The 72,089-nt window shown below is 36.6% G+C and overlaps 2 non-coding genes across 2 annotated transcripts; one reads left to right on the top strand and one right to left on the bottom strand.

Moving 5' to 3' along the window:
* Positions 1 to 37,870: 37,870 nt before the first annotated feature.
* On the top strand, positions 37,871 to 37,978 carry LOC141662946 (small nucleolar RNA R71). Its single transcript, XR_012551045.1, has one exon. It is a non-coding gene; the product is annotated as a small nucleolar RNA R71 (small nucleolar RNA).
* Positions 37,979 to 40,889: 2,911 nt separating this feature from the next.
* Positions 40,890 to 40,996, bottom strand: LOC141662189 (small nucleolar RNA R71). Its single transcript, XR_012550314.1, has one exon. It is a non-coding gene; the product is annotated as a small nucleolar RNA R71 (small nucleolar RNA).
* Between the last annotated feature and the right edge of the window lie 31,093 nt (positions 40,997 to 72,089).

Raw genomic sequence — 72,089 nt, 5'->3', positions numbered from 1 at the left:
GCCTGAAACTGATGCTGATGAGGAGATGATGAAGCTGTGTGCTCTTATGGTGAAAGGAATCACAAAGATTGCATACATGAAGTTCAGGAAGGGAAAGAAGTTTTCCAGGAAAGGCATAAGTTCTGATAAGAAGAATTTCAGAAGATCTGAAGGAAGAGGAGGAAAGTCTGACAGAGGAGATTACGCTAATGTTAAATGTTATAATTGTGGTGAGAAAGGCCACATATCTCCTGATTGCAAGAAGACCAAGAATGACAAAGGCAAAGCTCTTGTCACAAAGCAGAAAAGCTAGACAGACACCTCAGACTCTGAAAGTGAGGAGAACTATGCATTGATGGCAAATGCTGATAAATCAAGTTCTGAGAGCAGTTCTGAAGCTGCTGAAACAAAGGTACCTCAGACTACTTATGCTTTTCATACTGATGATATTAATGAGTTGAGAAGATATCTTAAAACCATGTTTGTTAGTTATAGAGATCAAACTTTAACATGTGAAAGATTAACTTCTGAAAATCTTGCTTTTAGGAAAAGAAATGATTTCTTAGAAAAAGAGTTAGTCATGTTTCATCAAACTCAGCAGGATAGAGATGATGCTTTTTATGTTAGGGATGAAGTGCTAAAAATGAATGAATCTCTAAAAACTGAGTTAGAAAAGGAGAGAGAGATTATCAGAACTTGGACTAACTCTGGCAAAACAACTCAAAATTTGCTAAGCAGTGGAAACTGGAAAGAGGGCTTAGGCTATGGAGAAAATAAAAAAGGAACTGTAGAAATTAAGCCTGTTGATAAGCAAAAGCCGAAGTTAAAACCTGTTAAGTTTGTAACTGAAAAATCCGAAAATGAGAAATCAGAAGTTAAAAAGGAATTAGCTTCTGACAAACTAAAACAGGAAAAGACAGCTGAAGTTAACATAGGCTTAATGACAAAGAAGCAGCTTAAGCATAAGCTGAAAGATGTTAAGAATGCAAACAAGGTAAAATCACCTAGGAAAAACAGGAATGGAAAGGAAGGTGTGAATAAAAGCAATAACTATAAATCTGTTCCTGATGCTCCTAGGAAAGCATGTCATAACTGTGGAAGTTCTAACCATCTGGCTTCTTTTTGCAGGAAGAATAAGAATATTAACTCCTTATCTACAAAGTCAGGAGTTAAGAGTCAGTCTGTTAGATACAAACCACAAAATCCTTGTTTTCATTGTGGTAGTTTATGGCATTCCATTTATACTTGTAAGGAATATCATAGTTTGTACTATGATTATTATCAAATAAAACCTTCTTTAAAGAAAGTTTCTGTTGTTCCTTCTAGTATAAGTTCTGATAAGAAAACTGTTAACATAAAATCTGATGTTAAATCCGCTGCAAATGTTAACAAACCTAAAAAGGCCAAAGGATCCAAGCAAGTCTGGGTCCTTAAAACTAATAATTAGTGGTCTTTTTGATTGCAGGGCAACAGGAAAAATATTTTAGTTCTGGACAGTGGATGTTCAGGACATATGACTGGAAATAAGGCCCTGCTATCAGACTTTGTGGAGAAAGCTGGCCCAAGTGTTTCTTATGGAGATGGCAACATTGGAAAAACTTTGGGATATGGCAATATCAATCTTGGGAATGTCATTATTAAAGATGTAGCTCTGGTCTCAGGACTTAAACACAACTTACTGAGTATAAGTCAAATCTGTGACAGAGGTTATCATGTTGATTTCTTTGCAGAACATTGTGAAATAGTTAGTAAATCTAAAGGAAAAATTGTTCTGAAGGGATTCAGGCGTGGTAACATTTATGAAGCTAAGCTTTCAACAAGTTCTGATGGTTCTGCAATCTGTTTAGTGAGTAGAGCCTCAACTGAAGAAAGCTGGAATTGGCACAAGAAACTCTCTCATTTAAACTTCAACAAGATAAATGAACTGATCAAGAAAGATCTTGTGAGAGGACTGCCAAAATCAGTATTTGTTCCTGATGGTCTTTGTGACTCATGTCAGAAGGCTAAACAAAGAAAATCTTCGTTCAAGAGCAAAACTGAATCATCAATTCTTGAGCCTTATTATCTACTTCATGTTGATCTATTTGGTCCAGTGAATGTCATGTCTATTGCAAAGAAGAAATATGCGTTGGTCATAGTAGATGAGTTCACCAGATACACATGGGTGTATTTCTTGCACACAAAAAGTGAAACTGCATCTATCCTGATTGATCATGTCAAACATCTGGATAAATTGATCAAAGATTCTGTGAAAATTTTGAGGAGTGATAATGGCACTGAATTCAAGAATTTGATAATGGAAGAGTTCTGCAAAAATCATGGAATAAAGCAGGAATTTTCTGCTCCTGGAACTCCACAGCAAAATGGAGTTGTTGAAAGGAAGAATAGAACTCTAATTGAAGCTGCACGAACAATGCTTGAAGAAGCAAAGCTTCCAACCTATTTCTGGGCTGAAGCTGTGCAGACTGCTTGTTTTACTCAAAATGCAACACTCATTAACAAGCATGGAAAAACACCATATGAGATGGTGAAGAACAAAAAGCCAAATCTCAAATACTTTCATGTATTTGGATGTAAGTGTTTTGTTCTCAAGACTCATCCTGAACAGCTATCCAAGTTTGATCTAAAAGCTGATGAGGGAATCTTTGTAGGATATCCACTTTCTACAAAAGCCTTCAGAGTCTATAATTTGAGAACAAAAGTGGTCATGGAATCTATCAATGTCTCTTTTGATGACAAGAAGATCACTGGACTTGAAGATTGCATTGATCATGATAAGCTGAGATTTGAAAATGAAGATTCATATTCTGATACCTCAAGTCCTGACAGTCTAAGTCCTGATACTGTAAATTCTGATGGATTAAACTCTGATGTTATTGAAACTGTGGTGACTACGTCAAAGGAAGATGCACCAATGCAGGGGGAGCATACTCAAGATATTATCACATCTCAAGAAGCATCAGAACATACATCTGGCTCTTCAAATTCTGATTCGTCAAGTTCTGATAAGCCAAGTACTGACAGTGCTGAAAATCTAAATACTGAAGGATCCAACTCAGAGAGCATAGTTTCAGGGGGAGCATCAGAAAATGAAACCGAAGACAGCATGAATCATGGGGGAGCATCCAGTTCTAGAGAAAATCTTCCATCTGCAAGGAAGTGGACAAAATCACATACACCTGATTTAATAATTGGAAATCCTGAGGCAGGTGTCAGAACTAGAACAGGTACTTCGAATGAATGTCTTTACAATTCTTTTCTCTCTCAGTCTGAGCCAAAGAAAGTGGAAGAAGCTCTTCAAGATGCTGATTGGGTGCAAGCAATGCAGGAAGAGTTGAATGAATTTGAAAGAAACAAAGTCTGGACCTTAGTGCCAAGACCCAAGAATAGATCGGTTGTTGGTACAAAGTGGGTATTCAGAAACAAAACTGACAGTGATGGCATAATTGTAAGGAACAAGGCAAGGCTGGTTGCAAAAGGATATTCTCAACAGGAGGGAATTGACTATGATGAAACATTTGCTCCAGTTGCTAGGTTAGAAGCCATAAGGATATTCATGGCTTATGCTGCTCACAAAAAGTTTACTGTCTTTCAAATGGATGTGAAAAGTGCTTTTCTCAATGGAGAATTGGAAGAGGAAGTATATGTTGAACAACCTCCAGGCTTTGTAGATTCCAAACATCCAGATTATGTCTACAGGCTTGATAAAGCACTTTATGGACTTAAGCAAGCTCCTAGAGCATGGTATGAGACTTTAGCTCAGTTTCTTCTGGAAAGTGGATTCAACAGAGGAACTATTGACAAAACATTGTTCTATCTCAACCATGGCAAGGACTTACTTTTGATCCAGATTTATGTTGATGATATTATTTTTGGGTCTCCAAATGACAAACTTTGCAAAAAGTTTGCCAACCTAATGCAGTCAAGATATCAGATGAGTATGATGGGAGAACTTAGTTATTTTCTGGGCCTTCAAGTCAAGCAGAGTGAAGAAGGAACTTTTATTTGTCAATCTAAGTACACCAGAAACTTGCTGAAAAAATTTGGAATGCAAGACTGTTCAAGTGCATCCACTCCCATGGCCACTGCAACAAAACTGGATAAGGATACTGGTAATTCAGTAGATATTACTGATTACAGAGGTATGATTGGCTCACTTCTCTATCTAACTGCTAGTAGACCAGATATCATGTTTGCTACCTGTCTTTGTGCAAGATTTCAAGCAGATCCAAGAGAACCTCACTTAACAGCTGTAAAAAGAATCTTTAAGTATCTTAAAGGAACAGCTGATCTAGGATTATGGTATCCTAGAGAATCAGATTTTAAATTAATAGGTTACTCAGATGCAGATTTTGCAGGTTGCAAAATTGACAGGAAAAGCACAAGTGGTAGCTGCCAATTTCTTGGAGGCAGGTTGGTTTCTTGGTATAGCAAGAAACAAAAGTCAATTTCCACATCAACTGCAGAAGCAGAGTATATTGCTGCAGGAAGCTACTGTGCACAGATTCTCTGGATGAAGAATCAGTTACTAGATTATGGGTTAACGTATTTCAAAATCCCTATTTACTGTGATAATCAAAGTGCTATTGCTATGACAGGTAATCCAGTTCAACACTCTATGACAAAGCACATCAGCATCAGGTACCATTTCATCAGGGAACATGTGGATGAAGGTACAGTGGAATTGCATTTTGTTCCCACAGATCAACAAGTAGCAGATATCTTCACAAAACCACTGTGTGAAGCTACCTTTTCAAAATTGGTAAATGAACTTGGAATGATTTCAGGTTCTTTCTCTAAATCTGCTTAAACTTGTTCTATGTTATCAGACTTTATGATCAGTATTTACAGAATTAATCTCTTTGTATATTCTGTGCATTAATTGATAAATGTCTTTAAGTACTGACTGTTGTCTGATATATGTTTCTAAACTCTGATAAGTGATATGTCTGTTTCAGTAACTATTCAATCCTATGAGGATAACTGTGCTAGATACTGACCTACTAGTCTTTAATAAACAAATGATCCCATGAAAGAAGTAATTATTTCTGTGGAAATCTTATGACACAAGCAAATTCTGATAACTGAGCTTAGTTAAGTTTACTTTGTATATCTTATTACTATGTCACAAATTAGAATAATGCTACTCATCTGTTTAAGTTCTGATTCTAGTAAAACTGCTGAATGTACTAAGTGCTGATAAACCTCACTTATCAAAAGAAGAAGAACAATAATCAAAGAATAATATCAGGTACTCCTTTGAGATCTAGAGTAAAAATGTGAAAGGGACGACCCAAGTGCATTGCTGGTATTAAGTAAATATGCATTAGAAAAGCAAAATATTTTCTTGGTGACTTTTCACACTCTATGATTACTGGAGAAATACTCTGATAATAGCATAAATTCTGATAAACAGTCGTGACTCACTTACACTGAGAAGCCTCTGTAAAATAGAATTTCAAAAGATGCATAAAATTAGCACAAAAACAGTAGAGGTGAACTCATGCATGAACTCATTTATCAGTAGGTTTCAGGATAATGGCAGCTCTTTAGCAAAATTTTAATTATGACTTATTTCTAAGATGTACTGAAGTAGATCAGACTTTACTCTTTGTCTGTTATTTAGCTTAATGCACACACACATCACTCCATATGAATGATGAAATTTCTGTGGTGGTCTATGTTATTTTAGATCAACAGTCATTGTGTCACTTTTGCACAAATTCTGAGGACAAGTTCTAGTTACACGTTCTGATGATTAAGTTCTGACGTTCATAACTAAGAACTTGTATGAGTATTTACTAAGATAGATATTCCTTGTTCGAGTTAAGACATTATGTTCTGATGACTGTTAAGTTCTGGTATAGGTCTAAGTTCTGATTTCTCAGTCTAACCCTTTACTTGACTTATCTGTGAGTAAAATTTGGTAACAGTCTCAGATTAATTTCGAAATGTTGAAGTGGAAGATTAATAGTCTATGGTTAAAACATAATGGCACTCGTCCTTGAACAGTTCACTCTTGTTACATGTGTACATTCCTTTTCCAATGACTGTTATTCTTTTTCAAAGTCTAGGGAGACGAGGTAGAATTAATTCTACCTGTCTGCATTCAATATCTTTGTGTCTCTTGGCATTCTCATGCCTATATATGCAACCACTTCACATCAGTCTTTCCATCACATTCTTCTCACACACTTATCCTCCTTCTTCTGTCAAAAACACAATGGTTCGATACAACATGTTTTTGAACACACAAACCTTCACAATGGAGCTCAGTTGTGCCGAGTGGCAGCAGGAGTGGCATATAACAGCCATTCCTGAGGAGATCTGGGACTCTGTCCCACAGGAGGTGCTGGCTCACCTTCTATTCTTCGAGATGGATTACCATCGCCATCTGGAGCGCCTGGAGGAGGAAAGGCGGGAAGCTATCCGTCAGCAAGAGCGAATCATTCGACTCGCTATCTTGTTTGTCGAAGATAGGAAGAGGAGAATGACTTAATCTCATCTTCTTCCTGTTCTTCTTCATCCTCAGCTTTGTCAGGCTTCTTAGCAAGGACTAAAGCTGTTGACGTTAGGATTAGAAGCTTAGGGAAAATCTTGTATTGATGTAATTTCTATTTCATATATGTATTGACTTGATATATTAATGAAAACTGTTTTTACTTCAAGATTTTGTCTCTGAGTTATTTTATCTGTGTTGTTAAATCCTGCTTGATATTCTGATGACCATTTAAATTTTGTCTTTATTTAAGTTCTGATTCTTTGTCAGCACTTATTCATCGAAATTATCTCGGTCATTTTTAACATGATTCATTTTCAGAATATTAATGTTGCAGTGAAAAACAATTCAATCAGTGCTAACGGTTTCAATTTTGAATTAAACCTGTGTCTCTTGATAACTGAAATGGTTTTTCCTTGAATCAAGGCAACTGGATAAGTAATCATTCCTGTTTTCTCGAGCCCAGTAACTATCCGTTATTACTGCATGTCTGACAGGTGTCCAACGGTAACATTTTTCTTCGAGTATAAGAACAACAGAGAGAAGATTTCTTTAATCTTTTACTTTCTTTATACTTTATCTCTCTTCTTACTTTTACTCTCTTTCTCATTCTTTCTCACGTTGGTTTTTCATACAGACATTATCTCACACACCTAACAGGCATACTTGAATTTCAATATTTTTTCACATGGCACCAAAGGATTTAATCATTGATGGAGCAAAGTTTGTTCCAAACAACTATGCTGCAATTCTTGATCATGCTGAAGCTCCATCTGAATTGCATTTTGTGCAAGATCTTCTTGCACATAGTGAGGTTGGGTACGCCTTAACTCAGCCTGAATTATTTTCAAGTCAACAAGTTCTGCGGTTCTGGAGGACTGGAGTTTATGATGATGGTGACTGCTCAACCTTCTTCTTCAGCACCTACTGTGAAGCCTACATCCTCTAAGCCAAAGAGAACAAAGACTGTTCCTCAAACATCTCAGAAGAAGAGGAGGATTACTTTGAGAGATGAATCAGATTCTGAGGATCAGATTCCCTCTTCAGAACCTATGATAGATGAAGCTGAGAAGGCAACTTCTCAGAAGGATTCTGCAATTGGGGGTTCTAGGCTTCTCAAGAGGCTTAGACGTATGACGGTTCCTGCAACTCCCAAGGAATCCAAATCAACAAGGAAGTACAAGAAACAGAGGGCACAGAGGCCAGTTTCAGATGATGAGGAGGAAGCAGCTAAGGAAGGGGATCAGGAATCTCTGATCTCACAAGACAAGGAATTTGCTCCAGTCACTTCTTCTCCATCAACTCCATCTCAGGAACCTGTATCTGACAAGGCTAATTCACCTTCTATATCTCTTGTTGATCCAGGCACAAGTGCTGAAATTGATATTCAGAACTTGGTTGTGCCTGAAATACTTTTCATAGAAGCTCCAACAGCAAATAATCCTTCCACAACACCTGTTACTGATGCTGTTCAAACTCCTGAGTTATCACTAACACCTTCTCTGCATCAAGATGATGATCAGATTTTAGGTGAGCATCAGGATATGGCTGTTGATCAGAACTTAGTATCAGATCAGCAATTAGAGGATGTTGAAGCCTCCATTGCTACTCATACAGTTGTCTTATCAGAAGATACTGATTCTTTAAGTTCTGATGCTGCAAATGTTGGAGATACTGGTGAAGCTGCTACAACTGTAGATGCTGATGAAGCAGGTCCTTCAGGACATACTCCTCCACTGACTCTTCCTAAGTCTGAACTGCTAAAGGAGTTTGTTATCAGGGATGCACCAGTACCTTGGAGTGAAACTCCTGCAGGTCAGGAGTGGACTAAGGAATGGAACTCAGTTTCATGTGTTCCAAATGCTTTACATCTTGCTGAGCACTTGACTAAAGCTGATGACATGTTACATTCTGATGATTTTAAAACCCAGCTTAGAGTCACTGCATTGAGTACTAAACATCTACAAGGTCTTCATTTCAACACTCATGCAGAGCTACACAAGATTCAGGAGAACTTTATTAAACAGGAACAAGTTTGGAAACTTGATAAGAAAAAGTTCTTCCAACCTACCATTGACAGGGTTGCTTATATTGAGAAAACTCAAGAGAAGCAACAAGCTCAGATTGATCAAATTCTGACAAATCAAGCTTCTCAGCAATCGCAACTTACTGAAATCCAGACCTCAGTGGAACTACTTATCTCTCTTTTATTACCTGCTGATGCCAAAAAGGGGGAGAAGGTAATTAAGTCCAAATGCAAAACCAACAAGTCACTGCAAGGAAAGGATGATGGAAAAGATGACCAAGGAAACTATGGAATGGGTGGTGGTCATAGTCAAGGTAGAAGGTTTACATCAAGACAAGCTAGTCACAGAACAAGTTCTGATACTGGGAAAAGAATAAGTTCTGCTGCTGGTAAAAGGATAAGTTCTGATGAACTTCTAGATCTTGATGAGGAAATGTCAAGACAGTTATTTCTTCAAGAAAATCCAGGGATGGACTTGGAAAGTTTAAAGGAAGAAGAAGCCAGACTTAAATCAGAGAAAGTCACATCTAAATCTGAAGCTTCTGGTAAAAAGTTACTCCTAAAACCTAAAGGCATTGTGATCAAAGAAAGGATACATACTGAAGAAACTTTGGCTAGATCACAACCACAGATAGATCCAAGATCCAAGGGTAAAGAAAAGGTTGGTGAACCTATCAAGCCTTATGTACCTCCTGAGGAAGAAGAAATTACTGATGGAAAAGATAATCTTGCTCTGACTTCAAGAAAAGTTCTTAAAACAACCTCTGACATGGCTCAAGTTGTTCAGAGTCAAGAAATTGTAAGTTCTGATATTCAGAAGAAGCAAGTAACCTCTGACAGTGCTCAAGTTAACTTGATATCAGAAAATAAATCTAAAACACTCCTACCAGGATTCACTAAAGCAAAACAGACTCAATCTTTGAAGACTACTTCAAGTGGTTTTGAAGCAAGAGTAGTTACTGGAAAGGAAGCTAGAGATAAAACTGGATTGGGAAGTGCTGATGAAAGAAGAGTACACAACACTACCGATGATCCAACTTCCTTGAGTGAACCAGGTATTGGAGCAACTCCTGAGAGATTGAATCAACTAGAATCTGTACAGATGGTTTACCATACCTTCTTGAAAGAATACATCATGTTGTATTTCATGACAGATGGTAGGGTTTATCATATAAGACAAAATGCCATTCCATTGAAGTATTTTGAAGAATTGGAGCATGTATTATTCTTACTTCAAGTGGATGACAGAATAACAGAGACTGCTGCAAACTACTTAAAGGAACAGATTCAGAGACAGAAAAGACTTTATTCTGTTAAGTCTGACAGCAGATATATTCCAAAGTACAGAAATCACAATGGTGATATTGTTGATATGAAGCCTAATACTGCACAGATCAGAACATATCTTGGTATTAAGGGGCTTGAATTCAATCTAGAGTCTAATAAAGCTTATGTCATAAGACTAGATCGGGAGTTGAGAAAAGCAAAGATTAATGATCTCAGAGCTGCAATATTTCAAACTGGTGAAGATACTGCAGAGCTTAAAGATGTCAAACGGAGAATGATTGATGAACTCAGATATGCTGAGAAATGTTTGTTGAAGAATTATCTCAGAACAACTCCTGACATCAGAGAGATCAGAAAATGATGAAGCCAAGTCGAAGATCTACAACTGCTTAAATTCTGATATTTATACAGATTGAAGTTGTTATCAGAAGTTGAATTGGTAAAAACTTTAAGGACTGTAAGTTGTAGTTATCTTGTCTATTTCTCATGCATTTGTACTTAATGTTTTTGACATCATCAAATATCTGTTAAACTTGTATATTTTGTTAATTTACAAGTTGGGGGAGATTGTTAGATATATTTGATAATGTCATGGCTAATATGTTTTATGTTTAGATTTCAGATCTTATTTGAACAGAACAAATCAGTACTTAACTGATCAGTACTTATACTGGAAGTCAGAACTTAAGGGATATCAGTACTTATGTTATCAGGAGATAGATATCAGAACTTAAGTGTTGAAGGACGATCAGATAAGGACAGTAGCTGATTAAAGTTAAGAAGATCAAGATAAACATAAGAAGAGATATGCATGAAGAAGGAATTCCGTGAAGAATGGAATACTTGGAATAGAAGATATCTGATTGATATATTTTAGGAAGCAGAATTATATTCCATATCAATTAGCGATTATCTTGTAACTGTGTAGTATATAAACACAGACATAGGGTTTACACTATAAGTGTTATCATTATCGAGAATATTATTTATTATAACCCTAGCAGCTCTCGTGATATTTTGTTCATCATTGAGAGATAACAGTTCCAGATTGTAACAGAGTTTATTGTTTAAATAAAGTTTGTTTTCTGTTACATAAGTTCTTGAAGTTTGATTTGATTGTAATAAACACTGTATTCACCCCCTCTACAGTGAAAGTGTGACCTAACACTATACCTCTAGTTGGTCTGTTAGAAGGATCATCTTCATAAAGTACTTGAGAAATAACAACAATATCAACATTTTCCGTCTTCATGGAAATCTTGAAGTCTTCCTCCATTTGCCTTAGCTGTTCAAGATCAACTCCAGGATTTTCTCTTGCAAAGAATCTTCTACTCACCTCAGAGTCAAATAATTGAATCTTTGGATCCTGTAGAACATAGTTTTCTTTCTTACTTTAACTTTCAGAGTGTGAAGATATTGACTTGCTTCAACACCAACTTCTATCTCCAGAATACCTTGGTCTTCATCAGCAGCAGTTGTGACTTGTGAAGATTTTTGCATTTTTTATAGTCACAGTCAAATCTTCTACTCTTCTTTTATTCCTCTTACTTTCTCCACCTTGTCTAGATTGAAATCTAGTGATTGCTTTTGATGAACCACTAACTCCAACTAGCTCTTCACCTCTTCTCCTTTCACTTTCCTTCTGTCCCCCCTTATTACCTCCATCAGGATTTTCATCATCAGTACTTGTCAATGTCAGCTGTTTGCATTTAGATATAACAACTTTCTCCCCCTTTTGGGAATCATCACCAAGCAGTAGAGAAAGAATCAACTCCATTGAATTTTGTACTTCTGTAAGTTAATCAGACATTTGAACTTGTTTAGCTTCCAATCTAGCTTGACTGGCTTCAGTTGTAATTTTTCTGGAAACTATTGGTGCAATTTGTTTCTGAATTTCCTAATAAGTAGTCAGCTTTGAAGCAATCAATGATTCTTTGATCTGATTGATTTGAGTAGTAGTTGCTTCTTGAGCTGTGTGTAAGGATCTGATAACTAAAGTTGATGCTTTCAGATGATTGAGCATATCAGGATTTGTAATCTTCTGTTCTGCTATTTCCAGATGTGCAACAACTTGTGTTCTGGAAATAGGATATATATCATCTTTCCAATGAGCCTTCAGAGATTATCAAAATAATCCTGCTTCTTCTTATCATCTAACCCTTTCATTTTCTGTTATCTCACATGCATAGGCATATCTTCAGGGAAGAAAAGATCATCCTCAGGATCTATAATAACATTAGAAACATTAGCTTCTTCACCATCATTAGATTCTTAAATAGCAACCGGATTTTGCACTAATTGCTGAACTTCATCACCAGCTTTAGCATGTAGAATAGAATAAGAAATTGGTGCAGTATGTGATCCAATAGCTTCAGAAGCTTCCACACCTTCAGCAGTTAACTCCACTTCTTTAAGTATTGTAGATAAATGAATTGGAGCTTCGAGATTAACTTCCAGAACCTCAGTTCCTGTAACATATTATGGTGATTTCGAAATGGATGAAACTTTATGAATGATTTGTTGTGCTACTACATCTTCAGCAACAACAAGGATTTTCTCAGGTGATGGTAAAGTAGAGTAAATGGACTATTTTTCAACAAAAACATGGATTGTCTCATGTGGTGAAAGAGTAGAATGTATGGACAGCAAGAAAGTATCTGTACTTAGATTTGCAGGGAGATTAATAGCCCTTGGTACATCAGAGTTTTCTTGATACTCAACAGATTATTGTTCAGCATCTGTTTCTTTAGTACTCTGAGCACCTAGAAATATATAGCAATTAAAACTTAATCTCTCTATTCTTTTAAAGTAGTCTCACTACTCCTCATACCACACATCTCATGACTTTTAATAGTCAAAGCTTCCTCACAAGAATTATTAAATCCTATCCCTCATCTACCTCTCCTTTTACCAGGAAGGATCCTGCCTCTCTTAAATTCTATTTTTCTCTCAATCTTTTCACATATCTCACAGAAAAAGACTCAGAAAGATTGTCCTACAGAAATAAGAGGTGGCTAAAGAAGGGTGATCTGTGGTCATACAACTAGAGGTAGTCCTTAAATAAGGTCTAAAAGTAATCATACCAACATGATTTATATCATGAAAAATAAATGCTGAAAAGACTGAATCAATATTTAGAATAAATGTTGATAAAGTAATAATAGTATTTATACCTTGTGAATACACAATTAAGCTCACAGTTGATATTGTGGTTATGACACAATCAAGCTCACAATTGATATTGTGGTTATGATAGTTGTTGTTCATCAATAATGAGAACCTCTATTTAAATTGGAGAGGATTTGATCAGGTTATTGTCATGTACCATGATCTCAAACCTTGTTCTTCCTGCAAAGAACTAACACTTGAATGTGTTTATTGAAAGCTATCACAGAGTCTTCAGTAAAAACGGATGAAACCTCTGTGTTTATGTTAGTATCATTAAGATCTACCTCAACAAGTAGTCTCTAACCAACTAAATGTTATTTCTGAGTGGTGAGCATAATTCCTGAATTATGTCACTTAATTTTTGGCAACATTGAGAAAAGAATTCAAGTGTTTCAATTTTGAGAAGAAATTTAATATTTAAGATATGTAATGTTAAGAAATGAGTGTGAATAACTTTCTTGAGGAGAAAAACAAAGTTTCAAAGAATTTGGATAGAATGCAACACTCAAAGATAATAATTCTTGTGAACTCAAAATTACATCTTTCATAAATTTCTTCTTTAACAACAGTTACTTCCTGTAGTGTGCTTAATCTGTACTGAAGTGATCACATGAATAAGCAGAGATTAGTTTATTCACATGCATTATTAAAAATATCTAAAGTTAAACATGCAGTACTGATTTGAATATTAACAGTTAAAAGCATTCAAGCACACATAAGATAGTAAACAAATATTCACTTAAAAGAGTCAAAGAAGCTTAAAGATTTTCATTAATTATGAAGAAGATGAATACAAAGCAAAATCATAAGATAGTCCTAACAAAAGATAGAAACTATTCCTAGAAACTATCCCATCTTCAACTTCTTCAGAGCTTCTTGTTTCTTTATGGATCGACAGTGATAAATTACCGAGATAGTCTTTGCAAGAGAAATATTGTTCTCTTGCAACTCAAGAGCTTCAAATCTCCGCCGCTCAGCCTCTTTGGCTAAGCGCTCGTCCTCAAGAGTAATTTCTAACTGAAACAACTGGAGATCCAATCGTTGGTCACTTGAAAATTCCTCATAGTCTGATGATGGAACATCATGAGGACTAAATTTTTTATTGTTAATCTTGACTCTACGTCCCCAGGGGTCATAATAGACACGACCCTTATCGAGCTTGAAGGCCGGATAGTAAGTTCCAACAATCGTACGAGTGTAAAACAGACGTTGAGCCATGAGCATCTGAGAGGATGAAGAGGTGTATTCAAGAGGACTTAAAATTTGAGTGATTTGAAGTGAAAAGACAGTGAGAAGTTTTGAGAGTGGAGGGTTATATTTATAGCAGAGAGGTTTAGAAACTGAAGGGACTCTTTGATTAACCATGTAATAATTAACCATAATGCAAATACACGATTATGCGTATCTAGGCAAACAAAAAGTAGTCTCTCTCTTCAGATTCCTATTCCCAATGTAAATACTCAAGTATTACTAGATACTTGTATCAGTAGCTAACCCATTTAAGCAATTAAAAGATATTCCACTAACTCACTGAATAATGAAAAATACTGCATAGCCATTTAATCCGAATAAATTTAAAATAATCAATGAAGTATAACAGTCAATCATGTTTTGACCATTACCATTATTTTAATTATGACTATCAGGATTTATCAACTACTGACATAAACTATTAGTCAAAGCAAGTTTAACTAATAACAGAGCATGTACGCATAATCAGTAGTTCAATATGTAATTTTCATATAAGATCATTTAGCACAATTTGCATGTTATCATGGCATCAACATTTAGCATAAAAATCAGTATCTAACAAGTACTGATACATAATAAGATACCATGCTTCAAAAATATCAGAAGTCTTAATTATCAGAGTTTGAGAATTGTCCTGATATCATTCCCAATTCATTCACCAATCTTGTGAAAGTAGCTTCACAGAGAGGCTTGGAGAATATATCTGCTACTTGCTGATTTGTTGGAACAAAGACCAATTCTACTGTACCTTCTTCCACATGTTCCCTTATGAAATAGTACCTGATACTGATGTGCTTAGTCATTGAATGCTGCACTGGATTTCCTGTCATTGCAATAGCACTTTGATTATCATAATATATAGGAATAGAAGAATAGTCTAACCCATAATCCAGTAGTTGATTCTTCATCCATAGAATCCGAGCACAACAGCTTCCTGCAACAATGTATTCTGCTTCTGCAGTTGATGTGGAAATTGACTTTTGTTTCTTGCTATACCAAGAAACCAATCTGCCACCAAGAAATTGGCAGCTTCCAGAAGTGCTTTTCCTGTCTATTTTACATCCGGCAAAATCAGCATCTGAATATCCAATTAGCTTAAAGTCTGAATCTCTACGATACCATAATCCCAGATTCATTGTACCTTTGAGATACTTAAAAATTCTTTTCATAACTAACATATGAGGTTCTCTAGGATCAGCTTGGAACCTTGCACAGATGCAGGTAGCATACATGATATCAGGTCTACTAGCAGTCATATATAGGAATGAGCCAATCATACCTCTGTAGTTAGTTATATCTACTGAAGTACCGGTATTTAAATCTAACTTGGTTACAGTGACCATGGGAGTTGATGTAGTTGAGCAGTCTTGCATTCCAAATCTTTTGAGTAGATTCCTGGTATATTTGGATTGATTAATGAAGATTCCTTCACCAGTCCATTTAACTTGTAACCCTAAAAAGTAACTCAGTTCTCCCATCATACTCATTTGATACCCAGACTGCATTAGCTTTGCAAATCTCTCACATAGTTTATCATTAGTAGATCCAAAAATGATATCGTCAACATATATCTGTACTAATAACAAGTCCTTACCTTGGTATTTGTAAAAGAGTTGGTATTTGTAAAAGAGAGTTTTGTCAATTGTACCTCTTGTGAAACCACTCTCTAGCAGAAGTAGAACAAGTGTTTCATACTAGGCCCTTGGAACTTGCTTCAGTCCATAGAGTGCTTTATCCAGTAAGTAGACATGATCTGGATACTTTGAATCAATGAACCCTGGAGACTGTTCAACATAAACTTCCTCTTCGAGTTCTCCATTTAAGAATGCACTCTTCACATCCATTTGGAACACCTTAAACTTCCTGTGAGCAACATAGGCAAGAAAGATTCCAATTGCCTCAAGCCTTGCAACTGGAGCAAATGTCTCTTCATATTCAATGCCTTCTTGTTGTGAATAACCCTTTGCAACCAGTCTTGCTTTATTCCTTGTAATAATGCCCTCACTATCAGTTTTATTTCTGAACACCCACTTTGTGCCAACTACAGATCTGTTCTTTGGTCTTGGCACAAGAGTCCAGACTTTGTTCCTTTCAAATTCATTGAGTTCCTCTTGCATTGTTGTAACCTAGTCAGCATCTTGCAGAGCTTCTTCAACCTTCTTAAGTTTAGTTTGAGATAGAAAAGAATGGTTGAGACATTCATTCTGAGTGGCTTTTCTTGTTCATACACCACTGTTAGGGTTTCTAATGATTAAGTCAGGTGTGTGTGACTTAGACCATTTTCTTGCAGATGGAAGTTGACTCCTTGAAGATGAACCTACCCCTTGATCCATGAACTCTCTGTTATTTCTTTCATTAGTACCACTATTTTTTCCTGATGCTCCCCCTGAATCAATGTTCTCATTATTATCAGTATTTGACTCATCAGGATTTGAGGAAGATGAGTCCGATGATCTTTCTACTGATGTTTCTTGAGTTGAATCACTTATAGTAGTCTCTGAATTTGAGTCATGTTGCTCCCCCTCAACATATGCTTCAGTGTTAGAGGTATTTCCACTATTTTTTGGAACCTCAGAGCTTTGAGTGATATCAGGACTTATTGTATCAGAGTCAGGATTTGAAAGTTCAACATAAGGTACTTCATTTTCAAATCTCATTTTTTCATGGTCATTTGCTTCTTCTAGACTTGTATCTTCTTGTCATCAAAAGATACATGTATAGATTCCATGATTGTTCTTGGTCTCAGATTGTAAACTCTGAAGGCTTTTATGGATAATGGATATCCCACAAAAATTCTTTCATCAGCTTTCAAATCAAACTTGGTCAGCTGCTTCGGATGAGTTTTGAGAACAAAACACTTACAACCAAAAATTTGAAAGTACTTCAAATTTGGCTTCTTTCCTTTCACCATCTCAAATGATGTTTTTCCATGCTTGTTGATCAATGTTACATTTTGTGTAAAGCAAGCAGCTTGCACAGCCTCAGCCCAGAAGTAGGTAGGAAATGTTGCTTCCTCTAGCATTGTTCTTGCAGCTTCTATCAGAGTTCTATTCTTTCTTTCAACAACTCCATTTTGTTGTGGATTTCCAGGAGCAGAAAACTCTTGTTTTATCCCCTTGAGTTTACAGAACTCTTCCATAGAGCTATTCTTGAATTCAGTTCCATTATCACTTATGATGATCTTCACTTTGTATGTTGACCATTTTTCTAGCTACCTCACATGATCAAGAAGAATGGATGGAGATTCATCCTTGGTGTGCAAAAAATATACCCGTTCATATCTTGTATATTCATCAACAATTACGAGTGCATACCTGTTCTTGGCAATTGACATAACATTCACTGGACCAAAGAGATCAATATGAAGTAGATGAAATGGTTCAAGAATGGAGGATTCAGTTTTACTCTTGAAAAAAGTTTTACTTTGCTTGGCTTTCTGGCATGAGTCACATAAGCCATCAAGAGTAAAAACTGCATTGGGCAATCCTCTTACAAGATCTTTCCTCATAAGTTCATTGATATTGTTGAAGTTGAGGTGATAAAGGTATTCCAGTTCCAGTTGTCTTCCATAGATGCTCTACTCAATAGACAAACTTCTGAATCATCAATACTTGTAGAGAATCTGGCTTCATATAAACTACCATGTCTTACACCAGTTAATGCAATCTTGCCATCAGATTTACTGACAATTTCACAATGCTCCTCATAGAAGTTGACATGGTAACCTCTGTCACAGATTTTAATCACACTGATCAGATTATGCTTGAGTCCTGCAACTAGAGCTATATTTTCAATAATGACATTTCCAACTTTGATTTTGCCATATCCCAAGTTTTTTTCTAAGTTGCCATTTCCATAAGAAACGCTTAGGCCAGCCTTCTCCTCAAATTCTGATAGCAGGGATTTATAACCAATTATATGTCCTGAGCATCCACTGTCCAAGACTAGAGCATTCCTCCTGTCACCCTGCATTAATAATTTGAATCAGTTAGTGTTTTTAAGGACCCAGACTTGGTTGGATTCTTTGGCCTTTTTAAGTTTGTTAACATATGCAGTAGAAGACTTTTTATCAGGGTTTATATTAACATCCTTACTATCAGTATTTATACATGCAGAAATAGATTTTCCTTTAATTAAAGAGGGTTTTAGTTTATAATAATCATAATACAAATTGTGATACTCTTTACATGTATAAATAGAATGCCACACACTACCACAATGAAAACAAGGACTCTGTGGTTTATATCTAAATGTTCTATTCCTAAACTCTGATTTGGAAGGAACAATATTTATCTTTTTATTCTTCTTGCAAGAATTAGCAAGATGATTAGTGCTACCACAGTTTGAATAGGTCTTTCTAGGTGCATTAAGAGGAGTTACATAATTTCCATTCTTGTTAACACCTACCTTGCCGTTCCTATTTTTCCTAGACCTTTTCCTCTTGTCTTTCATGTGTAGATCCTTCAGCTTTTGCTTAAGCTAGTTTTGAGTCATAGAACCAATATTTACTGATTTTGTGTGAACTTGTTCATTCTTATCAGTAATTAAGTTTGATCTAGGTGCTTAGGTTGTACCTTCCTCATGTATTGACTTAACAGTATTATCACTAGGATTAAACTTAATGGTATTTATTTGAACCTTGTTCAGTTTGACCTTGCTATCAGTTTTTATTGATTCTGTTCTCTCAGTTTCTTTTTCACTTTTCTTATCAGAATTAGATCTAGCTGAATATCCTAATCCTGATCCCCAACAACCATTCTCTAAAATTTCCTGAGTTGACTTTCCTGAGTTAGTCCAAAGTTTAATAACTTCTCTTTCTTTTTCTAGCTTCTTCTCTAGATAAACATGTTTTTTTAACAATTTTTTTAACATAAACAACTTTATCTCTTTCTTTTTGAAGTTCTAGCATGGAAAGAAACTCAATTTCCAGGCGATCATTCTTTTTATTTAACTCAGTGTTTTCACTCTTGATTCTATTATTATCTAAGGTTTGATCTCTAAAACTAACATGCAGAGACTTAAGAAATAATCTGAATTCATAGATATCATCAGTATCAAAAGCAAAAGTAGTATGAGGTACCTTTAATTTAGCATTGTCAGCCTCAGCATCAGCTTTTTCCATCAGAGCATAATTGACTCCATCATCTGAATCTGATGAATCATCCTAATTTCTCTTCCTTGAGATCAAGGCTTGTTTCTTTTCAGCTCTGGGTTTTCTGCAGTCAGCTGCAGAGTGTCCAATTCCATCAAAGTTGTAACATCTCTCTTTTGACTTGTCAAGATTTCCAGATCTAGATTCCTTCCTATCAGTATTTCTTCTGTTGTCCCTCTTATCAGAGTTTGAGGATCTGGAACCTTTTCTGGAAAATCTTCTCCCTTTCTTGAAGTTCTTGTAGACCATCTTCTTGAAGCTTTTAACCAGTAGGTCAGCCATTTGATCCATATCTTCATTGTTATTATGATCACTGTCAGTATCTGATTCAGTATCAGTATTTGAGTCATCATCATAATTTGATGATTCAGTATCTGACTTTGCAATCATGGCTTTCTCTTTGGAGTAGCTTTTCTTCCTAGCTTTCTCCTTTGGCTTCTCTTCAACCTTGAGTTCAACTGGTCTAGATTTAGATACTTTCCTCTTACTTTTTTGCTCCATCTCTAGTTCATGAGTTTTCAGAACTCTATAGATCTCATCTAGAGGTTTGTTATCAAGTTTATAGTTATCCCTTATTAATGTGACTTTAAAATCCCACTTTTCAGGGAGAGCAAGTAGGAACTTCAAGTTTGAGTCCTCCAAATCATATTCTTTGTTGACAAGGGATAAGTCATTCAGCAACTTCTGAAATCTGTCATAGATTTCAGTTAAGGACTCATTGTCCCTCGAGTCAAAGTGCTCATATTCTTGAGTAAGTACTGTCCTCCCATTCTTCTTGATAGCGGTTGTACCTTGACACTTTACTTCTAAAGCATCCCATATCTCTTTTGCTGTCTTACATCCAATGACTCTATTGGACATAACACTATCAAGACTGTTGTGCCGGATGTGTCTGACCTTAGCATCCTTCATGATAGATGAGATATCTTCTGGAGAATAGTCCTTCCTGTCATATTCTATTATCTTCTCTGCTTAACCTTCAAGTGAAACAACTACCTTCATTGGTCTATGAGGACCATCATAGATCCTGTTTAGATATTCAGGATCCGTGGCTTCCAAACACACGGCCATACTGACTTTCCAGATTGGATATTCATGTATCTTCAGGATATGCACCTTGATTGCTTCATACCTACTCATGTTGCTTCTTATCTGTGATGTGGCTGGGGGTGGTGGCTTCGGATTCTGTGCTTCTTCTTCTTTGTCTGACATGGTTGATTGATTTTCTGATCTTAAACTGTTTGTACGTTAACAACAAGCTCTGATACCAATTGTTAGGCCTTTAATCAACTATAGATGGGGGGGGGGTGAATACAGTTAATACAATCAATTCGACAAAGCTTCAACATAATCAACTGTTTTTATATTAATTGATAAAAACTTATTACAAACGTACTCTCTCGAAAGGATGAACAAATATCTTTGGAGCTGCTAGGTTATGCGAAAGATATAACAATATCGCAATGCATATAGAATAAACCTAATCCGTGCTTTATATCGAGCACATCTACATAGTGTTTAAGGAATCCTATTCTATTAATAACAAGGAAACCCATACAATGCTTCTGAGATAAAGTCCTTCACCGCCTTGAGTTCCTGTTTCCTTAGCGAATATCAACAGATGTGACAAATACTGATTACATCATCCGTTGACATCATCATCCGTCAATATCATTATCCATCAATATCATCATTCATTGATACAAGTTCTGATGTGAACTTCTGATAGTTTCTTCTTCATATCATAAATTACCCCTAACAGAATATGATGAGACTTTTGCTCCAGTTGCAAGACTTGAGGCCATCAGAATTTTTCTAGCCTATGCTACTCATATGAAGTTCAAGGTTTTCCAAATGGATAAAGAGCGCATTTCTTAATGGTGAACTTGATGAGGAAGTTTATGTTGAATAGCCTCCAGGGTTCATTGATCAAAAATATCCAAATTATGTCTATAAGTTGAATAAAGTACTCTATGGACTAAAGCAAGTTCCAAGAGCCTGGTATGAAACACTTGCACAGATTTTACTGGAAAGTGGATTCCAAAGAGGTACCATTGATAAAACTTTTTTATAGGTATCATGGTAAGGACTTATTGTTAATTCAGATATATGTTGATGATATTCTCTTTGGCTCTACTAATAATAAATTCTATGAGAGGTTTGCCAAGTTCTTAATCCTTCTAAAATTGCTAATTCACATTCAGTTCCTGATCCTGAATCACAGTTAGTTCATGATGCATCAAATCTTGACCATGCTAATCCTGATCCTGATGTTGTCATTGTTACTGAGAAGTAGAATACCGGAGCTATCTTGGTTACTCCTCTTTCTAATTTACCTATGGATGCAACTTTGAAAGGTATAATTTCTCCTCACACTTCTACTTGTCAGTATGAGTATAACTAGATCTTTGCATGAGGATACCCCTATTTAGATGACTGCGAGCTACTCATCTAAGCCACATCTTATTTTTTTCTTTTGTGAGTGATTTGAGCCTTTCATGTGAGAATGCGAGAAAATAATTAGTGAAAATTCAAAATGCTGAGAGGCAGTCTCCTGTACTGGAAAAATGAGAGGTAGACTTGAATGAAAAGAGTGATCAAAATATTACTCTTAAAAGCAAAATAAGTGTGAGAAGTGATGAGATCACTTTAAAAGAACAGAGATACTTAGGTGTTACTGATTCTTTTGTTTCAGGAGCAGATCAGGATGATGTACCTACAATGTCCAAAGCGAATCAAAAGCTTAAAGGAATTGTGACGGCCTCAACACCGGGGTCAGGAGCTGACATCACGAACAACAACAAACCGCAAGTAATACAACCAAGCTCATTATTAATACACATAAACACGACCCCCTTACCAAGATCTTTTTCAGGTTTAAGTATGACTTAGGTTACACAATTAGTACAAACTAACTTCTTCAACAAATTTAACACACTAACTTATTATATCAACTCAACAGACCACATCTGGTCCGACACAACTACCTCCGAGGAGCCTGGTACGGGAGGAACTGAAACTCTGCCCTGACTACAACGTAAAGGTCTTCTAGGCATCTGCAATATACATATATAAAACAATTTTTTTTACAAGGGTGAGCAATCAATTGCTCAGCAGTACCACTATATGAATGGCAAGTAAAAAGTTTATGAAAAACATTAAGAGGAACATAAATCATAACTTGTTACACAACAGATAAAACCTGTATAAAATGGATATTCAAAACTAGCATGCTCTGTAAAACAATAACATCATTTGTGTGCTGTGTGTAAATGCCTGAGTCCAATTTTAGCATGCTATTCACATTTATAACTCAACTATATAAATCACATGTTCCGTTACGGGAATCACAAAACCAAATTAGATACGTATTGGACATGTGAAGATAGCTGATCAGGCTATCAATGCCAGACGGCTCTATCTGCCATCCCATAAACCTGTTCTGGAACTCAGAGACTAGCTAGGTCTCTGACCTGCTGGACTAATCGGTCAAGCAATGCGCGCAACCGAGTTAGCCGCTTATGCAAATACAATAGGCCACACTGGCCTCTATCAATCCAATATCTGATCGTTTTTATCTAGTTTTCAAATCACTTGTACCTATCTCAGTTTAAAACAATTTATCCAACAACACACATAAACTTTGTTCTCAAAATCATTTTCAGTTGGAGATAGGTACCTTTTTGAAGTTACCTTTCCCCAAAACAGATTTTAAACAATAATTATAACTATATGGGATACGTAACTTAAAATGTTTTTGTTTCTGTTTGAAAGTACAACAGCAGTTCATTCATATATACTGAACCATAAAAGTATGGTCAGGGGTACTTGCCTTGCAGAGCTTTACAACTATTACTGGTTGACTTTGGAGCGACTTGGACGCTCGGGCTTTAGCGTCTAACCACTAGACTATCCTGGATCCGACTTTAACACTTAGGTCCTTCGATTGGAACTTTGTTGAGCTTGTCGACTGTAATATCTGGGATATACCATGTAATTATTTTTATCAATAAATAATTATTATGTGATTATTATGTGAATTTCGGTGAATTATCTGATGATTGATATTGCTATTTGGATGATTATATGTGATAAAGTGTAAGTATTTTGATTTTTAATATGTACAGAATAAAGTATAGATAATTATGGTATTTTTATGGATTTTTTTGGATTGTTATATGATTTTATAAGGAATTATAGATTTAATAATTATTTTCTATATAATTATAAAACTATTTTATAAAGTCGGGAATCATCCAACTTCAACCGTTTTTGCGTTTTTATAATCCGAAACTCTTCGGAAAACTTCTTCCTAACCTAATCTGATTATTCCAGACATCTTCCGTATTTTGACTTTTTCGATCCGGAGTACGGTTTGACCCGTATGAGTACCGACGCAAAATTTTCGATACGATAATCATTTTTATAGATCAATAAAACCCGTATTCTCGAATGACGGGATATTATTACATTATTTTCGTATAAAGTGTTTTATAAGAAGCCCGATTTTGAAAATTATCCAAAACAGGTATCAAATTGGATCATTTTCGCAGTTACTTAGCGGCTAAGTAACCTATTTTTCGATCCAATACGATCCAAAGGGTATTAATATTCCATAAATATAAATAGCCTTTTTCTTATTTCATTTTATTCGTATAATCATAATCGAACAGTTAAAAACTGAGAATTTACAGAGAAAAACCCGAAAACTCGTCATGTTTTTGAGAATCAAACTTAGAAATGAAAGCGTTACCGAACTCGGAATCGAGAGTGCCATATACCAAATCGATGCTCTCGAAAAGTTCTATCATAATCCAACATCAATTTCAATGCAGAAATCAAGGTTCTGTTCCTTTTTATTTTTTTTTAGAATCAATTAAGGATTAAAATATGAAATTTTGGTTGTGATGTTGTTTGTGTGATTTGGTGATTCCATCTTGTAGATAATTTTGTCGTGGTCATTGTGGTATATTATATGATAAATTTGGGGTTCAATAACATGTAGAAAATTGAGTTTAATTATTGAATTAAAAAAATTAGGATTTATGTGTTTGAATGTTCTTAATTGGAATTTAAGCATTTTTATTCAAGGGTTATTAGTTAAAATTGATTATACCAGCTTGTAGATAGTGAAAAGACGAATTTATTGGTATATATGTGATGAAAAACGATAGCCGCAAGGAGATGATCGGAAAATCGATCGTGGCGGCGGCAGAAATTTTAGATGAATTTTTCGGCCGATTTGTTAATTGTTTGGTAATTCGGGTCTTGCAGATGTATTTTTGGGATGAAATAAAACTTTCGTTGTTATTTTGGCTCGTTTCTGGACTGTTTTTCAGTTGTCCGGAAAGCTTGGGGACGCCGTTAATGGCGATCGTCGGCGATGGACGCGGAAGGTGGTAAAATTACCACTTTGCCCCTGTAGTTGTGTAATCTTTGCAAAATGGTCCCAGTGATTTCCAGATTTTACAAAAATAAGATTTATGTTTTAAAATATTATAAAAATAGGAATTCTGTTTTTATTATTTTCCAAAAATAGTATTTTATTTTATAATTATTTTAAATTACAAAATTCATTATTTATTATTTTGAAAATTATTCTTAATTTCAAAATAAATCTAAATTATTTAATTAATTAATTTTAGTTAATAAATAATTATTTAATTAGTCAAATAATTTAAATAATTTATTAATTTATTTTAATTAGTTACTAATTAATTTTAATTGATTATTTATTCAGATTTAATTATTTCATTTGATTTAAAAATTCTGAAAAATAGTTTTGAGCTTTAAAATATAATTTTAAATTATTTTCATGGCTCGATAATTATTATTAAATGATTTTAAAGTCAGATTCAGGTGTTCGGACCCTATTATTTTATAATAAAATGAATCAGAGACCCGTTTTAAGTCCGAAAATTATTCAAAAATTAGTAATAAATAGACCGTTGGTCCGTTTAATACGAAATGAATGTCTCTAGACTCAGAAAGATATCTTGCTTCTGTTAAAAATACTTTCGAGGCCTAATTTATTTTTTTATCGAAAGATCGTTTGTTTTATGAGTCATTCTATGTTGGTTATTGATAGATATATACTAATTTTGACCCGATTTCAATTCTAGAATTTCCGAGTCCTACCTTCTAATAATAAGACTTATGTGTTACATGAATTATGTGTTCACGTGTTATAACATGATTATGTACTATATGACCTATATGCTATCTGTTTACAATTCCCAATACCATGAATAAGTAAAAACGATCGGGTGGATGTCGAGACGTATAGTTACGTCAATTGAATTTGGTCTTGTCAATTGAAATAGTATCTTTTATGATAAATACACCTAGTTCAAGGCATTGAAAGCCATAAAATGCTAGTAAAAGTAAAGTCTCATTGTGTATGGTAAGGAAACGAGTAGATACAAAGTAGAGGTGAGCATAGAATGGTGATTGAAGGCTAGAAAGCGAATCAATTGAGGCAAGTATTCTTGAACTTTTTTCTGATATACTGCAAGTATTTCTTTGCTATTCTAAGTTCAGAATAGTTAACTGTTTTATATTTCGCTCCAATTACTCTTAATTATGCACGTACCTTTCATTATTAATCTTTTATTATCGATTGATCTCTTGAGCAAATACCTATTATTCCAGATTATTTACGAACCCTAAATTGGGATGTTTTAAAATCAAAATGATTTGATATCAAAATACTCTACGGACTGGATGGTTACGATGAGGGCCATGGATGAACTGAACCCTATGGGCCGAGAATGGACCGGACCCTTGGTTATTGGACCATAGAGCCTGGGTACCCGAATGGATCTATACAGGTAGGTATAGATCTGTACTATATCCTGACTGATCAGCAAGGTATGAGTACGAATGTTGGTTCTAGTGTCCAGTTTAATTTATTATTGATCTCCATTAACGACATTTCTTCTTGGAAAGTTTTATAATTACAAAACCGGAAAAAGATCTGTTTCAGGAGATGAATCAGTACATTCCTCGTTTCTTTTGATTTATGATTGAAGGCTAATAAAGGCCAATATTTTATTCGCTCAACCACTTCAAATAAATAAAAATGTTTACAAATTATCTAGAGATTGTGTCCAGAGATTTCTTTTGATATTGATTCTTGGAAATCATTTATGTTACTTGCTGGGCATTTTTGGCTCACTCTTGGTTTGTGAATTCTTATTTCTTTCAGAATCAAATGAGGTTAAAAATGCATAGCTCTTAACAGACAGAAAAATTAAAGAGATCCCTGCTGCAAGAGGATGGAGTTGTTAGAATGAATAAGATAAGGGAGTTAGTAAAGAGGTAATATAATTTTATTTAGTTGTTGAAGATTTTAGAAGATTAGATTCTTGTTTCATACCATAACCTGTAAACGATCCAGAATTGAGGGGTCATTTGTATATTATTTTAATATACAGGTTTATATTATATAAATATTGTTTAGTGACACCCAATCCTAACCCCGGATTTTGGGATGTTACATCGACTGATCACTAGGATATCATTAGTCCGACGTCAACTCTCGGGTCTTCCGACAAGAACCTACAGAGTTGAAATACTCTATGTGAGACAACCAGTTATGCTTGACATATCCTTGCTATCACTTCTACCCGAACGATATCAGATCCCGACTCATAATTATACATATTATTATGATACACACAATAACTAGGGTTCACGTACTCAAAAATCGGTTTGGTAATTTATTTCAGAAAATACATATACCCGTTCTTTCGGAAAGTAGGGTTGTCCAATATTTTACAAAATATTTTACCACGATACGCAAGTAGGTTTCGCAAAATACTTATTTATAATTATAAAAGTATATACGTTCGACTAGTAATCCTGATAATTACAAGATATTTACCTGCATTTTTGAATTTAATTTCCCAAAAATCGGGCAGCATCTCCTCTGTTTATCGGCCTACCGGTCGAAACATAATCGATGTCATAATCCCAACCAAATCAATTACGCATCCCAAACCTCGATACAATCTTTCAATACCAAATAAATATTTCTCGTTTTGAAAATAACTTTACGAAGTAAATTTATTTTTTTATAATTGTAGGACTTAGAATAAATCATCACTGTCCACTGTCGGCTCGCTGAGGCTCATCGCCGACGGCGGTAAAATTCGCGGGTGCTCGATTAAATTCGGATTTCCAACGCGAATTCCACCTATTAAATAATTTTCCCGCACACAATTATTTTATCAATATCACGAAATTAATCAAATGAAATTTCTGCAGAAAATATATAAAAAAATTTGATTAATATTCGCGTAACCGGAAAAACAACTTATTACAAATTCAGGAGGCCAGAAAGAACCGTAGCAACCACAACACACGCGGGCTCACAGCATAGAGCACAACATACACCCACACTTCACATAACACATATACATATACGAATATATATATATATATATATAAACCAACAAGCAAGCACCGAGCCGAAAAAATCACCGGAAACATGAATCGGAAAAAGGAACACGACGACTACAGAAAAACGGGGGGGGGGGGACAAAAGGGGAAAGAGGGGGAAAAAGAAACAAGAATTAGCCGAAAGCTAATTACCCGAGAGAGTAGATAAGCAAAAGAGATGGAAAGGGTGAGTCACGGCCCAAGTGAGAGAGGGACACAAGGATGAGATTTTTGTGTTTATGCTGCTGTTTTTCTTTTTGAATTTTTTTAAAGCAATCACAACATGACACGTGGCATGTGAGAAATGAACAACTGCCATGTTTTGATTTTTATTCATATAAACTTGATGCGTGTTTTGAGTGGCATTTATGACACTTTATTATCCTCTAATAAGCTTTGGATTGATGCATTTGTACTCAAGTTTGTAAGTGTTTTAACGTGTTTTCTAGTGTTTTTGCATTACAGGCATTAATCTGTGAATCAGTTGAATTAGCATTGTTTTGGTGCTAATATGGTGTCTAGGTGGTGTTAGAATAAAATCTCGTTAAAGCCGGCTCGAAGCTGCAAGATAAATAAAAAGAAGAGAAGTTATTTCTTGCAGAATCCCAGCGTGCCCGCACTGAACAAGCGCGCGGCCGCGCCGAAGTACAGGAAGAGAGTCCGCCCGCGCTAATGAAGCGCGCGGCCGCGCTATATCGGGATAATAAAATCCTGATTCTATGACAATTCTGTTTTCTGGACTCCTGGGTTAATTGGTCTGCTATATATTGATAACTCAAGATCATTTTTTAATAAGGAGACTTACCAGAGCACAAGGAGAAGACGACAAGAGACCTATAGCACAATTCAACAAAGGCGAAGACAATCTAGTTTATTCTTGTGAGTCTTTGTTTTGAGTTGTAATCTTGGATGCTCGTTTCTTGTTTAGTTGAACCTATACTCTTATTTGTACTTGGTTTTATTTATTCATTATAAAGACTCCGTTTTATATACCATGCTTTCATTGGAACCCACATTGATGATGAGTCCAATTATGGGCTAATCGTTATCATGGAGTTCTAACGGATTTATTTATGGATTTCTTTAGTTAAATTGTTTGATGCCTTAGTATATGGTGATTGTATGATATCCTAGTATTGGTTGTGCGTATTCGTCTTATGAGCATCGCGAACTTATAAGATAGTGTGTTAATTCTTAATAAAGCGAAAGTGAATTTAAGGATTTAGAACTTGCCATGCTAGCATAGGTTCATGTATTTGTTATGCATGATTCGTAGGTAATTTTAACCATCTTACTTGCCCTGTGTAATCAAGATAGATAACTTGTGCTTTAACCATTATGTTGTCAAATTCTATAAACATATAGGGTCTCAATATAATTGGCGTCTATTCAGCTTCTATCTCTTTTGTGGATGTCTAGTAGTATGGTACTCGTGCAACGAAAGTTGGCGTTTATCAGTTTCGTGTTATCTGATTAGTGTCATCATCATTGCATGCTAAGGTTAAGAACAATAAGGCTATTGAATGAAGTATTTAATGAAGTTAGAATCCTATGTTTGTCATATATATTAATTCAATTAATCTTATTGTTAGGCACAAAACATGCGCTAAATAAATCACGCAAGTATACCCGTTCGCAAGTAATATAGAATGATTTCTAGTTTATTCCTACAGAGACTCTGATTAATTATATTTAAATAAAACTTACTCACCAATGTATGATTATTCTTCAATACCAAGACAATACCAATTAAGGTTGGAAAACTAATAATTACTCCGCGAATTAAACACTTGAATTAACAATATTAAACGCACATGAGATCCTAACTTCATTACTACTTCATTCAATAGTTATTGTTATTAACCTTAGTCTGTAATGGTAATGATATTAATCGAACAACACGAAACTGATAAACGCCAACTTTCATTGTACGAATACCATTCTACCAAGCATCCACAATTAAGATAGAAGTTGAATAGGCATCAATTATGTTGAGACCCTATATGTCTACCGAATTTGACAACATAACGATTTAAGCGCAAGTTATTCATGATGATTACATAGGGCAAGTAAATTGGTTAGAGTTACCCACTAATCATGCATACAATACATAAACCTATGCTAGCATGGCATGTTCTAAATCTCAAGATTCACTGTCGCTTCACAAGAGATTAACAGGCTATCTTACATGTTCGCGATGCATATAAGACGAATAAGCACAAACTATACTAGATATCATACAATCACCACATACCAAGGTATTAAACAATTAACTAAAGAATTTCATAATAAATCCGCTAGGATCCCATGATCACGATTAGCCCATAATAGAACTCATCGTCACCATGGGTTCATATGAAAGCATGATAATAACACAACAATATAAAGCTAATAAAAATACTTAATAAATAATGAAGTACGTCAACAAAAGTATTAAGGTTCAAGCATAAAGAAAAATAACATCCACTGTTACAATGAATTAAAAGAATCACAAGATAAACGTATGCTTCCTCTTCTTCGTTGTTGCGTGTTAAAACGGTCTTCTCAATCTTCTTGCCTTTGCTTTTGATCTTGATGAAGAAAACATCTTCCCATAAGGTTTATATAATAGCCCAAGAAAACCAGCACCAACAGAAGCCCAATTGTACTCGAATTAATAAAATCCAGAATCTTAAATTCCGCACGCACGCGGTCGCCTGCTGTCTCCACGCGGCCGCTTACTGGCAGGCGGTCGCCTGCTCCTGGCACGCGGTCTCCTGCTCCTGGCACGCGGTCACCTGCTTCCCTTCTGGAAAATACTTTATTTTTCTTCTATTTTTGCTGATTTCTTTGCTCATCACCCCTAGACTGATTCCAAGCACTTCCTTAAGCTTTATTTGATGAAAACGACCTAACTAAGCAAGTTATACCCTGAAATGCAAAAACACTAGAAAACGCGTCAAATACACAAAATACTTGAGTTCAAGACAATAATTCAAGCCGTTATGTGACACTCTAAGTGGTATAAAATTCCACTTATCACACCCCCAAACTTGAATCGATGCTTGTCCTCAAACATCACAGACTCAAACTTAGAATAAAATATGCATGAATGTAACTTATATGAATGCAGTGATCCCCTCGCGATGACTAAACCAACGACCACATGGCATATCAATAAATGCAATTAGGCGACTAAAGATCAATCAAATCACGCAAGCTAACATGCAACTAGAAACATGGTTTGTGCGAATGCTTAACAGATATGCTTCGAAACTAGATCATTCACCATAACTTAATTATCCTCAAGGCAATCACAAGCTTATACGCAAAATATATTCTAGACACAAATTGACTTATAACATTTCAAGATTATTGGAGTTTATTACGGAGGCATGCTTTTATTCAACATATAAGACAAATGCTTATTTGATCGTGCAATGACTGAGGTCCACAAAAGACTTATGCAATGGTAACCATTTAGCGAGTGTTAGGTTAGCAGATCCCAGACTATAAAAGCCTTAGGTCACTAGGCACAAAGTCCCCTAAGAACTTAATATCTCGAATACCAAAGAGCCCACTCGTGATCAATTATGCATTAAACCATTAAACCATATTTTTTTCTTTTTTTTCTTTTTTCTTTTTTTTTTCAATTTCTGAGCAAGTGCGTTTCGCTCCATCTTGCTCAACCATAGACTACTCGTATACAATACGAGCCGGCTACTAGCCATTTGACGCCTAGCCACAACTAGCAATGAATTCCAATTTTTTTTTCAATTTTTATCTTTTCATGTCTTTTATCATTAAGAGCCTAGCATGCATTCTAAGTATAAGCAATAGATTAACCTCAAAAACCATCAAACCATGACAACAATCTAGTCCTTAAGCATACTCTAAGGCTTAGTGAAATTACAAGTGTTTCTAGCATGCATATTAACCTAACAAGATTTAACATCACTTTAACGCTATCACTACACTCGCATCAATATCACATATTAATCGGTAAAGCAACACAAAGGGATCATGGTATATGCATGAGCTATATGACATGATAAATAAAGCTATAAATCCTTAAAAAAAACTATATGGCAAAAATATTTAACCATATGAACTAAACTAGCATGAAAATGCAACTACATGACACACACACAAATATGTTCCTTAACTACCACCCCCAAACTTAAAATCTTCACTTTCCCAGTGAAGGTAATAGAAAGGAACACAGGGTATACCTACTCAGTCGAGTCATCATCATCACCCTCAGAGGGTGGAGTGTCAGGAGGTGGATAAGCAGAATCCTCACAAAAAATGGGCCACTAGATGTTAGCTCCAAGGCCTCTGAATGCAGTCCCAAGTGCCTGGGTGAGCTCCTCCGTAAACCGACTCTGCGACTCATATATCGCATTCATCCTCCTCGAAAGCCTCATGTACTGGACATCAGCCAATCCCGAACCATCTCCTTCCTGAGCTCTCGAAGAGCCTACCTCTCCCTGAGCCTAACTGGGCCTAGCCATGGTAGCAACAGCTGCTGGAACTCCTCCTGGAAGGTGATACACCAAACCACGTGACTCAGGCTCTCCATCCGTCCACTCCTCTTCATCGCGAAAGCAGGGAAACTACGATAATCATTGGATCCCCTTTTGAACTTCCACACTGTGCCTGGATGACAGAGAGTAGTAATAATCAAGTCCAAATCAAAGTCCTCAGGGGCCTTTGCATTCCAATGCTCCTCTTGTGGTTTTCTTTATCGCTGTCCAATCACCCGGCGAATCGCCTCGGGCTGATAATCAACAGTAAGCCCACGAATAACAGGAAACCCATTCTTGTCAGTCTTGGCGTTCGTATAGAAATCTCGAATGATACTCATCGGAACCGCCTCAGATGACTCGCAGAATGTAATCCATCCTTTCTCAGCAATCATCGGTAGCAACTCACATCCCTCTCTGATGGAAAGAACCCCCTCTCCCTCATAATAGGCTTAGTCAGAAGCTTGGTGTACTCTTCTTCAGCAGCCCTATCCAATAATCGGGGCCTCGCAACGGTATTCCTCGAAGAATCAGTAGCAGTCGGATTGGTGCTACTGCTGCTACCCACAGGTCGTGATCTCTTTGGGGCCATGAAAACTGAGAATAAGAGTTGGAGAGTTTGTGTTTGGTGTGTAGGAGAGATTTTGTAGAGTGAAAGTGTGTGGGATGTGTATGGATAGGTTGTATGTATTTATAGGGCAAAATTATGGTTAGATTTTGATTAGGAGTGGGGATTGTGGCAAGGTATGGGGGAAAATCGTGGGTTAATGGGTAAATTTTTTTGTGATTTTTTTTTAGGTTTTTGGATAAATTACTATATTCTAAGGTGTCCTATGGTCTCATATCTTGGGTTGCCTCCCAAGAAGCGCTTCCTTTACGTCATTAGCTTGACGTGGAGTTATGCAATCAAGTTGACAATAAAACGGCACTAACCACTTCACGGTTTGCCGTATCCCCATAATAGTGCTTCAATCTCTGACCATTTACTTTGAATGTTTGGCCCAGATCATTCTCAAAAATCTCCACCGCTCTATTTGGAAACACAGTTTTGACGATAAATGGTCCAGACCACCTTGATTTCAACTTTCCAGGAAAAAGTCGGAGACGAGAGTTGAATAGAAGAACTTGTTGCCCCAACACGAATGACTTAGGCGATAGCTTCCTGTCATGCCACCTTTTTACCTTTTCCTTGTACATTTTATTGTTTTCGTACGCTTGAAGTCGAAATTCATCAAGTTCATTTAACTGAAGCATTCGCTTCTTCCCAGCTGCATCTAGATCAAGGTTTAACTTCTTCAATGCCCAATAAGCCTTATGCTCCAGCTCCGCAGGTAAATGACATCCCTTACCATAGACAAGTTGAAACGGGGACATCCTAAGTGGAGTCTTGTATGCTGTTCTATAAGCCCAAACAACTTCATCGAGCTTCAAAGACCAATCTTTCCTTGACGGACAAATGACTTTCTCTAGAATGCGCTTGATCTCTCTATTAGACACTTCATCTTGACCATTAGTTTATGGATGATAGGCAGTAGCAATGCGATGATTCACATTATAACGTTGCATCATATAAGTGAACTTATGATTGCAGAAATGCGACCTTTCGTCACTTATGATAACTCGTGGTGTTCCAAACCATGTGAATATCTGCTTATGAAGAAAACTCAACACTACCTTTGCATCATTAGTCGGCAGAGCTTTGACTTCTACCCATTTAGAGACATAATCGACTGCCATCAAGATGTACTGATTATTGCAGGATGAGATAAATGGTCCCATGAAATTGATTCCCCAAACATCGAAGACCTCAACTTCAAGTAGCACATTTAAAGGCATCTCATCCTTTCTGGAAAGATTCCCAACTCTTTGGCAACAATCACACCTTAAAATGAACTGATGTGCATCCTTAAACAACGTAGGCCAGAAAAAACCTTCTTGAAAAATATGAGCTGTTGTCTTTTCACCACCATAATGTCCACCATAAACCGTGGAATGAAAGTCTCGTAATATCCCCTCCGTCTCACAGAATGGGATACATTACCTGACGATTTGGTCAGCTCCTTGTCTAAACAAATATGGTTCATCCCTTATGTACCACTTCACCTCATGCAGAAACTTCTTCTTTTGAGCCGCATTCATATTAGGAGGCATTATATTGCTAAGAAGATAGTTCACAATGTCTTCGAACCATGGCTCTTCCTCTTGAATTGCGAACAACTGCTCATCCGGAAAAGATTCGTTGATCAATGTCTTATCATGTGAAGTAGAATCGGGATTCTCCAATCTAGAGAGATGGTCAGCTACTTGATTTTCAGTACCCTTTCGATCCTTGATCTCTAACTCGAATTCCTGTAGTAAGAGAACCCAACGAATAAGTCTAGACTTCGAATCCTTCTTTGAGACTAGATAGCGGATGTCAGCGTGATCAATGAACAATGTCACCTTTGTCCCAAGTAGATAAGATTGAAATTTTTCGAAACCAAAAACTATAGCCAAGAGCTCCTTCTCAGTAGTAGTGTAGTTCAGTTGGGCTCCATTTAGCATCTTACTAGCATTGTAGAACACATGAAAGATATTAGTCTTTCGCTGCCCAAGTACTACTCCCACTGCATAATCACTTGCATCACACATCATCTCAAAAGGTTCTCTCCAATCAGGTGCCGTGATAACTGATGGGTGATTAAATTCTTCTTGAGAGTCTCGAATGCTGCCAAACATTTATCATCAAATTTGAAAGGCACATCTTTCTTGAGCAAGTTGCACAACGGCTTAGATATCTTAGAGAAGTCCTTGATGAAACGCCGATAAAAACCCACATGACCAAGAAAGCTACGGATTCCTTTCAAAGAAATAGGTGGCAGAAGATTTTCAATGATGCCCACCTTGGCTTTATCCACCTCAAGACCTTTACTAGAGACCTTATGCCCAAGAATGATGCCATGTTGCACCATGAAGTGACATTTTTCCCAATTGAGCACCATATTGGTCTCAACACACCATTGAGCACCAAACAGAGATTATTAAAGCATTCATCATACGAATGTCCAAAGACGGAGAAGTCGTCCATGAACACTTCGACATTATTTCCAATCATATCAGAGAATATGGCCATCGTGCATCTCTAAAAAGTGGCAGGTGCACCACATAAGCCAAAAGAAACTCCGCGAAAAGCAAACGTGCCAAATGGATAAGTGAAAGTAGCCTTCTCTTGATCTTCTGGTGCAACGCAAATCTGATTGTAGCCCGAATAACTATCCAGAAGACAATAATACTCATGACCAGCCAACCTATTAAGCATTTGATCTATTAATGGAAAAGGGAAGTGATCCTTCCTCGTGGCTTTATTCAACTTCCTGTAGTCCATGCATACCCTCCATCCTGTAACTGTTCGAGTGGAGATGAGCTGGTTCTTCTCATTTGCTGCCACAGTAATACTACCTTTCTTAGGTACACATTGCACGGGGCTCACCCAAGAACTGTCAGAAATAGGATATATGATTCCTGTATTCGGCCATTTTAGAATTTTTTTCTTTACCACTTCTTTCATGATAGGATTAAGCCTTTGCCGTTGCTCAACAGTCGGCTTGCTACCTTCCTTTAGCAGAATTTTATGTATGCAGTACGAAGGGCTGATCCCTTTTATATCTGCTATAGTCCATTCGATGGCCGATTTGAATACTCTCAGAATCCTCAAGAGCTTGTCCTCATCACTACCTGAAAGGTCAGATGTAATAATAACATGCAAAGTAGATGCATAACCTAAAAAAGCATACCTCAAGTGTTCAGGAAGTGGTTTAAGCTCCAAAGTAGGTGCTTCCTCAATAGATGGTTTGAGCTTTCCCTCAGCATTCTTGAGATCAGTATTACCAAGAGATTCAAATGGCATGTCTAACTTTCGTTTCCAAGGAGAAGCATTCAAATATTGTAACTGCTCATTGCCTTCATCATCTTCACTGTCAAAATCCCCCAATAAGGCTTTTTCTAAGGCATCAGACCTTAGCACATGATCAAGTTCTGAAGTAACTGCAGAATCGACCAAATCCACTTTGAAGCACTCCTCATCTTTCGTAGGGAATTTCATCGCATTGAACACATTGAATGTCACATCTTGCTCTTGCACCCTCATAGTGAGTTCACCTTTTTGCACATCTATCAAGGTACGGCCGTAGCCAAGAAAGGTCTTCCCAAGATTATAGGAATCTTCTTATCTTCCTCGAAATCCAGAATGACAAAATCTGTCGGAAAGATGAGCTTGTCCACCTTTACTAGCACGTCCTCCACGATGCCTCGTGGGTATGTAATCGAACGATCAGCCAATTGTAGAGACATGTAGGTGGGCTTCGGATCAGGAAAATTCAGCTTTTTGAAGATAGACAACGACATCAGATTGATGCTTGCTCCCAAATTGTAAAGGCACTTGTCAAATGACAACTTGCCAATGGTGTAAGGAATGGTGAAGCTACCTGGATCCTTAAGCTTTGGAGGTAACTTTTGTTGCAGCACGACACTACACTCTTCCGTTAGGAAAAGGTATGTTGATGTGAAGTTTCTTGAACACCTCCAGAAACTTACCAAATTGCTTGTCCAGCTTTTATTTTTGCAATCGCTTAGGAAAAGGTGGTGGAGGATAGAGCTGTTTCTCCCCTGTATTACCCTCAGGCAGAGTGTGTTCAATAGTAATGTGTTCAATAGTAGTCTTCCTTGGTTCCCTCTCTTTCTCCTTTTGCATTCCTTCTTCATCTACAACTTCAACTTCTACATCTTTTGCTTTTTCAGCATCAGCAACTTTGCTAGACCTTAAGGTGACAGCTTTAACTTGCTCTTTAGCTTCCTTCCTGTCTGGCACTTCAGTATCACTGGGAAGTATGCCAGGTTGACAATTTAGCAAGGCATTGGCTATTTGTCCAATTTAATTTTCCAAGGTCTTGATAGAAATAGCCTGACTTTTCCACAACAGCTTTAACTCCTCGAAATCAGCACTAGAAGGTGGAGCAGCACCCCCTTGTTGAAGATATGGTTGCCTTTGAGCAAATTGCCGAGGTTGCTGGAATCCAGGTGGATTAAACTGTTTATTTGCAACTTGCTGATATGACTGCTGAACAACATTCTAATTATTGCTCCGGCTGAAATTGGGATGATTTCTGTTATTAGGATGATAAGTAGCGGGCACATGCTGCTTCTGTTTCTGGAAATTGTTCAAATATTGAACATATTCATTAACAAGAGAACACTGATCCGTAGCATGGGAGGCTGCAAAAAGCTCAGAGACACTAGATAATTGATTTACGCCATAGTTGGTTAAAGAATCGACCTTCATAGTCAGCGCCGTGAGCTGTGCTGTAATAGCTGTAGCTGCATCAACTTCCAGAATACCTGCTACTTTCCCATGAATCATCCTTTGAGTTGGGTTTTGATACTCATTTGCATCCATAGTTTCAATGAGAATATAGGCCTCAGTATAGCTTTTGGCCCACAAGGCGCCTCCAGAAGCTGCATCGAACATGGGTCGAGATTGGACCCCCAAACCATTGTAGAAACCAGTGATCACCATGCAGTCAGGCATCCCATGATGTGGACACTTTCTCAACATCTCTTTGTAGCGCTCCCAATCTTCGCACATAGATTCTCCTGGTTGCTGCGCAAATTGAGTAAGAGCACTCCTCATAGCTGTAGTTCTGGCCATTGGATGGAACTTCACCAAAAATTTTCGCGCAAGATCTTCCCAAGTAGTGATGGACCCAGCTGGTAAAGAATGTAACCAGTCCTTAGCTTTGTCTCTCAGAGAGAATGGGAAAAGCCTCAGCTTGATAGCCTCATCAGTGACACCATTATATTTGAAAGTACTACAGATCTCGAAAAAATTCCTGATATGCATGTTGGGATCTTCAGTCGCAGCCCCTCCGAAAGAAACAGAATTCTGCACCATCTGAATAGTGCCCGGCTTGATTTCAAAAGTATTGGCCTGAATAGCCGGATGAATGATGCTTGACTGAATGTCATCAATTTTAGGCCGAGAAAAGTCCATAAGAGCTGGATCAGCTTGAGCTAGACGATCACCAATTATTTCAGGTTCTTTCTTTTCACTCTCTTTATCCGAATCTTCAAAAACTATCTTCTCCGGAGAGTCAAGAGCTTTATCTGTTTCCTCAGCTTTATCCAGATTTCTCTTGCGAGTGCGAGAACGTGTTTGCATAAATGCTCGCTAGAGTACCTAAAACATAACCGAAAGCAGTAAGTAACAAGTCTTAATCAATGAATCCTAATGACCACTGATGGCAAGTACATAAACTAAACAAATAAAACCGAGTCCCCGGCAGCGGCGCCAAAAACTTGTGAGGCACAAAGCATGCGCTAAATAAATCATGCAAGTATACGTGTTCGCAAGTAATATAGAATGATTTCTAGTTCGTTCCCATAGAGACTCTGATTAATTAGATTTAATTATCACTTACTCACCAATGTATGATTATTCTTCAATGCCAAGACAATAACAATTATAGTTGGAAAACTAATAATTACTACAAGAATTAAACACTTGAATTAACAATATTGAACACACATGAGATTCTAACTTCATTACTACTTCATTCAATAGTTATTGTTATTAACCTTAGCATGTAATGGTGATGATATTAATCGAACAACACGAAACTGATAAATGCCAACTTTCATTGTACGAATACCATTCTACAAAGCATCCACAATTAAGATAGAAGTTGAATAGGCATAAATTATGTTGAGACCCTATATGTCTATAAAATTTGACAATATAACGATTTAAGCGTAAGTTATTCATGATGATTACACAGGGCAAGTAAAACGGTTAGAGTTACCCACTAATCATGCATACAATATATGAACCTATGCTAGCATGGAAAGTTCTAAATCTCAAGATTCACTGTCGCTTCACAAGAGATTAACAGGTTATCTTACATGTTCACGAAGCATATAAGACGAATAAGCACAACCTATACTAGATATCATACAATCATCACATACCAAGGTATTAAACAATTAACTAAAGAATTCCATAATAAATCCGCTAGGATCCCATGATCACGATTAGCCCATAATATAACTCATCGTCACCATGGGTTCATATGAAAGTATGATAATAACACAACGATATAAAGCTAATAAAAATACTTAATAAATAATGAAGTAAGTCAAAAAAGTATTAAGGTTCAAGCATAAAGAAAACTAGCATCCACTGTTACAACGAGTTAAAAGAATCACAAGATAAACGTATGCTTCCTCTTCTTCGATGTTGCGTGCTAAAACGGTCTTCTTAATCTTCTTGCCTTTGCTCTTGATCTTGATGAAGAAAACGTCTTCCCATAAGGTTTATATAATAGCCCAAGAGAAACAGCGCCAACAGAAGCCCAATTGTACTCGAATTAATAAAATCCAGATTCTGAAATTCCGCACGCACGCGGTCGCCTGCTGTCTCCACGCGGCCGCTTGCTGGTAGGCGGTCGCCTGCTCCTAGCGCGCAGTCGCCTGCTCCTAGCCCTTCTGGAAAATACTTTATTTTGCTTCTGGTTTTGCTGATTTCTTCGCTCATCACCCCTAGACTGACTCCAAGCACTTCCTTAAGCTTTATTTGATGAAAACTACCTATCTAAGCAAGTTATACCCTCAAATGCAAAAACACTAGAAAACACGTCAAATACACAAAATACTTGAGTTCAAGACACCAATTCAAGCCGTTATGAGACGCTCTAAGTTGTATAAAATGCCACTTATCACTTATTCTCATAGTTATAGTTTTTAGTTTAATATTCTTAGTTATAAACAACCTCACGGCCTTATCGTCTTAGCATTGAATAATAATCGTACATTGTTGCTTAAGTGCGTGAATTAATTATTTAACCAATACAGTCTTTGTGGGAACGAACTAGAAAATATTCTATACTACTTGCGAACTCGTATACTTGCGTGTATTATTAGTGCATGTTTAGCGACTAACAAGTTTTTAGCGCCGCTGCGGGGGAGTACAGTGTTAATTGATAGTTTATGTGCTTTCCATCAGTGGTCGTTAAAGTTCATTGACTCAGACATTATTACTTATCTCTTCCCTTGTATTATTTCAGGTACTCTAGTGAGGGTGTATGCATACGCATTCGCGTACTTGTAATAGAACATTGGATAAATCTGAGGAAGAAGTTGTGGTAGTTCGTAAGGAAGTTTTTGAGGAAGAAAAGAAGGTAGAAGAAGAAGAGAAAGTCGAAGAACCAGTTGTAATCGCGATGGGAGATCAAGCAGAAAATTCGAAGGCTTTGATGGACTATTCTCAGCCTAAGATTAATGACATTTAGTCAAGCATGATTCAGATGATACATATTTGTGGGTTCTCCTAAAGAAGATCTCAACATGCTCATTAGGGATTTCATCGAGATCTGCGATACTTTCAAATTTAATGATGTGACTGAAGATGCTATCAAGCTATGCCTTTTCCCATTTTCTCTGAGGGACAAGGCTAAGTGCTGGTTACACTCTCTACCAGCAGGATCTATCACCACTTAGGAGGATCTCGCGCAAAAGTTTCTCACTAAATTCTTCCCCATGGTGAAGACTGTTGTAATCAGGAATGCTCTTACCCAGTTTGCTCTATAGACAGGGGAATCTCTATGTGAGGCTTGGGATCGATATAAGGAGATGCTAAGGAAGTGCCCACACCATGGCATGCCTGATTGGATGATTATTAATTGCTTCTATAATGGATTGGGTGCTACTTCTAGACCCATGCTTGATGCAGCATCAGGAGGAGTCTTGTGGGCTAAGAGCTACGATGAAGCTTATGAACTTATTGAACTGATGGCTTCTAATGAGTACCAGAATCCTTCCCAAAGACTGACTCAGGGGAAAGTCGCAGGAATTCTGGAGTTAGACGCAGCTACTGCTATCGTTGCCTAACTTAAGGCTTTGACGATGAAGGTGGACACTTTGGCTAATTATGAAGTAAATCAAATCGCTAGTGTCTGTGAGCTTTGTACTGGTGCTCATGAGACTAATCAGTGCGTAATTTCTTGTGAATCAGCTCAGTTCGTGAGCAACTTCCAGCGATTGCAGCAACCAGTGCCAGCCACCTATCATCCCAACAACCGCAATCATCCTAATTTCAGTTGGAGCAATGCTCAGAATACGGTTCAACAGCCTTATCAGCAGTACCCAGCTAAACAGTACAAACCCCCTGGTTTTCAGCAACCACCGTATGCACCTAGACAGCAACTCCAGCTACAACAAGACAATGAAAAATCTGAATTAGAGGAGTTGAAGCTTATGTGCAAGAGTCAAGCTGTTTCTATCAAGACCTTAGAAAATCAAATTGGGCAAATTGCCAATGCCTTGCTAAATCATTACCTTGGTACATTACCTAGTGACACTGAAGTGCTAGGAAAGAGGGAAGCTAAGGAGCAGGCAAAGGCAATCATATTAAGGTCTGGAAAGGTTGCGAATCCCGAATAAACTCAAGAGTTGACTGAAGAAGTTGGGGCTGAGAAAGAAGTAGTGCAGGAGGACGAAAAAGTGGGACCAAGGAAGACTACTGTTGAGCACACTCCACCTGAGGGTAATACAGGGGAGAAACAGATCTATCCTCCACCGCCTTTTCCCAAGCGGCTGTAGAAGAAAAAGCTGGACAAACAATTTGAGAAGTTTCTGGAGGTGTTCAAGAAACTTTATATCAACATACCTTTCGCCCAGGCTCTCGAGCAGATGCCTAGTTATGCAAAGTTTATGAAAGGTATTCTCTCTCGGAAGGTGAAGCTAGATGATTTAGAGACAGTCGCTCTCACATAGGAATGCATTACTGTGCTCCAACAGAAGTTGCCTCCGAAGCTTAAAGATCCAGGAAGCTTCACTATTCCATGTACTATTGGAAAAGTGTCTTTTGACAGATGCTTATATGACTTGGGAGCTAGCATCAATCTGATGCCCTTGTCAATCTTCAAGCAGTTAGACTTACCTGATCCTAAACTGACTTATTTGACCTTGCAGTTGGCCGACCGTTCTATTACATATCCGTGGGGTATTGGGGAGGATGTCTTGGTCAAGGTTGATAAACTCATCTTCCCTTCCGATTTCGTCATTCTTGATTTCGAGGAGGACAAGAAGATTCCCATAATCTTAGGAAGTCCTTTCCCGGCGACTGGCCGAACCTTGATAGATGTGCAGAAGGGTGAGCTCACAATGCGAGTTCTGGATCAGGATGTTACTTTTAATATGTTCAATGCTATGAAATTTCCTATTGATAATGAGGAGTGCTTAAAGGTGGAGTTGGTCGATTCGGGTTACATCGGAACTTGATCAATTACTAAGGTCCGATGCCTTAGAGAAAGCCTTGTTGGGGAATTCAGATAGTGAAGATGATGAAGGGGAAGAACAATTAAAATATTTGAATGGAAAAGGAAAATTGATATGCCTTTTGAATCTCTTGGAATGGAGGAATTGAACAAAGCTCCTAAATGCCTCAAGTCTTCTATTGAGGAAGCTCCCACTCTAGAGCTTAAGCTTGAACCTGAGCATTTGAGGTATGCGTTTTTAGGTGATGCATCTACTCTGCCTGTTATTATTGCATCTGACCTTTCAGTTAGTGATGAGGAAAAGCTTTTGAGGATTATGAGAGAGTTCAAATCGGCAATTGGATGGACTACAGTAGATATCAAGGGAATCAGCCCTTCTTATTGCATGCATAAAATTCTGCTAGAGGAAGGTAGCAAGCCTACGGTCGAGCAGCAAAGAAGACTTAATCTTATCATGAAGGAAGTAGTAAAGAAGGAAATTCTTAAGTGGCTAGATACAGGGATCATCTACCCTATCTCTGACAGTTAATGGGTAAGCCCAGCTTAATGTATGCCAAAGAAAGGTGGAATTACTGTGGTACCAAATGAGAAGAATGAGCTTATTCCTACAAGGACAGTCACGGGGTGGAGAGTTTGCATGGACTACAGGAAGCTAAACAAAGCCGCTAGGAAGGATCACTTCCCTTTGCCCTCCATTGATCAGATGCTTGATAGGTTGGCCGGTCATGAGTACTATTGTCTTTCAGATGGCTATTCGGGTTACAATCAGATTTGTATCGCTCCAAAAGATCAGGATAAAACTACCTTCACTTGTCCATTTGGTACTTTCGCCTTCAGACGAGTTTCTTTTGGTCTATGTGGTGCGCCAGCCACATTTCAGAGATGTATGATGGCCATCTTTTCTGACATGATTGGCCAGAATGTGGAGGTGGTCATGGATGACTTCTCAGTCTTTGGCGATTCTTTTGATGAATGCTTTTAAAATCTTGGACATGTTCTCAAGAGGTGTGTTGAGACCAATCTGGTTCTCAATTGGGAAAAATGACATTTTATGGTGTGACAGGGCATCATTCTCGGGTACAAAGTTTCTAGTAAGGGTCTTGAGGTGGATAAAGCCAAGGTGGGAGTAATTGAGAATCTTCCTCCACCCATTTATGTTAAGGGAATTCGCAGTTTTCTTGGTTATGCGGGTTTCTACAGGCATTTCATCAAAGAGTTCTCGAAAATTTCGAAGCCATTGTGCAGTCTGTTAGAGAAAGATGTTCCTTTCAAGTTTTATGATGAGTGCCTTGCAGCTTTTGAGACATTAAAGAAGAGTTTAATCATGGCACCGGTCATAACTGTACCTGATTGGAATGAGCCTTTTGAGATGATGTGTGATGCAAGTGACTATGCAGTTGGAGCAGCTCTTGGGCAGAGGAAGAACAACATATATCATGTGGTCTACTATGCTAGTAAGACCCTAAATGGTGCTCAACTAAATTATACTACTAAGGAGAAAGAGCTTTTAGCTATTGTCTATGGTTTTGAGAAATTTCGATCTTATCTACTTGGGACTAAGGTGACAGTTTTCACAGATCACGCTGCAATCCGATATCTCGTCTCAAAAAAGGACTCGAAGTCTAGATTGATTAGATGGGTTCTTTTGCACCAAGAATTCGAACTAGAGATCAAGGACATAAAAGGAACTGCAAATCAAGTTGCTGATCATCTCTCGTATTTAGAAAATCCTAATGCTACTTCATTGGATAAGACATTGATATATGAGTCTTTTCCCGATGAGCAACTGTTTGGAGTGCAAGAAGAAGATCCGTGGTTTGCAGACATTGTGAACTACCTTGTGAGTAATATCTTGCCTCCCGACTTATCTTATGCTCAAAGGAATAAGTTTCTACATGAGGTGAACTGGTATATGCGGGATGAGCCGTTTCATTTTCACCATGGAGCTGACCAAATCATCAGGAGATGTATTCCTTACAGCGAAACGGGGGGAATCTTACGAGATTGCCTCTCAACGGCTTATGAAGGACATTATGGTGGAGAAAAGACAGCAGCTCGTGTTCTTCAAGTAGGTTTCTTTTGGCCAACATTGTTTAAAGATGTTCATCAGTTCGTTTTGAAATGTGATCAATGTCAACATGTGGGTAATATGTCTAAGAGGGATGATATGCCTCTTAATGTGCTTCTTGAGGTTGAGGTCTTCGATGTTTGGGGAATTGACTTCATGGGGCCATTTGTCTCATCTTGTAACAATCGGTATATCTTGTTGGCGGTTGATTACGTGTCAAAATGGGTTGAAGTTAAGGCATTGCCAACGAACGATGCGAAAGTGGTGCTTAATTTTCTTCACAAGCAGATATTCACAAGGTTTGGAACTCCAAGAGTCATAATCAGTGATGAGGGTGTTAGATGTATTTGTGATGTCATGTCTAATAATGATTTGTGTTTAGTTTTCAGATCTTAACTAACAGGACAAATCAGGACTTAACTGGAAATCAGTACTTATACTAAAGTCAGAACTTAAGATATCAGAACTTAAGTTAGCAGAACTTATGTTATCAGAAGATATTTATCAGGAGATAATATCAGGACTTAAGAAGACGTTCAGATAAGGAAGACGACTGATTGAAGGAAAGAAGATTAAGGCAAACACAAAAAGAGATATGCATGGAGAAGAATTCTATGAAGAATAGAATACTTGGAAGAAAAGATAACTAGTTGATATATTTTAGGATGCAGACTTATGTTCGATATCAATTAGAAGTTTATCTTGTAACTGTAGGTCTATATAAACAAAGCATAGGTTTTACACTATATGTGTTATCTTAATCGAGAATATAATTCATTGTAACTCTAGCAGCTCTCGTGATATTTGTTCATCACTGAGAGAGAACGGTTCCATTGTAATACTGTTTTATTAATAAGATTATTCTGTGTTTCATACTTATGTTCTTAATTCAATTTGATTGTAATAGACATTGTATTCAACCCCCTTCTACAGTGTGTGTGACCTAAAAAGTGGTATCAGAGCAGTCTGTTAACACATATACAGTAAAGATCCAAAAACAATCATGTCTGAAGAAGAGAATGAAGGGTTTTAGCACATAAACGCAGCGAAAACGTAAATTTAAATCTTAAAAAAAACCGAAACCCTCTGCAGGATCCATGCGAAAAATAATATTTAATTCGTAGTTCAGTATGTTTACCTTAAGAAGCTTTACGTTAATGGAAAGATCGAGGTTTTTAATAGCGATCCAAGAACGATGAACGGAGATCCTTAGCAGCTGCTCCTCAAGTGTGAAGCACTCCACCGGTATCCACCAAGAAAACGATGTAATGAAGGAGGAGGAGATGGAGAGAATTAGGGTTTTGTAAATCTTTTTGGTTGAGGCAAAAATAGGGTCTATAATAGTATATTTATAGGCAAAATTTTCAGCTGAAAATTTTCCCATAAAATATTATTATTATTACCCTTTTATTATTCTCACTAATAACTAAAACACCTTTTAATTATTAATCCTTTTTCTAAACTCTTTAGAAATAATTCTCTCACTTGATTTAATTTCCAAAAATTAATTTCTTAATTAATAATATTAAGAACCTTTTCTTAATTAATTTATAATCAATTAAATCTCATTTAATCAATTATTAAATTTGCCAATTAATTATTTATTTCATAAATAAATAATTATCAGCCATTATTAATTAATTCCTCCACCATTAAATCATTCTCTTTTATGGTGTGACCCTGTAGGTTCAATATTAAGCCGGTAGTAGAAATAAATAATAATAAAACTATTTTATCATTATTTATATAAATTCTCTAATTCATTAAATATGATTAATTAATTAATCATATTTATTCTACATCGTGAGGGATACTTCTCAGCATATCGCGACTATCCGGATAATACGAATTCATTGCTTAGAATACCAAGAACCTATTCAGCGAGTAGTTACCGTACAATCAATTCCTTCTACCCTGCAATGTAACGATTAAATATAAGGCATGGAACTTATGTCAAGGCTATCTTATTTAATCACTTGCTTTCCCATTCACTATGCTTAGTTCTATTTAATGTAAATTAGAAACTCCATTCTAATTTCATTTACTCTGGCCAGAGATTCCTGAACTAGCATAAGTGGATCAGCATTGAACATTCTCTTCTTTCACTGGAAGGGGTAGATCCTTTATTGATCATACACTATCTTCGTGTACAAATTCCTATGCCCAGTAGAGCCCTTATAATTGTCCCTTGAGACTAAGAACTAAACCAAAGCATAGTTCAGTGTACACAAGATGACTATGATGACCTCAAGTCTAAGGATACTTGTACAACTATCACTATGTGAACAACTGCTGACACGTGAGTGAACTCCATCAGTTGTTCAGCTGTGTGAGTCATGTTCAGTGAACTTATTCTATAATAAGCACCTACATACAAGCTATAGTGTCACCACACAAATGTCTATGAGAACAGACATCCTTCATAATGAAGCAAGCATAGTATGTACCGATCTTTGCGGATTATTAATTAACAGTTAGTAATCCTACGACCAGGAACTATTTAAGTTTAGAGTTATCATCTTTTAGGTCTTATTATTATGATCTCATCACAAGCCATAAAAAGCTTTACTCTAAATTGTGGTATATCTTATTTAAACATTTAAATAGATAGAGCCCGCAATAAAAACAAAACAAGTCTTTTATTAATATCAATGAAATCAAAACAGATTACATAAAAGTTATTCCTAAATCCTTATACATGATTGGACTTAGGACATATCTCTTTCAATCTCCCACTTGTACTAATGCCAATCACTCTGGTCTCTAATACCCATCTTATCTTTATGACGATCAAAGTGACTCTGAGAAAGTGGCTTTGTGAGTGGGTCTACTACGTTATTATGTGTGTCAACTCTCTCGAGGCTGACATCTCCTCTATTTTCAACTGAGATTCACCACCAAAAACAAAAAAAATGTCCTGAGTCCTTCGCAAGTACTTAAGGATGTTTTTCACTGCTTTGTTGAGTGGTCTTCACCTGGATTGGACTGATATCTGCTCGTCACACTAATTGAATAAGTAACATCAGGCCTTGTACACAACATTGCGTACATGATAGATCCTATTGCTGAAGCATAAGGAATCTTACTCATACGCTCTCTTTCCTCAGGTGTCTTAGGAGTCATTTTTTCGGAAAGGGACACTCCATGGCTTATCGGTATGAGACCTCTTTTGGAGTTTTCCATGCTAAACCTTTTAAGCACTTTCTGGATGTATGTACCCTGGGTAAGACCTATCATTCTTCTAGATCTATCTCTATAGATCTTCATACCGAGAATGTAGGATGCTTCTCCCAAGTCCTTCATGGTGAAGTTCTTTGATAGCCATACTTTGACTGATTATAGCATCGGTATATCATTTCCTATAAGAAGTATGTCATCCACATACAATACAAGAAATGTTACCGCGCTCCCACTAACCTTCTTGTAGACACATGGTTCATCTATGTTTTTGATAAAACCAAACTCTTTGATTGTCTCATCAAAACGGATGTTCCATCTACGAGAAGCTTGCCTTAAACCATATATGGTTCGCAGCAGCTTACACATTAGATGTTCATTTCCCTTGGAAAGAAAACCCTCTGGCTGTGTCATATACACTTCCTCCTCAAGTTCCCCATTGAGGAAGGCCGTTTTCACGTCCATTTACCAGATCTCATAGTCCTAGTAAGCATCAATCGCAAGCAAAATCTGAATTGATTTTAACAGGGCTACAGGCGAAAAAGTTTCATCAAAGTCAATCCCTTGCCTTTGTTTGAATCCTTTTGCCACGAGCCTGGCCTTATAGGTCTCCACCTGGCCATCTTCTCCAATCTTTTTTTTGTATACCCACTTGCACCCAATAGGCTTAACACCTTCAGGCACCTCAACCAGAGTCCATACTTGGTTGGTATACATAGATTCCATTTTGGATTTCATGGCACTATGCCATTTCTCTGAGTCAACACTACTCATAGCCTCATTATAGGTCACAGGGTCGTCATCATCAATGATTGACAACTCATTGTCATTCTCAATGACAAGGCCATAATACCTCTCAGGTTGGCGAGACACTCTCCCTGTCCTACGAATGGGCTGTTCCACAGAAGGTTGTTCAGTCTGAACAGGTGTTTCCACTTGATCCGTAGTAGTTTGTGTTTCTTGAACTTCATCAAGTTCAATTTTGCTCCCACTGTTTCCTTCAAGGATAAACTCCTTTTCCAAGAAGTTAGCATGTCTGGAGACAAACACCCGATGATCGGTGTAAAAGTAATACCCTAAAGTCTCTTTAGATTATCCCACAAAATTACATTTTACGGATCGAGATTCCAGCTTATCTGGGTCAACTTTCTTGACATAAGCTGGACATCCCCAAATCTTAACGTGTTTAAGACTCGGTTTCCTTTCTTTCCATATCTCATATGGTGTTTGAGGAACAGATTTGGAAGGCACCTTATTCAGTAAATATGCTGAGGTTTCCAATGCATAACCCCATAGGAATACTGGAAGATTCGCATAGCTCATCATGGACTGAACCATGTCTAACAAAGTTCGATTTCTCCTTTCAGATACCCCATTTAATTGTGGAGTATATGGAGGAGTCCACTGGGAGACTATACCATTTTCTTTGAGATAATCTAGAAACTCTCCATTCAAGTTTTCACCACCTCGATCTGATCGAAGAGTTATAATACCATGTTTGGTTTGCTTCTCCACTTCATGTTTATATTCTTTGAACTTTTCAAAGGCTTCAGACTTGTGTTTCATCAAATACACATATCCGAATCTAGATCTATCATCTATGAAAGTAATGAAGTATGAAAATCCACCCATGGCATGCGTAGACATTGGTCCACACACATCTGTGTGTACCAATCCTAGCAAATCTGCAGCCCTCTCTCCATGTCCACTAAATGGAGATTTGGTCATTTTACCCAATAGACAAGACTCGCATGTAGGATATGATTCAAAATCAAAGGGGTCAAGTAACCCTTCCTTATGCAATGTCCGCAGTCTATTTTCACTAATATGACCTAGCCTACAGTGCCATAAATAGGTCAGATTTTCATCATCTCGTTTTCTTTTATTAGTTTGTTGAATCTAAAGTAAATCATGCTCTATGTCACATACATACAGACCATTATTTAAAATGCCACGTTCAAAAAGAACATTATCTCTAAGGATAAAACATTCATTATTGTTAATAATAAATGAAAAACCATCCATATCCAACATAGGAATAGTAACAATATTCCTCACAATAGAGGGAACGTAATAACAATTATTCAAAATAATAGTCTTGCCCGTAGGCATATGTAAACTAAATGATCCTACAGATATGGCCGCAACCCTTGGTCCATTGCCCATACGTAGAATCACCTCATCTTTTTCAAGAGTCATACTTCCCTTTAGTCCTTGCAACGAATTGAAAATATGAGAACCACTAGCGGTATCTAATACCCAAGTAGAAATTTGACCTAGTGACATTTTAACTTCGATCATGAACATGCCTGAATCAGAAGCGGTAGTCTTACTACCCTTCTTCTTCTTCAATTCTGCAAGGTAAACCTTACAGTTCCTCTTCCAGTGCCCCAACTTCTTACAGTGAAAACAAACAGCTAAATTAGGACCAGTCAACTTGTGAGCATCTAGTATGCTCCGGAGTGATAGTGCAGAAGACATGACGAATATAGTAAATCTGTAAATGATAAACACATAACAACACTTAGCAAATATTCAATTTCCTTTCAAAACACTATATGATACAGGTCTTTATTCAAAAGTGTCTCCCACTAGTTTATCTAATTTTTTCAACCTCCTAAGTGAAAATTAAGCATTCATAATGCTAGTGGGAATAGGGATCCTATATTCCATCACACAACCTCGGCTGTGGCACGAAACGTCATGTGATGTTCAATAGGCAGATAACTCTTGTCAATTACATCTTATGTTATTCCCTAATATAACTTTAGCCTCTTGAATAATTGAGTCACGGCTGTGGCACGACAAACTCAATATTCTAAATCAAGTCTAACCCAACATTTCGAATAATTGAATCAGTCTCCAACGGCCCACGGCTGTAGCACATACCGACCTTTAGATTCTAATTCAATGTACACATCTCTATGTAATAGACAAGTATTTCTTATTTCAAAATCAAAGCCCTCGGCTGTAGCACGAAACGACAATGACTTAAAAATAAGAACCACTTTCTACCATATTGGAAGGCTATGACCGACACAAGCCCGTTGTGTCATTGGCCAATTACTACTTGATATTATTTAATTTTAGAGGGATTATATTACGTTACAATCATAATCATATTATAAAGAGATTCTTCCTTTTAAATTAAATATTTCAAATCAATAATCGATAATCAGATGATTCCCAGATCGGGTGGAGCATTGTCAAGATGCGTCACTTAATAACCCTTTCTTACAGATAGAAATCTGTTGTTGACAGAATCATCATTTCTCTCAATATTGAAAATTCATATTCAATTACGTGTTTCATAAACACAAGAATCTCATGATCGTATTCATAATATTTATTGTTAAGGCAAGAAACGATTCCTATTCTAGATTTTCTAGAGCACGCCTTATATTGATTTAAGTTCACCTAAATTCATCATCGCATGGTAAATATAGGCATATATTTCATATATAAAATTAAATAAACAAGTAAATATAAAGTGCAATAAAGTAAATGTGTTTGATTATGACCCCATCCTATGTGATCTTTATCAAGCTCATGATAAAGATCAAGGTCAATCTAATATGGTGATGAAAATAAATACAACTACTTATTACATAAGTCTTCTTCTTTGTTTAGACTTCTTGTATGCCTCGTCTTCTTCTTTGTATCACCTCCATTGGATAACCTTCTTGAGTCTTCAATTACATTACATGATTGAAAGTAAAAATAATCTAATGAACTTGCAAGAATAACTCGAGTTACATTCGATATTTATGATTACAAAGATTGACGACATGCAAGTCGTATTTAAAACCAAAACCATTACACTAAGGTCGAAAGACCATAACCATCCACCATGCTCATACAACACATAAAAGCATGTTAAAACACATAATCTGATCTTAACATATCATATTATCCATGATCTAATCATAAAAAGAAAATATAAAAAAATCAGAAAAATCAGAATCAAATCAGAAAAACAAGAATCACTGTTTACAGGTAGTAAACGACGTCAAACGCCTTACAGACGAGTCGTTGATAGTTTTAGCTATCAGTTTTGTTCCGACGCTCATTTACCTATGGAATAGGGTATTCGTTTGCGTAAATCGGACACCAGACCCAGATTTCAGCAAATCTGCAGCAGCCAATTCAGAATCCGTATCTAATATGATTCTCATAATTAGAACAAACATAAATCATGTATATATCAGTATATATACAGATTACATAATAATCTTATGATTATATAACTCATATGAATATCATATATTCAAAACCATACATATATAAGCATATTATATCAACATCAAATCATGGCGAATCACGTACATGCTCATATATCGAAAACAATTAAACACATAAACGAATTAAAAACTTTTCGCAAGTAGCTTTGATACCATTGAAGGGTTTTAGCACATAAACGCAGCGAAAACGTAAATTTAAATCTTAAAAAAAACTGAAACCCTCCGCAGGATCCATGCGAAAAATAATATTTAATTCGTAGTTCAGTATGTTTACCTTAAGAAGCTTTACGTTAATGGAAAGATGGAGGTCTTTAATAGCGATCCAAGAACGATGAACGAAGATCCTTAGAAGCTGCTCCTCAAGTGTGAAGCACTCCACCGGTATCCACCAAGAAAACGATGTAATGAAGGAGGAGGAGATGGAGAGAATTAGGGTTTTGTAAATCTTTTTGGTTGAGGCAAAAATAGGGTCTATAATAGTATATTTATAGGCAAAATTTTCAGCTGAAAATTTTCCCATAAAATATTATTATTATTAACCCTTTATTATTCTCACTAATAATTAAAACACCTTTTAATTATTAATCCTTTTTCTAAACTCTTTAGAAATAATTCTCTCACTTGATTTAATTTCCAAAAATTAAATTCTTAATTAATAATATTAAGAACCTTTTCTTAATTAATTTATAATCAATTAAATCTCATTTAATCAATTATTAAATTTGCCAATTAATTATTTATTTCATAAATAAATAATTATCAGCCATTATTAATTAATTCCTCCACCATTAAATCATTCTCTTTTATGGCGTGACCCTGTAGGTTCAATATTATGCCGGTAGTAGAAATAAATAATAATAAAACTATTTTATCATTATTTATATAAATTCTCTAATTCATTAAATATGATTAATTAATTAATCATATTTATTCTACATCGTGAGGGATACTTCTCAGCATATCGCGACTATCCGGATAATACGAATTCACTGCTTAGAATACCAAGAACCTATTCAGTGAGTAGTTACCGTACAATCAATTCCTTCTACCCTGCAATGTCACGATTAAATACAAGGCATAGAACTTGTGTCAAGCCTATCTTATTTAATCACTTGCTTTCCCATTCACTATGCTTAGTTCTATTTAATGTAAATTAGAAACTCCTTTCTAATTTCATTCACTCTGGCCAGAGATTCCTGAACTAACATAAGTGGATCAGCATTAAACATTCTCTTCCTTCACTGGAAGGGGTAGACCCTTTATTGATCATACACTATCTTCGTGTACAAATTCCTATACCCAGTAGAGCCCTTATAATTGTCCCTTGAGACTAAGAACTAAACCAAAGCATAGTTCAGTGTACACAAGATGACTATGATGACCTTAAGTCTAAGGATACTTGTACAATTATCACTATGTGAACAACTGCTGACACGTGACTGAACTCCATCAGTTGTTCAGCTGTGTGAGTCATGTTCAGTGAACTTGTTCTATAATAAGCACCTACATACTAGCTATAGTGTCACCACACAAATGTCTATGAGAACAGACATCCTTCATAATGAAGCAAGCATAGTATGTACCGATCTTTGCGGATTATTAATTACCAGTTAGTAATCCTACGACCAGGAACTATTTAAGTTTAGAGTTATCATCTTTTAGGTCTCATTATTATGATCTCATCACAATCCATAAAAAGCTTTACTCTAAACTGTGTTATATCTTATTTAAACATTTAAATAGATAGAGCCCGCAATAAAAACAAAACAAGTCTTTTATTAATATCAATGAAATCAAAACAGATTACATAAAAGTTATTCCTAAATCCTTATACATGATTGGACTTAGGACATATCTCTTTCAGAGAAAACTCCAACCAAGCCCACCAAAACTGAAGAAACTCCAAAGACTCAAATTCATAATCGATATGAGACTATTAGAGTTCCAATTCTGAAACCTTCTGAGTATCCCATATGGAAAGTGAGAATGACTATGATTCTGGAAGCTACAGATCCAGAATACCTTGACAGAATTAATGAAGGACCACATAAGCCAACTAAGCTCTCTGTTGTAGTTGCAGATCAGCCAACACAGACTGTACCAAAGGAGAAAAGTGAATATACAGCTGAAGATATCTCATCTATTGCCAAGGATGCAAAGGTAAGACATTTGCTGCATAGTTCCATTGATAATGTCATGTCAAACAGGGTAATTAACTGCAAGACTACAAAGGAGATATGGGATGCCTTGGAGACAAGATGCCAGGGAACTGATTCAATTAAGAAGAACATGAGGACTATACTCACTCAAGAGTATGAGCACTTTGACTCAAAACCTAATGAGTCATTAACTGGTTTATATGACAAATTTGTCAAACTCTTGAATGATCTGTCACTGGTGGATAAGGAATATGATCTTGAAGATACTAATCTTAAATTCCTTTTAACTCTTCCTGAAAGTTGGGATTTGAAGGCAACTACTATAAGAGACAACTATACTCTTGATGAAACTACTCTGGATGAAATTTATGGTATGCTCAAAACTCATGAACTTGAGATGGATCAAAGAAGCAAAAAGCATGTTAGAAAGTCAAGAACAGTTGCTCTTAAGGCTGAGAAGGAATCCCCCAAAGTGGCTGTCTCAAAGAAAGGCAAAGGAAACGCTCTCATCACAAAGTCTGATTCAGATTTATCAAGTTCTAATGATGATGAGGATTCAGAAACTGAAAGTCTATCTGAGATGGATGCTGATGAAGAGATGATGAGATTGTGTGCTCTTATGGTGAAGGGCATCACAAAGATAGCCTATAGGAAATTCAGAAGGGGAAAGAAGTTTTCCAGGAAAAATGGAAGTTCTTGTTAGGAATATATGTATTAGTTTGATGATAAGTTAAACAAAACACTTAAGTAGAAATCTAGTGTTTGTAGCCTCAACGGATAAGACCACTATTGCCTATCCGTTGATGGAGTAGCTTTACTTAGAAATAAGTTTAGTATTGTACCAAATTTCAGTCTCTGTATTTAAGTTATAATTCTTAAAAGTTGTGGGAAATTATAAATCATGTTGACTACTGGTAGATATGCAAATAGGAGGGCTAATTGTAAATATTTCATGCCTCGTAAGTTTGTATAAATGAAGTAGTATCAACTGATAGATTAAAGGCCTTCAATGGATGAGAAACAAAGCTTCAACAGATGTCTCTAAAGCATCAATGGATAACATCCATCAATGGATGAGTGCATTAACGGATAAAGCTTCAACTGTTAAAGCATCAACGGATGTCACTAAAGCATCAATGGATAAAGCCATCCACGGATGAAAGCTTCAACGGATGCTCAGTTCCATAGCAGTTGATAGTGACAATTCATAAGCTGACAGAGGCACATGGGTTGACAGAGACAATTGAAAAGTGGTAGCCTCTTGGAGGAATCAAGAAAAAGTAGCATTTCCATTCTGGTGCAAACAAGGAAGTATTGAAAGATTCACAGATTATCTTAGATTGCATTGGATAGAGAAATGAAGAAGAAATATATGAAGAACTATTTTATGATTGTATTTTATCTTTGTCTTCACTTGTAAACTTGGTGATATATAAACCAAGTTGCAGCTATTAATTAGAAGTGAATTTTTCAGAGCTGTTTAGAAAAACATAGAGAGAAAATTATCTAGTTTGTACTAGGAAGCAGCTGTGAACAATTCTTTGTATCACAGATTTTCTGAAATACACATCTCTGGTAGAACAACAAATCCACCAGAAAAGTTTTTAAAGCCTTTGTGTTCTTTACATTTGTGTCTTGAATATACATCTGTCTGCACCTGCTCAAAGCAATTTACACACATCTGTTCATCATACACTTAGCTTTTGAAACTGCTCAAAACTTGAAAAAGTTTTGAGATTTACAGAAGGGGTTAGTTCCTTGGGAATAATAATTGGTATCAGAGCAAGCTCTTAACATACAAAGAGTTTAAAGATCTATTCTACTAACATCATGAGTAAGAAGGATATTGGAGTGAAGATTCCAATCCTGGAAAGAGATAATTATCATCACTGGAAAGTGAAGATGCATCTACATCTTCTCTCTCAAGATGAAAGCTACATAAACTGCATTGAGAATGGTCCTCACATCCCTCACAAAGTGGCCACAGCTTCCACGGCCACAGTTGCTGTTGGACAGTCTATTCCCAAGCCAAAAGCAGAATGGATTGATGAAGATATTGAAGAGGTTCACAAGGACAAGAAGGTCATGAACATTCTGTTTAATGGCCTAGACAAAGATATGTTTGATAATGTCATTAACAACCAAACTGCTAAGGAAATTTGGGATACAGTACAACTTATCTATGAAGGTACTGAACAAGTTAGAGAAAACAAAATGCAGCTTCTCATTCAACAATATGAATATTTTCATTCTGAAGAAGGAGAAGCATTAAATGATACCTTCAATAGATTTCAGAAGCTGTTGAATGGATTAAATCTGTATGGCAGAGTGTACCAAGTCAAGGATTCCAACTTAAAATTTCTGAGGTCTCTACCAAAGGAATGGAAGCCTATGACTGTTTCACTAAGGAATTCTCAAGATTATAAGGACTTCACACTTGAAAGATTATATGCAATTTTGAAGACCTATGAACTTGAGATGGAGCAAGATGAGCTGTTGGAGAAGGGAAAGAGAAAAGGTGGATCAGTTGCACTTGTAGCTGAAAATGAGAGAACTGAAGCCAGGAATAAAGAAAAGACAATGCCAAGTCTTAAAATTGGCACAAGCAAATCAGAATCAAGCAAGGAAAAGGAGCAAGCAGCCGAGGGTGAAGACAATTCCAGTCAAGATGACTATGATGATGTTAATGAACATCTGGCTTTTCTGTCCAGAAGGTTTGCAAAGATGAAATTCAAGAAAAATACTAGAGCCACTAAGCCAAACAAGAACATGGTGGACAAGTCTAAGTTCAAGTGTTATAACTGTGGCACAAGTGGACACTTTGCAAGTGAGTGCAGAAAGCCAACTTCTGAAAAGAAGAAATTTGAGCAAGTGGATTACAAAAAGAAATATTTCGAATTGTTCAAACAAAAGGAAAGGGCTTTTCTGACTCAGGAAAATGTCTGGGCAGCTGATGGAGCCAATGAAGATGATGATATGGAATATGTCAACTTAGCCCTGATGGCTAATTCTGATGAAAATGAAACTAGTTCATCAAGCAACGAGGTAATCACTACTGACCTCTCTCAGCTTTCTAAAAGTGAATACAATGAAGCTATAAATGACATGTCCAATGAATTATATCATGTACGTGTTTCCCTTAAATCACTGGCTAAAGAAAACATGGGAATTAAAGAGAATAATCTTTTTTTAAGTGATAGGAATGTTGTGTTAGAGGGTAAGGTAATTGAGCTTGAAAAGATTAAAATCAAATGCTTATCTGTTGAGAGTGAACTAGAAGAGTCTGTTAAGAAAGTAGAAATTCTTTCTAAACAACTAGAACGTGAGCAAGAGGTAATCAAGGCCTGGAAAACATCTAGGGATGTTAGTGCTTAAATTGTCAAGGTTCAAGGAATTGAATCACTCTGTGAGAATGCCTGGAAGAAAAATAAAAAGGAAATGGAATTAATTGATGGACTGTCAATGGATGTGGAATCAACGGATGATGAGAGTCATCCGTTGAAGGAAGAAAAGGAGCATCCGTTGAAGGCTGATTAGTTGAAACAGGCAAATGACTCTAAAAAGGATAATTTGAAAAATCTCAGTAAGAAGTTTGGTTCAACTTCCAAGAACTTTATCAAAGAAGAAGCTTGCACATCCAAAGATGCCAATAAGGTGAATATATGACACATGACTTTAGATCAGTTGAAAAATAGGCTTAAGTTGGTTGAGGATAAAAAGGAAACTAAAAGAAAATCTAATAGAAATGGGAAGGTAGGGATTAACAAACACAACAACTACACACCTGATAAGTATGCTCCTAGAAAAAGTTGTGTGCATTGTAGTAGTGTTAATCATCTATCTGCTAACTGCAAATCTGTTAAAAATGCTCCCATGCCTTTAACTCCTTCCATGCCTAACATGTCTATGTCACCACTGCATGCTATGTCTGTTATGTCTCAACAGAATCCACATGCACATTTTGCAAACATGCCATATGTTAATAATCCTTATTTTGCTGCATTTAGTATGCCTCAAATGCCATACAACATGCCTATGTGGAATAATATGTTTGCACAATCTATGCCTTATCAAATTCAACCAATTGTGCTAAATGATTCTGTGACTAACCCTACACTTCAACCAACTACATCTGAGACCAAGGTTGACTCAAAGTTACCTAAGTCAGAAGGTACAGGAAGTGTGAAGTCTAGGAAAAAGACTAACAAGGCTAGACCCAAGGAAACTTGGGTACCAAAATCAACTTGATTTGATTTTGTTGTGTGCAGGGAAAAAGAATGAATCTATGGTACTTGGACAGTGGTTGTTCAAGGCACATGACAGGAGATTTCACCCTGCTCGCAGAGTTCAAGGAAAGAGCTGGCCCTAGCATAACCTTTGGAGATGACAAAAAAGGGTTCACTATGGGATATGGCTTGATTTCAAAGGAAAATGTCATCATTGATGAAGTTGCATTAGTTGATGGTCTCAAACACAATCTATTGAGCATCAGTCAACTATGTGACAGAGGGAATACTGTTTCCTTCAATTCTGAAGCCTGTGTTGTTACCAGTAAGAAGGACAACAAAGTGGTTCTAACTGGAGTTAGAAAAGGGAATGTGTACTTGGATGACTTCAACTCTATAGATGCAGAATCAATTACTTGTCTTTTCAGCAAAGCAAGTCAAGATGAAAGTTGGCTATGGCACAAGAAGCTGTCCCATTTGAATTTCAAGACAATGAATGATCTAGTCAAAAAGGACTTAGTGAGAGGAATGCCTCTAGTGGAATTCTCAAGGGATGGATTGTGTGATGCTTGTCAGAAAGGAAAGCAAAAGAGAGCATGATTCAGTAAGAAGCTTGAATCAGTAATTGATGAACCATTACAACTGTGACACATGGATCTTTTTGGACCAGTCAATGTTGTAACACCCCCAGATCCGGGGTCGGGGATCCGGGTCGTCACGGTCTTTCTTTCCACAATATCACTTCACTTAATTAATAATAAATAACCTTATGCTGTGACCCCACACTAACACACACCACAACCCGTTATAGTCTCAGAGATGAAATTTAAATAAGTACAAGTCTTTGAATCCACAATTTAAAAGTTATTACAACCCAAAATGATTACTTGATAAATTTACAGTTAATTGCCATTATCTGCCACAAGTTATAATTATACATAATTGATTCTCAAAAGTAGATGGTCTGATCTACAATAGATCTACCTCTGCAGCTATAGCAGCTACAACATCAACGGGAAGACGCGGGACGCTTCCCACGCGCTTGCGCTGGGTCTGCTGGAGTCTGGCCATCTTTCCTAACTGTTGTTGTGTGATGAAGAAATAAAGCAAGGGTGAGCAGCAAGCCCACCAAAATAATATGTATAATGATTTACAATATATGAGCCTACTCATAATACTCATGAAAGTCTTGGTCAAAAGAAATGAACCAAGTTTGATATCTTAATGCGATGAAGTCGCAAAATATTCAGTATATATACATATATACTTTTCAAAATATTGGAAGTCCTCTTCCATGCATAATATACACGAAGTCCCAGTGTATAACTGTATAAAAAAATATCGTTGCAAGGTGATCTCATATATCTAACCTTGTCTCAACGTTTTTCTGAAAATCTTTGTCATTCATAAGACAATTATTAATTAGATATAAGTTTAAAAGATGAGGTTACCAAATACCCCAATATACTTATATCTTTCCCAATACTACTTGAACTACCACCGTTCAAGTTATAATCAGTTTCAAAAGTTCATCACATAGATGAGACTACAAGACAAGATTTGAATAGATTCAATCTTTGAAATATTATTGAATGAAATAAAGTTACGAGATACTTTATTTAGTCCCGATATATATATATCCACATATATATATCTCTTAAACATTTCCTGGAACCTCTGTTATGTAAAGTATGAACAGAGTTTGAAACATCCAATGAATTTTGGAAAGGAAAAGAATTTTGGCATAAACCCGATATCTCGCTGATCAGGCAAAGATACCAATAAGTAACCTTTTCTACTGTAGATGGATGAATTCCTCACCGGTCATCACCCTGGCCGCATTAGGACCTCGCGCTAGACCGTACCCCGGCCCCTCACGCGTTGATGGACTGCCACCCAGCCACTTACACAATAATAGACCGTACCCCGGCCTGTCGCTTATGCCGACTCAATGAGATGGGCTTACTTCCCGAACGTTGGGCAAGTAATCAATTCATTTACCAAATCTGCAACCTCGTTGCGAATATAAAATACACCACAGAGCCGGATTCCCCAGGTTTTTGAGCGAGTATTTAAATCCCCTTAAAAGGAAGATCTTAAATATAAAAAAAAAGTTTTGGGATCCGCTCTGACTTTTAAAAATCATTTTGAAGACTCGAAAACACTTTAAAGAGTGTTTGGAGTAAAGCTGATTTAATGAAGTAAATCAGTCCCCAGAATATTTAGAAAATGACTGAATATTATTATTTAAATAATATTCCCATAAAGAATAATCTTTATTAAAATAATTGAAGTAGAAGTATTAAAACTTATACTTGAAACGAGTATTAAATAACCCAAGATATACTTATATAAAAGTATTATCTTTAATTGAATAATCGAAAATAAGTTTGATTATTTACACCTTATTCTTTAATAAAATAAAGAATATATTTCAGCAAATAATCGGAGTCATAGATCCTCAAATGAATATTCAAATAATATTCAATAAATAATATAAACTGAGTCATAAACCCTCGAATGAATATTCAAATAATATTCAATAAATAATATAAAAGGAGTCATAAGCCCTCGAATGAATATTCAAATAATATTCAAATAATAAAATAAACTGAGTCATAAGCCCTCGAATGAATATTCAAATAATATTCAAATAATAAAATAAACTGAGTCATAAGCCCTCAAATGAATATTCAAATAATATTCAAATAATAGAATAAAGGTATCGAATAAACCTTATTCGATCCATAGTTTTAAAAACTATATCCATATATATATATATATAAATATATATATATATAATATACTCGGGAACATCGACTCCCGGTTTAGAAATATGTTCACCTTTTATCCCCTATACTAAGGGTATACGCAACTACTTGCTTATTTCTAGCATAGGTATTATGCAACTATAAGCATTGAAATCAACAGATAGATAACCAGATTACGAAACAGACATGCATATATACCATATTAGCATGCTCCAATATATCGCAAAATTTGCTAATAACAATCATGCAATATCACAAGATAATGCATATACATATATTTACATCACAACAACAGTATAACGGGTAGAAAACTTGCCTGAGCGACTGGGGGTTACGAATGGCTCGGGACGAGTCTGGTAACCTATAAGCAACAAGTAAGTTGGAATTAAACCAAAGTCACTTGTAAATCTACACTTTAACTAACTTAGACTCTAACGCTCGTTTTGCGCTCACTGATTCGCTTAAGTCACTCGGGTACCCTCGGCTCCACCATTTTTAATAATTTAACCTTTACGAGTTTTAAGGCGATTCCTTCGCGACTGTCTTACCAACTGCCTAACACACTTACCAAAAATGTTTCATACTTTAATTAGTCCTTTTTGGTCTTTAACCTATGTTTCAAAGTAAGGCGAGGGAAAAAGTTTCGTTCGCGAAACGCCGTTACTTGAAACGGTCGTTTCTCCTAAACCGTGCATCGGAATCGAACGAACTACATATCAAAACGAAGCTCGTAACATGAGCTATCTAAACATGGCAGTGGTCATAATCTAGCAGGGGGTTCTCGGGTCCTAATGCTATGCACAAAAACAGTCCAAAGAAAATCGGACGTTACGACGGCTATGTTTACGCGATTACCAATATTTATACCACTCCAATTCTTTACCAATTCACTACAAACCACCCAACCATCATCAATACCTCAAACACAACTTATATCAAGGCAAAGTCAGTCCATAATCTCAAGGTTTTCCAACTTATTCAACCACAAACATGATCTACTAACCATAACTTAAGATTCATTAACCATTAACCAAGATTCATATCCAAAATCACCACAAATCCAACCAAACTATCTAACATACATGGATCTTGCTATACATACATGGATATTTCTATATATACATTAATCCATCCATGAACTCATCAAAACTCAAAGTTCAAACTATAAGTTAAAGGTGAAAGTTGTTTATACCTCCTTGAAGCTTCCTAACACAACCCAAGAGCTTTGAATGCCTAAAAGAACCTTGATCCTTGCTTGTATAACCTTAATCTTTCATAAAAATTCAAGAAAACTAAAGTTATTTCTTGAAGGTTACTATTCACCATCTTCTTCCTTGATTTATAGAAAAAGATTGGCTTGGAATTAGAAGCTTAAACTTATAGGAAGTATGTAACTATCCATGGGGAAGCTTAGATAATTACCTTGCTAAATAGTAAGTGGTGGAGCTTGGATCTTCAAATTTTAAGAAAACCACCCGAGAGCTTCATGAACAAAGCCTTGGTTGCTTTTGATTTTTGATGAAAATGATTTTTGCTTGGCTTGGTTGCTTGGTTTTTGTGCTTGCTTTAGTCAATTACCTTCTTGCCCTTGAATTTGTGTGGTTCTCATTCAACCACACCTCCTTCCTTCCCATGTCATGCTTATATCATCCTCATGATGTCATTCTCCCTTCCTTGTCCTCTTTCTATTGGTTGGATGACATCATTCCCACTAATCCCTTTGATTAACTTCCTAATCGTTTGCCTAATGACCGCTGATCTGTTATACGGTTCGCTTAACTTTCGTTCTCGTTTATCGTTTGAAGGATCATACCCGGGATCTTATTACTTAGGTTCCCTTAACCTTTCTCAATACATTATATTCCTTTTTATGATCCTCTATTATAATCCTTTAATTTAAATCCTTTTTATCCTGTTACCTTATACTCAATTCTCTCCGTATCTTGTGGATTTCCGGGAAAAACCATAGTGTTCGGAATTGGATTCTGACGATCTTTACATACACTTATATACTTCATAGAGTACTAATAATATCCCATAAGATCAATAACAGAACCCCTACATAGCGTGGCATGAAAAGTTTTCTCGTTCAGCAAAAACACTATTCATAAGGGTTTCAAAATTTCTCAAAAATTGGGGTTATTACAGTCTCCCCTCCTTAAAAGGATTCCGTCCCGGAATCAGATAGAAAATAAATGGGGATACTTTCTTAGCATTGTGCCTTCTAACTCTCTAGTCAATTTTCCCACATTGTGGTTCTACCATCAAACTCTGACTAGTTTGATAACCCTTCTCCTAAGCACTTGTCCCTTTTCGATCTATAACCCTTTCTAGTTGCTCCATATAGGTTACGTCGGGTTGCATATCTATGCGCTCATATGCCTCTATTTATCTGGCATCTGAATTACACTTCCTTAACATTGATACATGAAACACGTTACGACCTGCTACATGTTCGGGGTTAGGGCTAGCTCATATGCTAACTTCCCAAACGTCTTAATATATCCAAGGGTCCAACAAATTGTAGACTTAGCTTTCCTTTCTTTCCGAACCTCATCAATCCTTTCCAAGGGATACCTATATCATTACTAGGTCCCCTATTTCATACTCTTTATCCTTTCGTGTCAAATCAACATACTTATCATGTCCATCTTGGGCTACTACCAGCCGTCCTCTGATTAGATCTATCATATCCTTGGTCCTTTGGACTACTGCGGGTCCGAGCATCTTACGCTCTACAACTTCATCCTAACATAAGGGAGATCGACATTATCTTCCCTCAAGAATCTCATAAGGCGACATCTCGATAATGACATATGATCTATTGTCGTAAGATAACTCAATCCGAATTAAGTGATCATTCCAAATTCTTTCAAGTCTATTGCCCAGACTCTCATTATAGCTTTTATCATTAGAGCTTCTGCTTCTCAATACCCATTCTTTTCCAGTTCGTAATCGCTACTACCTTCCGTTCCTAATATTATACTGGTTATACTTTTGCTCGTTAGCGTTCTATAACCTTTTAATAACCACGTCAACCTTAGTATCACGAATGTGTTCCCATTCCGCATACTACCACCACTTTATTACTCCTTTTTCAGTTGTTTCTATTTTCCAAAATTTGATCAATCAAATAGAAGTAAAGGAATTTGTTGAGAGATCACTATGATCATGAACACTTGTTATATCGCATAGTTAGTACAGAAGGTGGCCAGCCTTTAGTACTTGACAAGCAATTAAACAACATGTGGTATCCTACTAGGCTTCTATCACAAAGATAGATAGTCATTCGGCAATACCTCCCCTTCTGGAAGGGTTGTTCTTCTCAGCTTACATGAAATGAAAAGAAGAGAAAAGAACGAACTGAAGAGAATTGTATATATGAAAAAAAATATATACTGCCACAAAATATCTGGCTTGGAATCTACCTCTGAACTATAGAGGTTTGTCATAGGAGAACAAGACATATACGTATTTATATCAGCATCGAGCATTATAGCCTCGCATTTTGCATGCTTAAATATTTTCGCTATCCCGTCCATCATTCTATGGACCCACACTCTTCCTCGAGCTTATACATAATCACCTTTGAAACTCCCTCGACATCGAAAATCGAATCTGGGATCTCATTCTATACATCATCGTTACTAGAATTCTATGCTTGCACCGCATCCTTCCTCGTATAATAATACGACTCTCTATTGATAAGAAAGAATAATTATTCACTAGGTAGATACTCTACTTAATTAGTCTATCAATGATAACTTATACACTACCACGACCCGATTAGTGGTACTCAATCTCAACACCCATTCCAATACAACTCTCACGGTTGTAATCAGCTCATTACTCGCAGAATCATTGCTGCCTTACTATGGTCCACCACTGACCCACTGTAGTCATTCATTTTCCATGAAGTCTTAATAGCTAACCATACGGAGTCTATCCATGTCGTATCAAATCCTTCTAAGGAGGTAACATAATCACCATTCCTGATTCATGAAGAACACTCCTGATCCTGACATACATACATGACATGAAGCATATAAAATTGCAGAAGAGTTTCAATCAAAGCACCGATAGCAGGTTAATACCATTCTTAATCATATGCCTTCAATAGAAGACTTAACTCAAAGGTTTGTTTGGTCCTTTTTGAAACATGGTCCTGGCTTATCTCAAGATAGGACCTTCTAAGATAGATAGCCCGTTCATGGCGATTACACAATTTAAACCTTTACCAACTACTATTACGGTTGGGTATTGCACAGTCATCAGAAGGAATGTCAATCTTTCAAACCATAATTCAACCTTCACATTTTTAACCATCATCACTGTATTCTTTTGGCACACGCGCCTATAATTTTTCCTTTTACCGTTAAAGTGTCGGCCACCTCTTTGGCCTTTCCTGATAGTAATAGTTCCTTACAGTCAATGTCATTTTAACCACCTCCAAATAAATTTTCTACCTTATTTCAATCACAGCTTATGTGAAAATACTTTTCTTTAATATCTGATGAGTAAAAAAAAATTTCCATTTTTCCATAAGTTATCCCCTCAGTCTTTAGAGGTTAATCACTGTCATGACTGACTCTCAATCATAATTAGAACATCTTTTATCTTAAGTCCTAATTGCCCTGAACAATTTCGACCATTACTGGTTCGATCCATACTTTCTCGTGGTTTAACACGTGCCCCATTTGGCATCATTATAATTACGTCATATTTCCTTTATCCACATTTCTATTCTTGAGAATTTTGAATATTACCTTTTTCCTTATAAAACCTCTAAGGTTATCCTTCAATCGTTCCTCCTGTATTCCCTAGATACAGGGCATATCACAATACCATTTACTAATAGTAGAACCATTGTCTATATACTTCTGCAAAATTTCTCCACTGATTCTTAAAGGTTGTTGTTACCTTAACCCTTTCCCCAATCATACTGTCAAAACTCATACTATCCCTATCAAGGGTGAAATGCCAACCTTTATGCATTCCCCTAGGATTCGTTTTAAGTTACCGATGTTCTATCCTTAATTCCACCTTTAAAAAGGTACAAGCATCCTTCCATGGATAAATAAAGTCATATATCCCTGATATGGGTATCTTATTCAATCATTCCCACCTCGATAGTAAATGCCTAATTTCACAATAACATCTGTATACAAAATGAGGTTAATCAAAATGGCCTCCAAAAGATAACAACGGTTATCCGCTTTTCTTGCCTAATCTGGTAACGATAACATGGATGTTCTGGAAGATATTGGTCGTGTTCAACGTGAACTTCTTCTTAATAATTCCTTATTTACTTTTGTTGTTTATCTCAACAGTCACCTCAATGTTGGGATATCTTTCATATCTGGCGTCTCCCTTTCTGGGTATCATGCCACCGGTCTTACACTTCACCTTCTTGAAGGTCACTTCCTTCATCCAATTTTCTTAATTTCTTACTTTCTTATCCCCTTAGTCTATCCGCGTCTCATTATTTATCCTTCGAATTATCTCAAGGTTTCCTCGAATCCTCCCAACTTACAGGGGATAAACTATATGCATCTCTTATGCCTTCAACCGTCAACTTTAACTCATGGTGAATCACCCTCATCCTGACGATCATATACTTTTCTATTTCTATTAATAGGAGTCTTTAGGGTTTCCTCATACCCAACTCCCTTATCATTCCTCAAACTCTGTTGCCTTTTTATTCCTTTCCACTTCAATTCCTTTTTATTTTCCTTTCTCTTATCATTATTTCATGAACCAACACAACATAAGCATTGATTTCAAATATCCCGTCATTCTGGATTCGCGTCTTCAGAACGAATCTTAACAACTTTTATAGCTTAGATTCATAATTCATCATACTCGTCTGCCTTTGTTCTGGCTCTAAAGCTTTTACACTATTCCATAACCTTGGGAATTACGATCCCGAAAACAATTGGCTGAACTTTAATCAGTTTATTATAATCTCTTGCTCCGTGCCTTCCTTGGCCTTTCACCTAGCGGGTGGTCTCTCTCTTGGGAGGGTAAGTGACAAAACAGTCTTTTGTGGTTCGTCAATCATTTAGAATCTCAAATGATTCATCTATTTCCTTTAGCCAGGCTCTTGCCTCGACTGGGTCAGCTTGTTCCTTGGAACTATGAGAGCTTAGCGACTTAAAGGTCATGAAAGAATTTCCCACCGCACTGTCTCCTCAGAGTGGTGGTTGGGGATAATAGTCTAAGTTCTGTCTAGACAGGTCCATGAATTGCCGTATAGGAGTACCGTCTCGGGTCTCCTTTCCTTACTCGACTTTCTGTTTCCTTATTATGAAATGTTTCATCCTACTCCCCATAATTGGGGTCATCTTTTAATTTAAAATCCTCATTTTCCACTCCATTATGTCATGGGTTCCTTCTATCTTGATGGCGACCTCCCTGACTATCGCGTTCAGGGTTTGCTCTAAATCTTATTCCTCAACTATGGCTCTCATCTAAGTTCTCATCCTTACACTCTTGAACTTTCGGAACCCAAATTCTATAGGAATACCTCATTATTCCCTTATCATCTTTCTCGATATTAATCTTTTATCTAATTGTTGGCTCTCTGCCTTCATTCATAACTTTTTCTGGCACAATATGATCTTTTCCAATAATTCGGGCTGTATTGCAATCTCAAACAGTTTTCGGTACCGGCTCCGGTTACCTTCACTTCTATTTCCATTTTCTCAAAATCTCTTATAAACTCTCCAAAAGGCATTATCATCTTGAGTCTCTCCTTTTTACTAAGGGCATCAGCCACCATATTGGCTTTCCCCGAATGATAAAGAATCTCCCAATCATTATTCTTGGTTAGCTCTAACTGCCTCTTCTGGCATATGTTGAGCTCTTTCTACGTGAAAATGTACTAGAGCACTTATGGCTTAGGTAATTCTCGCACTTCTCTCCATACAAGTAGTGCCTCCAATCTTTAGGGTAAAACTATTGCAACGAGCCTAAGCTCATGGGCGGGGATATCGAATTTCATATTACCTTAATTGTCTTGACGCAGACGCGATTATCTTGCTGCGCTAAGAAGCACCCTAATTCCTTATGCGAAGCGTCACTTACAAATCACAAAATCTCCTTTTTCCATCCGGCAACGCCAACATAGGGGCCGTCACCAACCTTTGCTTCAGTTCTTAAAAGCTGTTCTCGCATTTCTCTGTCTATTCGAACTTCTCAGTCTTATGAGTAAGCCGCGTTAAAGGGGGCTACTATCTTTACAAATTTGAACGAACCTCCGGTAGTGATCGACCAATCCTACCTCTGGTAGTTGACCTAACCATGGTCATCAATTCATCAGTGGTCCTTTATCCATTCTTGTCAGGATCCTCCATGAGATCCTCCTCAGCAACTATCCCTTCTAGGACAACATCCTTAATATCAACATCATCCGGTCCTGCATTAGGACACTCTATCGGATCCACAATCCGATCTCCAATTAGTAATAAAATATCATCGCGCTGTTGCTCCTCAACCTCAGGGTTCGGAGTCCCGCTACTCTATACGATAACGAACTACGCTTCTATCGCTACATTTATAAGGGTTCCCATAAGGGTTTTAACTGTCAGTACTACGTTAGGTAGTCCGACTATGAACTTGGAAAGAGTTCTTATTATCTTAGTGAACTTATTATCTTAACGTCCCATCATCTCTGAGGTTTATAACGCTTAGCTCTGATACCATTTCTGTAACACCCCCAGATCCGGGGTCGGGGATCCGGGTCGTCACGGTCTTTCTTTCCACAATATCACTTCACTTAATTAATAATAAATAACCTTATGCTGTGACCCCACACTAACACACACCACAACCCGTTATAGTCTCAGAGATGAAATTTAAATAAGTACAAGTCTTTGAATCCACAATTTAAAAGTTATTACAACCCAAAATGATTACTTGATAAATTTACAGTTAATTGCCATTATCTGCCACAAGTTATAATTATACATAATTGATTCTCAAAAGTAGATGGTCTGATCTACAATAGATCTACCTCTGCAGCTATAGCAGCTACAACATCAACGGGAAGACGCGGGACGCTTCCCACGCGCTTGCGCTGGGTCTGCTGGAGTCTGGCCATCTTTCCTAACTGTTGTTGTGTGATGAAGAAATAAAGCAAGGGTGAGCAGCAAGCCCACCAAAATAATATGTATAATGATTTACAATATATGAGCCTACTCATAATACTCATGAAAGTCTTGGTCAAAAGAAATGAACCAAGTTTGATATCTTAATGCGATGAAGTCGCAAAATATTCAGTATATATACATATATACTTTTCAAAATATTGGAAGTCCTCTTCCATGCATAATATACACAAAGTCCCAGTGTATAACTGTATAAAAAAATATCGTTGCAAGGTGATCTCATATATCTAACCTTGTCTCAACGTTTTTCTGAAAATATTTGTCATTCATAAGACAATTATTAATTAGATATAAGTTTAAAAGATGAGGTTACCAAATACCCCAATATACTTATATCTTTCCCAATACTACTTGAACTACCACCGTTCAAGTTATAATCAGTTTCAAAAGTTCATCACATAGATGAGACTACAAGACAAGATTTGAATAGATTCAATCTTTGAAATATTATTGAATGAAATAAAGTTACGAGATACTTTATTTAGTCCCGATATATATATATATCCACATATATATATCTCTTAAACATTTCCTGGAACCTCTGTTATGTAAAGTATGAACAGAGTTTGAAACATCCAATGAATTTTGGAAAGGAAAAGAATTTTGGCATAAACCCGATATCTCGCTGATCAGGCAAAGATACCAATAAGTAACCTTTTCTACTGTAGATGGATGAATTCCTCACCGGTCATCACCCTGGCCGCATTAGGACCTCGCGCTAGACCGTACCCCGGCCCCTCACGCGTTGATGGACTGCCACCCAGCCACTTACACAATAATAGACCGTACCCCGGCCTGTCGCTTATGCCGACTCAATGAGATGGGCTTACTTCCCGAACGTTGGGCAAGTAATCAATTCATTTACCAAATCTGCAACCTCGTTGCGAATATAAAATACACCACAGAGCCGGATTCCCCAGGTTTTTGAGCGAGTATTTAAATCCCCTTAAAAGGAAGATCTTAAATATAAAAAAAAAGTTTTGGGATCCGCTCTGACTTTTAAAAATCATTTTGAAGACTCGAAAACACTTTAAAGAGTGTTTGGAGTAAAGCTGATTTAATGAAGTAAATCAGTCCCCAGAATATTTAGAAAATGACTGAATATTATTATTTAAATAATATTCCCATAAAGAATAATCTTTATTAAAATAATTGAAGTAGAAGTATTAAAACTTATACTTGAAACGAGTATTAAATAACCCAAGATATACTTATATAAAAGTATTATCTTTAATTGAATAATCGAAAATAAGTTTGATTATTTACACCTTATTCTTTAATAAAATAAAGAATATATTTCAGCAAATAATCGGAGTCATAGATCCTCAAATGAATATTCAAATAATATTCAATAAATAATATAAACTGAGTCATAAACCCTCGAATGAATATTCAAATAATATTCAATAAATAATATAAAAGGAGTCATAAGCCCTCGAATGAATATTCAAATAATATTCAAATAATAAAATAAACTGAGTCATAAGCCCTCGAATGAATATTCAAATAATATTCAAATAATAAAATAAACTGAGTCATAAGCCCTCGAATGAATATTCAAATAATATTCAAATAATAGAATAAAGGTATCGAATAAACCTTATTCGATCCATAGTTTTAAAAACTATATCCATATATATATATATATATATAAATATATATATATATAATATACTCGGGAACATCGACTCCCGGTTTAGAAATATGTTCACCTTTTATCCCCTATACTAAGGGTATACGCAACTACTTGCTTATTTCTAGCATAGGTATTATGCAACTATAAGCATTGAAATCAACAGATAGATAACCAGATTACGAAACAGACATGCATATATACCATATTAGCATGCTCCAATATATCGCAAAATTTGCTAATAACAATCATGCAATATCACAAGATAATGCATATACATATATTTACATCACAACAACAGTATAACGGGTAGAAAACTTGCCTGAGCGACTGGGGGTTACGAATGGCTCGGGACGAGTCTGGTAACCTATAAGCAACAAGTAAGTTGGAATTAAACCAAAGTCACTTGTAAATCTACACTTTAACTAACTTAGACTCTAACGCTCGTTTTGCGCTCACTGATTCGCTTAAGTCACTCGGGTACCCTCGGCTCCACCATTTTTAATAATTTAACCTTTACGAGTTTTAAGGCGATTCCTTCGCGACTGTCTTACCAACTGCCTAACACACTTACCAAAAATGTTTCATACTTTAATTAGTCCTTTTTGGTCTTTAACCTATGTTTCAAAGTAAGGCGAGGGAAAAAGTTTCGTTCGCGAAACGCCGTTACTTGAAACGGTCGTTTCTCCTAAACCGTGCATCGGAATCGAACGAACTACATATCAAAACGAAGCTCGTAACATGAGCTATCTAAACATGGCAGTGGTCATAATCTAGCAGGGGGTTCTCGGGTCCTAATGCTATGCACAAAAACAGTCCAAAGAAAATCGGACGTTACGACGGCTATGTTTACGCGATTACCAATATTTATACCACTCCAATTCTTTACCAATTCACTACAAACCACCCAACCATCATCAATACCTCAAACACAACTTATATCAAGGCAAAGTCAGTCCATAATCTCAAGGTTTTCCAACTTATTCAACCACAAACATGATCTACTAACCATAACTTAAGATTCATTAACCAT

This window comes from Apium graveolens, chromosome 5, assembly GCF_009905375.1.
Source record: "Apium graveolens cultivar Ventura chromosome 5, ASM990537v1, whole genome shotgun sequence".
NCBI lineage: Eukaryota > Viridiplantae > Streptophyta > Magnoliopsida > Apiales > Apiaceae > Apium > Apium graveolens.
Note: the sequence above shows the minus strand (reverse complement) of the source record. Positions and strands in the feature narration are given on the sequence as shown.